At 41.9% G+C, this 72,089-nt stretch overlaps 3 protein-coding genes across 5 annotated transcripts in view; 2 read left to right on the top strand and 1 right to left on the bottom strand.

Annotated features, from left to right (window-relative positions):
* crfb16 (cytokine receptor family member B16) overlaps window positions 1-12,701 on the top strand; it is a 17,350-nt gene extending 4,649 nt beyond the window's left edge. The window contains exons 3-7 of one of the 2 annotated variants that reach the window (XM_078287985.1): window positions 59-249; window positions 1,065-1,189; window positions 6,025-6,172; window positions 7,161-7,318; window positions 12,445-12,701. In XM_078287985.1, the coding sequence (XP_078144111.1) occupies window positions 59-249; window positions 1,065-1,189; window positions 6,025-6,172; window positions 7,161-7,318; window positions 12,445-12,627 (805 nt within the window). In that variant the 3' untranslated portion in view covers window positions 12,628-12,701. Of the gene's footprint in view, window positions 1-58; window positions 250-1,064; window positions 1,190-6,024; window positions 6,173-7,160; window positions 7,319-8,485; window positions 8,744-12,444 lie in introns of those variants that run through there. The other variant, XM_078287984.1, reaches the window with a different exon arrangement.
* Window positions 12,702-17,462: 4,761 nt separating this feature from the next.
* Window positions 17,463-40,957, top strand: LOC139929932 (uncharacterized). 2 transcript variants are annotated; one of them, XM_078287939.1, is made up of 3 exons: window positions 17,463-17,485; window positions 37,103-37,195; window positions 38,155-40,957. In XM_078287939.1, the coding sequence occupies exon 3, from the start codon at window positions 38,347-38,349 to the stop codon at window positions 39,988-39,990; it is 1,644 nt and encodes a 547-aa protein (XP_078144065.1). In that variant the 5' UTR covers window positions 17,463-17,485; window positions 37,103-37,195; window positions 38,155-38,346; the 3' UTR covers window positions 39,991-40,957. The 2 variants fall into 2 exon arrangements, with proteins under 2 accessions (XP_078144065.1, XP_071779107.1); XM_071923006.2 differs by lacking the exon at window positions 17,463-17,485 and having other exon boundaries at window positions 37,085-37,195.
* A 13,207-nt stretch (window positions 40,958-54,164) lies between these two features.
* On the bottom strand, window positions 54,165-69,397 carry slc39a6 (solute carrier family 39 member 6). Its single transcript, XM_071908433.2, has 11 exons — window positions 69,192-69,397; window positions 67,680-68,316; window positions 65,212-65,368; window positions 63,461-63,568; window positions 62,968-63,137; window positions 61,626-61,817; window positions 60,597-60,681; window positions 59,805-60,206; window positions 57,668-57,748; window positions 56,433-56,623; window positions 54,165-54,447 (listed from the first exon to the last, which is right to left on the bottom strand). Exons 1-11 carry the CDS (start codon window positions 69,395-69,397, stop codon window positions 54,295-54,297), a joined length of 2,382 nt encoding a protein of 793 aa, XP_071764534.2. The 3' UTR covers window positions 54,165-54,294.
* Between the last annotated feature and the right edge of the window lie 2,692 nt (window positions 69,398-72,089).

Here is a 72,089-nt window from a genome sequence, read left to right as displayed (position 1 = left end):
ATGTTTCTATAACTAAAACTCCAGTCTCCATATGAAGATGACTGTTTGTCTGCTTCAGGGAGTTTGAGCTGAGGATCCTGAATGGAAGATGGGTGGACGCTCCTGAGTGCCAGCAGATTCCCCACACTCACTGTGACCTGACCTTTGACCTGGGCTCAGACTCCGACTACAACATCCACGTCAGAGCGCAGTGCGGGTCGCAGGTCTCGCCGTGGGCCCAGCTCAGCAGACCCTTCAACAGGAGAAACAGTAAGAGGCTGAGAAATAATGTCTGGAGGTCAGCGGTGTCCGGTCTGCAGGTTTTCATACCAGACAAACAGTAGAGCAGCTGATTTCACTGATTAACATGAGAGAGAAGGAACTGACCAGTGAAATGATGACTGCTGAAAAGTTTTACAATTAAACAAATAACTAGAGAAATGAAATTAGCCCTGATGCAGTGAGACCCCTGGTGTCACGATCGCATAAAAAGTCGTGAAATGAGCACAAACTCTGAAACGTAGATTTGATGCGCTGTGGACAGGAATTATGCAAAAATTTATTGGACACAGAATTTTCAGCTAAAGTTTTGGTCGGTTAAATAAGAAAAACCTTTGCTAAAAAATTTTCAATTTGACTAAAAGTAGTAATTGCCTTCATACAAGCTGGGAATTGAACTCTGGTCGTCGGTATTGAAGTCAAACTCATCGTCCATTCATTCATTCGTGTCTCCTTCATGGAACCGTTTCCTGCTGGGAAAACAGAATTTTAACACTTTACATGCCACCAACATGTAATTTGGTGTCAACAAGTCATGTTCATTTCATGTATTTGCATGAGATCCGGTTGCAGAGATGTGAGTTTTAATTATTTTCACAATTTGGAGACTCTAAATTGCTCATAGGTTTCAGAGTGTTTATCTATTTGTGTTTGCCCTGTGATGGACTGGAGACTTGTCCAGGTTCCTTCAACCCAGTGCATGCTGGGATATCCCCCAGTCCCCCCATGACCCTGAAAAGCAATAATCAGGTAGAGAAAATGAATGAATGAATGAATGAATAACCGTGTAAACCGTGTCTGCACAGCGCTCCTGACAGCGCCGGAGATGACGGTGACGGCGGAGGGCGACGCTCTTCGGGTGTCGTTCGACAACCTTCCCCTCACCGCCGGAGTCAGCGTGACCGTCTGGAAGAGAGGGGAGGAGCTACAGGTGAGATTTAACATTTCAGCGTAGCGTGCTGACCGCTCACCCGGCTGGGGGTTTTGTTTTTGCCCTATTCCGTCTGTCTGTCTGCTAGCAGGATTTCTCAAAAAGCAAACGAAACCTTGTGGAAAGACAGGTCATGGGGCCAAGAACTGATTCATTTTTTACACCAATTGTCCAAAGGCTTCTATATATAATGTACAAATTAATTCACGTAACACCATAAAACTTTGTAGCCAATCAGCAGACAGAAGAAGAGGCAAACCCTCCATTATTGGACTAATCAAATAACTTGGACGCTCTGGAGAGCTCATTTCCTGTTTAGACAGAACCAACCTGATAATTTTTCCAAACCTTGGTCCAGTGGCAGAAGAGCAGCTCTAATGGAAACTGAACAGACAGAGAGCTGATTGGTCAGGTGGTGTTGAGATAATCAGATAAAATGATTAAAAGTGTGCAGAATGTGAACAGGCAGATCTCGTGTCACGTTCAGGTCCAGTCAGGAAAATGTGAAACAACTTGGCAATGTGGCATGGAAGAGATTATTAACTTTTGGTGAAAATCTGACATGTGGAGCTGGAATATGAAGAAAGTTGGGCAAAAACGCTTTTAAGTATTCTGCACCCTTCTCTTGGAATGCTTTTCAGACGGACTTAAAATTGTTTTCTTTGGGTGAATTGGAGGAAAACTCAATCGGTCTCTGCCATCAACCTACCTGACCTGTTTTAATGAATATGTACTGTATGTGTGTGTGTGTGTGTGTGTGTTAACTGTTGTTGTTGTTATGCTGTTATGTTGTCCTTGTGCGTAACTTTGTTCAGTGCTGCCCTCTTGGCCACGTCGCTCCTGTAAAAGAGATTTCCTTTGAATTTCAATGAGATATTACCTGGTTAAATAAATGTTAAATAAAATAAAATAAAATATACTGAAAGTTGCATGGTGTTGGCGGAGGTATGCGCTCTACTGAGGGACATCTAGTTAAGGCCAAATCTCTGCTCCAACTTTGAAAATGAATGTTACTTCAGTTCAAATTTTTGCCAGTGAAACACGACGTTGGGTTGCATTTGGTAGGATTTTAAGCTAGAAGTCACCAACTCAAGAAAAGGAAATAAAACCTAATTAAAATAGTATTTTATTAAGAATGTAATCGTACAATATGTATAATAGAATACATTTAATGAATGAAAAATTTGAAAAACTTAGAAAGGAATAATCATAATATGCCTTAATGATTTTTTGGGTCGGTGTCAATCCATTTTCAATGTTGGATTAACATTATTTCAGGGTGCAAAGCTGATGTTGAATCAATGTTAGTTGTGTTGATGCATTAACATTTATTCTACGTTGGTAAAATGTTGGTCTGCTGTTTGGATTTATAGCTCATATCCATGGCTACGTTCACACTACAGGTGGAAGGGGCCCAAATACGATTTTTTCCCCTACATGTGACACAGATCAGATTTTTTCAGAGCAGTGTGAACACCAAAAAACACATAGAACCTGATCTTATGATTTGGTATATGGTCCGAGATCCGAAATATATCTGCTGCACAGCAATGTGACCTGAGTCTGACCAGTCAGATCAGAGTTCATGTAGTTTTTACCTCACACTCCACAGCAGACTGCTATAGGACGTCCAGGATAGAGAGAACAGACAACCACACTTAAAGCATGACATGCAGAGGCATTTCATCATTCAGGCCCTTCGGGGAGAGAGTCTGCAGAGTGAAAATCCAAAAGCATTCTCTTCTGCTTCTCCATTTTTTGGAGCCAGAGCAGTCAAAGAGAGGCGGAGCCCAGGTGGAGGGGGCGGGGCTTGGGTCGTCTGCAGAGCCACGGCGCCGCCTATTGGCTCGTAATTAGTGACCTGTTGAATCACTGGACAGGCTTTAATGACAAGCTGTCATTCACCAGGAAAACAACCCTGTATTTTATCTGTTATATCGCGTTAATGACAGTTATTTTGATGCTACTGAGACCATAAAAATGTATTGACTTTATATTTTTATCAGAAGTTGGGTTATGGTCCATTGACTTCCTGGAGTTGGGCGGTCTGGAGTCTTTTCGGACGTTAGAGGAACTGCTGCTGCAGCACTTCAGGATCGGCTTCAAAATTCACCGGAGGTTTTGGCCGCTTGGTGTGAATGCAGTCTGTGTGACGTCTGAGCAGTGTGTGTGACGTCTGAGCAGCCTGTGTGACGTCTGAGCAGTGTGTGACGTCTGAGCAGTGTGTGTGACGTCTGAGCAGCCTGTGTGACGTCTGAGCAGTGTGTGTGACGTCTGAGCAGTGTGTGACGTCTGAGCAGTGTGTGTGACGTCTGAGCAGTGTGTGACGTCTGAGCAGTGTGTGACGTCTGAGCAGTGTGTGTGACGTCTGAGCAGTGTGTGACGTCTGAGCAGTGTGTGTGACGTCTGAGCAGTGTGTGTGACGTCTGAGCAGTGTGTGACGTCTGAGCAGTGTGTGACGTCTGAGCAGTGTGTGTGACGTCTGAGCAGTGTGTGTGATGTCTGAGCAGTGTGTGTGACGTCTGAGCAGTGTGTGACGTCTGAGCAGTGTGTGTGACGTCTGAGCAGTGTGTGTGACGTCTGAGCAGTGTGTGACGTCTGAGCAGTGTGTGTGACATCTGAGCAGTGTGTGATGTCTGAGCAGTGTGTGATGTCTGAGCAGTGTGTGTGACGTCTGAGCAGCATGTGATGTCTGAGCAGTGTGTGATGTCTGAGCAGTGTGTGACGTCTGAGCAGTGTGTGTGACGTCTGAGCAGTGTGTGTGACGTCTGAGCAGTGTGTGTGACGTCTGAGCAGTGTGTGACGTCTGAGCAGTGTGTGTGACGTCTGAGCAGTGTGTGATGTCTGAGCAGTGTGTGACGTCTGAGCAGTGTGTGTGACGTCTGAGCAGTGTGTGATGTCTGAGCAGTGTGTGATGTCTGAGCAGTGTGTGACGTCTGAGCAGTGTGTGTGACGTCTGAGCAGTGTGTGACGTCTGAGCAGTGTGTGTGACGTCTGAGCAGTGTGTGACGTCTGAGCAGTGTGTGACGTCTGAGCAGTGTGTGTGACGTCTGAGCAGTGTGTGACGTCTGAGCAGTGTGTGTGACGTCTGAGCAGTGTGTGTGACGTCTGAGCAGTGTGTGACGTCTGAGCAGTGTGTGACGTCTGAGCAGTGTGTGTGACGTCTGAGCAGTGTGTGTGACGTCTGAGCAGTGTGTGACGTCTGAGCAGTGTGTGTGACGTCTGAGCAGTGTGTGATGTCTGAGCAGTGTGTGACGTCTGAGCAGTGTGTGTGACGTCTGAGCAGTGTGTGACGTCTGAGCAGTGTGTGACGTCTGAGCAGTGTGTGTGACGTCTGAGCAGTGTGTGTGACGTCTGAGCAGTGTGTGACGTCTGAGCAGTGTGTGACGTCTGAGCAGTGTGTGTGACGTCTGAGCAGTGTGTGTGACGTCTGAGCAGTGTGTGACGTCTGAGCAGTGTGTGTGACGTCTGAGCAGTGTGTGACGTCTGAGCAGTGTGTGACGTCTGAGCAGTGTGTGTGACATCTGAGCAGTGTGTGTGACGTCTGAGCAGTGTGTGACGTCTGAGCAGTGTGTGACGTCTGAGCAGTGTGTGTGACGTCTGAGCAGTGTGTGACGTCTGAGCAGGGTGTGTGACGTCTGAGCAGTGTGTGTGACGTCTGAGCAGTGTGTGACGTCTGAGCAGTGTGTGACGTCTGAGCAGTGTGTGTGACGTCTGAGCAGTGTGTGACGTCTGAGCAGTGTGTGTGACGTCTGAGCAGTGTGTGTGACGTCTGAGCAGTGTGTGACGTCTGAGCAGTGTGTGTGACGTCTGAGCAGTGTGTGACGTCTGAGCAGTGTGTGTGACGTCTGAGCAGTGTGTGTGACGTCTGAGCAGTGTGTGACGTCTGAGCAGTGTGTGTGACGTCTGAGCAGTGTGTGACGTCTGAGCAGTGTGTGTGACGTCTGAGCAGTGTGTGACGTCTGAGCAGTGTGTGTGACGTCTGAGCAGTGTGTGTGACGTCTGAGCAGTGTGTGACGTCTGAGCAGTGTGTGACGTCTGAGCAGTGTGTGTGACGTCTGAGCAGTGTGTGTGACATCTGAGCAGCATGTGATGTCTGAGCAGCGTGTGTGACGTCTGAGCAGTGTGTGTGACGTCTGAGCAGTGTGTGATGTCTGAGCAGTGTGTGACGTCTGAGCAGTGTGTGTGACGTCTGAGCAGTGTGTGATGTCTGAGCAGTGTGTGATGTCTGAGCAGTGTGTGTGACGTCTGAGCAGTGTGTGTGACGTCTGAGCAGTGTGTGTGACGTCTGAGCAGTGTGTGTGACGTCTGAGCAGTGTGTGATGTCTGAGCAGTGTGTGACGTCTGAGCAGAGTGTGTGACGTCTGAGCAGTGTGTGACGTCTGAGCAGTGTGTGACGTCTGAGCAGTGTGTGTGACGTCTGAGCAGTGTGTGACGTCTGAGCAGTGTGTGACGTCTGAGCAGTGTGTGACGTCTGAGCAGTGTGTGTGACGTCTGAGCAGTGTGTGTGACGTCTGAGCAGTGTGTGTGACGTCTGAGCAGTGTGTGTGACGTCTGAGCAGTGTGTGATGTCTGAGCAGTGTGTGTGACGTCTGAGCAGTGTGTGTGACGTCTGAGCAGTGTGTGACATCTGAGCAGTGTGTGACATCTGAGCAGTGTGTGACGTCTGAGCAGTGTGTGACGTCTGAGCAGTGTGTGTGACGTCTGAGCAGTGTGTGATGTCTGAGCAGTGTGTGTGACGTCTGAGCAGTGTGTGACGTCTGAGCAGTGTGTGTGACGTCTGAGCAGTGTGTGTGACGTCTGAGCAGTGTGTGACTCCTCCTCCTCTCTGGCAGGCTGCCTCCTATGTGCTGCCGGCGCAGCAGAGCGTGCTGCAGGTCGCCGCCCTGCAGGACGGGGCGCAGTACTGCGTCAGAGCTCACACCCAGATGGACACACAGCTGAGGAGCAGCAGCACCGACACACACTGCGTCACTATCACAGGTAGGTGTGTGTAGGTGGACGCACGCACGCACGCACACACACACACACACACACGCACAATGACATTATTTTAGCTACAAAAGAAGTTTGTTTCCAAAATGTGTATCCATATTGTAAAAAATCATTACCTGACAGTCCATCTCTAGAGTTTAGATGATCCAGTTTGTAAAAGTGTTGTAATTTAACCACTTAAAGGACTTAAGCTACCTTCTATCCTTTGAAAAGGAGCATAAGAGCAGGTGTCACTTTTTTCAAATGTTGGATTTCTCACTTTGGAACAAAACTCTTCAAATATACTTAGCAAGCATTTGACAAATGGTGACATGCAGGAGGAAGCCAGGAGGAAGTTCAACATCAACCCAAACAAGCACAATATTTTCACAATCTGATATTAGCTCCTGGTGAAAAATCATATTAAACACAGACAGACAAACAGATATCAGATAGATATTTGATTCCTGATTGAATAAAGGCTTTACAATAGAGATAGACAGGAAAGACTAGGAGAGAGACGGGATGACATGCAACAAAGGTCCCGGGCCGGACTCAAACCCAGGACACCGCAGCCACGCGCCACGCGCCCCAGACCACCGAGCCACCAGGACGCCCCGAGGCGACATGTTTCTGAGGATTATTTCCTGGAGGAGACTTCTTCTTCTGTTCTTCCTGTGGCGTCAGCTGACTGACAGGAAGCAGAGCGGAATGTAACGCAGCGCTGAGATGAAAACACTCGACTCAGCTCAATGAAATAAGAGAAAACAGAAAGTTTGGCTTCATGTTTCCTGTGATGGATTCTCTCGCTCTGTGGAAGTTGTTTTTCATACTGGACAAGAATGAATGAAGGAGGAAAACGAGCGCTGAGATCTGCAACTATGCTGACTGTGTGCAGAAACACAGAGGAAGCTGGACCGCTGGTGCTGACTTAAAAAAAACGACAGTATTATCGGTTAAACTTGAACTTGAAATTAAACTTTGCTTGCTTTTCCAGGTCCAGTTCCGGACCCCGTGTGGAACTGGCCCATCACTGTGACGGTCACTGTGTGCGCCATGGCCGGTTTCCTGTTCGTTGTGTTTTGGTCCGTCGCTCACTGCAACCCAGAGGCCTGCCAAGCATATTTCCATAAAGACCCGCTGCCCCGGTTGCTGGTGAGTTACCAGAGGTGGACAGAGCTGCAAACACCCTACTGGAGCAGAAGTACAGTTACATGGCTGAGATTATACTTAAAGGCGTACTGAGTAGGATTTTCCCCCTTGAAATAGCATGAATTCCATCCGAAAATGATCCGACTCAATCATTACTTATGGCCCATTGGTAGTGTGTGGCAGTGTGTGTGTGTGTGTGTGCAGAGAGCCTGCTGCCTTCTGCCTGGATTTTCTCATTTCTGAATGTTCGGGACGTTTCTGGGCGTCGACCTTTTGGCAGCAGGTGAGTCCTGCAACCAAAACCACTGCTGAGTCCTTTTATATCTAAAAGCCTCACTGGCTGAGGTAGCGGTCCCGAACTCAAATACAGAGTAACTGTAGTTCTGGTCAGAGCGAGTGTGTGTGTGAGCTGGCAGCTAGCTACTTGTTAGCGTAGCTTATTTGCAGTAGAAAAGCTGATAGCTAACCAGCAGCTAGCTGTCCAACAGAAAACAGGCCAACTCTGCATCGCTCTTCATCCTCATCCTCTCCTTTAATACTCGACAAAGGTTGAAAGCCAGCAGATTCACTCTCGTTTTGGAACGAGACTTGTCTGCTTGGCGTTTCGCCTCGCTGTACTTTTTTACTGTTTTATACCGTTCTGGCAACCGCAGGGGGGAGTGGTCAACTTTGAAAGGTCAAAGGCAAAATCCTACTCAGTATGCCTTTAAAGAGCAACTAAACCCCAAACCCAAATCTGTGGTGAAGCCTGACATCTAATGGTGAAAAGTAGGGTACTGCATTGGCAATCTGCTATTGGCTGGTCTTTGGTGCCAGGTGATGTCACCTTCTATAGAGTACAACAGGTGGTGACATCACCACCTGTTGTAAGATAACGAGATATTTTGACAAACAGTTTAGGCTAATTGTTAACAGCAAGAGGCAACGGAGCTCGCTGCTTCAACTGACAGCTGACTCTGGAGCCAGTATTGTCTGTGGGTCCAAGAACTACAGGGATGGAAGAGACAAATTATATATAGGTCCAAAATCAAATAACTTATTCTTTAAAGTGACTGTTTACGAGGTTCAGAGTTTCATTGCGATGCTTCAGTTTACGTTTGACTGAAGAAAGCCCTTTAACTGTTTAATCAGGTCTGGTATCCCTGATGTCTCCTTATCTGTCCTCTGCAGCAACCTGGCTTGCAGATTCAAATATTGAAGATCCCCGAGGAGGCGGAGCTATGTGAGCCAATCCACGCCGTCGAGCCGAGCGACCGCCAACCAGCGGCTGAACCGGCGGAGAAAACGATTGACAAGTCATCTGTGGCAGATGGTAGAATCAAGCTTCTGCTCACCTCAGATTTTACAGAGTAAATACAACTAGAAAATACTGTTCATCTGAGGTTTCAGATGGTAAATACTTTGGAGCTTCGGGATTGTGTTCCGTTCACATCCAATGGGAATAACAGTTAGAATGACTTCATGGGTAAAAGCAACTATGCTTGCAATTACGGCGTCCTGACAGCTTCAGACGAGTTTGAACGTGAACATTTCCACGTTGTTGCGTTTAACCATCGTGTCTTTCCAGCCTGAACGCAGCAAAAGACCCTTCAAAAGGAAACAGCAGCCGTTGGCATGAAGTGACAGAGACAGATCTGCTGCGGTTCAGCTCAGGCAAAAAGCAAAGTTGAAACGAATGTGAGAAACTGTCCTCTGGGAGGCGCTATCGAGTGCCCAGGATTACAAAGTACTGTATATATTCAAGAGGTCTTTTAATCCATGTGCCATTACCTTACTGAATCCTCAACCTGAGTCTCTCTTACTTCTCCACCGGCAGTTTTTATAAAAATGAAAACTGAAAACTGGAAGCTCAGTTCTGTCGTCTCGTGTCTTGTGCTGTTTGATCATGTTTTTATTTAAAAAAACTAGAGGTGCGGTTTTTATTCTGTTCTATTTTATTCTATTCTAACTTTGTACATGTATTTCTGTACATTAGAGTATTTTTTTGACCCTCGACCCTCTGTTCAATGATCATATTGACACTGTGTGACCTTTGACCTTTGACTATAAACTTTGATGGATACTGAATGCTGCTGTTGATTATGTGAAAAGTGAAGTGATATTTGGCCATATCCCATATGTTGCAGTGATGTTGTAGTGTTACGTGTTTTCATTGTGTTTATGTTGTTTAATTATGTTTTTATTGTGGTTTTTTTTTTTTTTTTTTACATAAACCCCGTCTCAAATTGAATTGAATTTATTTGAATTTAACTGACTTGGGGGTGGTGGGCTGTGTATACGTGTTTGTGTGTGTGTGGGGTTGGGTGGAAGTGTGTACGTGTGTGTAGGAGGGTGTGTAAGTGAGTGTATGTATGTGTGTGTGCATGTGTGTGTATTTGTGTGTGTTCAACAATGGGTTTTTGAAGGCCAATACCTAAACTTTTCATTTGAAGTTGCTGATATTTTGATTCAGATCTACTGTGCCTGTTTATGTACTGTCAGTTGTGTGTGTGTGTGTGTGTGTGTGTGTGCGTGTGTGTGTGTGCATGACAGGTTGTGTAGAACTCAGTTCAGACTTAATTGAAACTGGTGTGTTTAATGTGTGTATGTGTGCGCAGGTTCACCAGAGGGCATCTCAGTATAAATTAAAGGCATATGAAGAAGAGAAGATGACTCAAGGATTCACTGCAGAGAGAAAACCAAGACCTTTTCCTCAGATAACTTCAGTTTGACTCTACTTACTGTGATGAATTACTATAAATTTATCAAAGATTTTTGTCGGCCAGAAAACGTTATAAACTCTGTTCCACAAATAAAAAGATAGGTAAACTGAGTTCAGGTGGGTCGACACTCCACTACATCCCTGCATACATGTAGGGGAGGACGGGGTAAAATGACATATTGTGCCACTACAGTAAAATAAATGTGTATTGATTTCAAACAATAATTTAGTAGATAGAAACACTTGACATCGACATTACATGGAATAAAAGAAAATGAAACAGATAAAAGCAAATTCATGGCACAAGTATAGTTAAGGGCATGATGTTAAACTAAATGCAATCTTCTGATGTTTGTGTGTGTGTATTGCAAGAAAAGTTGATCTCTGCTTTAAATTGGCTTATAATCTGCTTGAAATGCATCACTATGCAGTGCAAGTAAAGTGATACCACAGATGCATAAATAAACAGATTCATAGATAACTTTATTAAAGTGCAAACCACACACAGCTGTTTATTTCTTTGACTTGTCAGTTCTATATATTTCTTTCTTTCTCTCCTCTTCCTCTTCCGCTCAGCCTTGCAGGTAATGTGAGTTTCATGATGGTGGGGAGCGACTTAATTGTGGTTGGAAGAATAACATTTTACAGCAAGTCAGGCCATTTCCCAGAAACAAGACAACCTGCAAACTGAAAGGGAAACTGTGAAGGAAATCTGTGTGTTCTTTGTTCTGCTGGTGCAGGCTCATAGTAAAGCTGTGTATCAAGGCTTGTACCAGACTCTTACTGATGGTCCTGATGGCGTGCAGTTTGTTGGTTTGCATCGTAACGATATGCAATAATTTCTTCAAAAAAATATCCTATTAGACATTTTGAAATGAATAATTTGATAAGTAATTAAAAGATGACACTGACTCCTCACAGTAAAGGCTCACTCTTGACTCTGGAACAGACAGGAGGCCCCTGCCTGAGGATCTCAGGCTGCACACAGGCTCATACACTGTTAAAAGCTCAAAAATGTAACCAGGAACCAGGCTATGAAGTGCCTTAAAAGTTATCAGTATTTTACTGATAACTTTTAAGGCACTTCATAGCTTAAAATCAATTCTAAAACGTTCAGGTAGTCAATGTAGGGATGCTAAGATGGCGGTAATGTGATCTCGTCTCTTAGGTCTAGTTAAAAGCCTGGCAGCTGATTCTGGACAATCTGGAGCCAGCCTTACGTTTTTTGATTAAGGCAGCGGCCACACTGAAAACAGACAGAATTATTGACGGATAGATTTCTGTCCATCGGTTTGTTTTGAACATGGTGGCGAGGCAGACGAACAGAAAGGCTTTGCTCATAACAGAGCTACTTCATAGAAAAAAGAAGAAACAGACTCTACAGTATAAATTCAGTAAGAAACTGAGCTGGAAAACCTCCAGTCATCCCGATTTCTGGAGACAGACTTATTGTTCAGTGTTAAGGAACAAAAATGTGCTGAGAGCCAATAACAAGGATTTCTGTTTTCTCAGAGTTAAGCTGAAGAAAAGTTTTTGACATCCAATTGTTCACATCGACTAGGGTCAGTAGGTTTTACTGGAAGGTACAGCTGGGTGTCATCGGCATAACAATGAAACGAGATGTTATGACAACAAATAATGTGGCTGAGAGGAAGTATATACAATGAGAATAAAATTGGTCCCAAAATTCACCCTTGTGGCACAACATACTTACAGTAATCAAGGACAGAGAGGAGACATGATTATCTATGGACGTAGGTAAGAAGGGAACCAATTTAGGGCAGTCCCAGAGATGCCAACCCAGTGCCTCAATCTGTCAGGATACTGTGATCAATGATATCAAAAGCTGCACATGAACCAAGCAGCACTAACAGAGCATGTGCCAGCATCTGCATTGATCAGGAGGTCATTAGTTACCTTAAAGCCCCTATGTGTAGGATTTGAAAATTGTAGATTTTGGTGTCTCCTAGTGGTAGTGCCAAAAAAAAGACATTGTTGCAAACCTTTGCCACCTCTTAGCGGCGTTTGCGATACCCTGCTCTACACAGCTGGGATATGTAAACAAAGTACAGTATAGTGCAGTAACGTACAGTGCAGATAACTGTAGCTCAAGCATTAGTTCCTCTATTATTCCTAATCACAGCATTGTACTATGAAGTAGTTTGCTGTTGTGACAGTTCGAGTTAACAGATGTTTGGGGGATCGCTGTCGTTGTGAACGCCAGTATTGTCTGTGGGTCCAAGTACTACAGGGATGGAAGAGACAAATTATATATAGGTCCAAAATCAAATAACTTATTCTTTAAAGTGACTGTTTATGAGGTTCAGAGTTTCATTGCAATGCTTCAGTTTACGTTTGACTGAAGAAAGCCCTTTAACTGTTTAATCAGGTCTGGTATCCCTGATGTCTCCTTATCTGTCCTCTGCAGCAACCTGACTTGCAGATTCAAATATTGAAGATCCCCGAGGAGGCGGAGCTATGCGAGCCAATCCACGCCGTCGAGCCGAGCGACCGCCAACCAGCGGCTGAACCGGCGGAGAAAACGATTGACAAGTCATCTGTGACAGATGGTAGAATCAAGCTTCTGCTCACCTCAGATTTTACAGAGTAAATACAACTAGAAAACACTGTTCATCTGAGGTTTCAGATGGTAAATACTTTGGAGCTTCGGGATTGTGTTCCGTTCACATCCAATGGGAATAACAGTTAGAATGACTTCATGGGTAAAAGCAACTGTGCTTGCAATTACGGCGTCCTGACAGCTTCAGACGAGTTTGAACGTGAACATTTCCACGTTGTTGCGTTTAACCATCGTGTCTTTCCAGCCTGAACGCAGCAAAAGACCCTTCAAAAGTGTAGCGATACCAGGGAGACATTTGCAAAAAGCCCACAACCTTTCTGTTGCTTTCTTGAATCAACACCAAATGGCCATAAAGGTGTCGAACTGACACAGTCCATGGCTCAAGGAGTTGAGTCTATGCCAGCCAGAGATGTCTCCACAGGACAGCTCAGGAAATTAACGACAGGATACCAACCCGGCGAAGAGCTTTGAAACTCACACATTCCACAATTAACGACCTTTATCTTTCAGCCATCAGGAGGAGAAGGACTCAAGAACTCAGGAATACTAATGAACTATACAATCACACATCCATACTTCTCACACATCTGAATATAGGGAATCACCCTCCTTTCTTCATTTGGAGTACCAGACTGTTCTGGTTAATCAGAAGGGACAGTCACCATTGGGTGAGAACGGGAATACACACCGTGTCAATACGAAGGAACCAATGACTGCTGTTGACACTTTCCAGAGTCTCATCACTACCCCCCCCCCCCCCCCCCCCCCCCCCTCTCTAAATCAGGACAGTCATAAATCTCTTCCCTTTTCACATTCCTTTAAAAACTACTTTCAACTATATTTTCCCAATGTCTTTAATGGATCTATTTTGTAGTTTGAAGTATACTAGATGTGTTAACTACAGGCCCATATATATGTTGAAGATGTTCAATAGCTTAAGTTATATGCATAGACCATGATGTGTTAAATGATTGAATTGTTTCAGATATTCATCCAGAGACACTCTCCTATTTCCATGGTCCTACACTGCCACCTTGTGGTCATTTATAGCAACGACATGTCAGTATAAAATGTCAGTGCGTCCGAATGTATTAAATGATTAAATTGTTTTTCTCATATTGATCACGCAGTTAGAAACACAAGTTACATATATGAGTTAACTTGGTGAAGACTTTATAGCCACGGTTTGTACCAGGAAGGTTTATTTGATGTCCTTATATTGATGTGCTAGCTATATAAGTTTGAATGTAAGTTGACAGGTTTTTATTATTTCGATCAATTGACAACAGTAATTGGTGGAGATGTAAAATACCGACGTATCATTTTAAAAGAAATCTTTATTAAGATCACTTAGTAATAGATCCCAAAATAAAATAGACTAGAGGAATGATTCCTCTTGCATTCCTTTCCCCCCTCCCTCTCGGTTCGGGGTGAAATCTTCTCAAACAAAGAAATTAATTAGTAAACAGAAAAAGAGCGCGAAGCGTGATTTGCATGGCAAACCACGCCTGAGAATTCAAAGAGCTATAAAATGTTCTTATCTGGGTTTTCAGAGAGTTCAACATTCCGCCCTCACCAAGAAACCTGCTGAAGCCAAGACCAACAATTTAGCTACAATTCGACTTTAGCTGAAACTTAGAGTTTGAACCTGGAGTTAGAGACGTCTTCTCCAGATGAACTTAAGAATCGCGTACAAGAAGTTTGAACCTCGCGTCTAATAGTCAAGAAGTTATCAACGCTCGGCCAAGCGAAGATCATTTTCGAAGCTATTTAGGAACAATATAATTTAGTTTTACAACAGTTAGAAGAGCTAGAAACGTCAACTCTTCCAAGACCAGCAGTCAAACACTGATGCAACATCGCAGCAGTGTTCCACATCCAGAGAGGCCTGTTGTCTACAGCTGTGAAAAGCCGGTAGCGCTGCTTGCCTCGTGACGATAACACATCAGAGACCAGCTGTTCCAGCGTCTGCTGTTGCCAGGTAACCGGCCACGCCGAGCCCGTCTCTCCGAGCTCAGCGGGACCAGACAACCCGACCGGCAGGACTTCTCAACTGAACAAAGTAGGCTCTGATTATCCACGTCTTTACTGCTGAGAGTTGATGCAAAAGTTTAGATTCAAATTACTTAAATAGATCAGGAGAAGTTAGGCTTTTATAGTCTAGTTGCCCCGTAGCTTTCCGCCTCGTTTCTCTGGTTGATTGATCCATACATACCTCCATTTACTGCTGCCAATTCTTATTCCTATATTTCATTATCATTTCCCTTTCATTCTTATTGTGTTTCATTGCATTTCATGTCTATTTTTAGTCTATAGTTTCCGTGCTTCATTCTGGTGATCAATATACGTGCCTTATATTGCTTATCTCATTGAATTTGTTATGCTTGAATAGTTAAATAAATATTCCCATTTATTACAGAGAAGTTGTTATGTGTTCCTTACTTGCAGAGTAAAGTAATCCCATTTCACGATCTTTAGACTGATGACTGATTAATATAAGTAAAGGTCCTTCATCTACGAAGGTGGTGCCCCTTACGAGTGTAACTTGATATCTTTATCAAAGTTTCATATTTTCATACCTTTACTAAATTCTAGATTTGATAATTTCGACTCTACACGCTACAAAAGGAAACAGCAGCCGTTGGCATGAAGTGACAGAGACAGATCTACTGCGGTTCAGCTCAGGCAAAAAGCAAAGTTGAAACGAATGTGAGAAACTGTCCTCTGAGAGGCGCTATGGAGTGCCCAGGAATACAGAGTACTGTATATATTCAAGAGGTCTTTTAATCCATGCATGGGCGGAAATTACGGGGGGGACAGGGGGGTCCGGACCCCCCCTTCCTGGGAAAAACAGAGAGTTGTCCCCCTCAATATATAATTGTAAACATAACTTTATAATTTTAAATAATATAATAATATGCACTGAAAGCACTTGTGACACAAAACAATGCGTTTTTAAGTTTCGAAAGATTGCGCCCTTCCCCTCCCCCTCCCCCTCCCCCCTTAAAATGCAGGTTTTCATACCAAAATTATCTTTTGTAGATGGTAACAGTAATATTTCTATAATATAATATTTAAGATTAACTTACCCTACGTAATTAGGTTCTTAGTATATTCTTTTTTTCTTACTGCATGTAAAATGGCTGCCACTATGTTATTTTGTTCATCATTTTGGAAAATTCCTGAAAAAGAGAGCATTGCTCTCAGTGAAACTCCCCTGAATAAATAAAGGTTAAAAAAAAATAAAAAAATAAAAAAAAAAATAAAAATAAATGAAGACTTAATTAATAAAAAAGACATAATTACAACAAACATGTTAAAATATTAAGTAAGTTTCTGGCAGGCTTCATAGCGTTCTGGACTTTTACACATTGACAGCAAAACATTAGAGATCTGCTTTTTCGGGAAAACTAAATCTAATTAGGCATATATTAGCTTTAGTTCAGTTAATGGGTGTTGCATCTCACCTACTACTGTAAATAACCTGCATGCTGTGTGTGTGTGTGTGTCTATTTGTCAGCCAGCCAGGTCAGTTAAAATGGCAGAGAAAAGAAAAACAGACATCCGATCATTTTTCAGTGCACCGAAACGCCAAGTAGAAAGACCCCAGTAATATCAAAGGCAATTTGATAAATCTTCATAAGAAAGGAATGAAGTGCTTATGGAAATGTTTCATAATGGACCTCTATATACATTTAATACAACAGTACTTTTGGCGGCACCTTTGGTGTCCCCTTCAGGAATTGCTCTTGAGAAATTTTTCTGTTTATTGTCCCCCCAACAGTGAAATGAAATATCCGCCCTTGAATCCATGTGCCATTACCTTACTGAATCCTCAACCTGAGTCTCTCTTACTTCTCCACCATTTCTGTACATTAGAGTATTTTTTTGACCCTCGACCTCGACTTGTAATGCATCACTATGCACTGCAAGTAAAGTAATACTATAGATTCACAAAATAGACACATGTATAACTATATTAAAGTGCAAACTACACACGGCTGTTTCTTTCTTCGACTTGTCATTTCTATAGATTTATTTTCTTTGCCCTCCTCTTCCTGTTCAGCCTTGCAGGCTTTCAGCCGCAGACGAGATAACAGTGAGTTTCATGATGGTGGGGAGCGACTTAATTGTGGTTGGAGGAATAACACTTTACAGCAAGTCAGGCCATTTCCCAGAAACAAGACCCTGCAAACTGAAAGTGAAATTGTGAAGGAAATCTGCAGCTTTGCTATGCATTGTTCTTTGTTCTGTCTGGCTCGTAGCTTTGCTGTAATAATATTTTGTTTTTTTGCTTTTGTGCTCCAGGCGCCTCACGTTTATTATCTTGAGCAGCCTACATCACTATCATTCTTTTCTCTCCTGTCCAGTTGGAAAAGTTGGTAGTAGCTGTTTCTGTCCACCTTGAATTATACGTTTTCACAAAGAGAGAATATCATGATAAAATAAACGGCATCAGGTTTGGATCAAAATGGATGATAAGTTGTTTTTTATTCTTTAGTTAGCTAAGCATATTAGCTAATGTCGTTAGCTATGCTATCTAAGTGACAGTAGCTGACTTTGACTAAAGGATCCTTTCAGCGTTTCTGCCGGCTTCTCAAAATCCAGGCAGAGCGGTGTGTCTTGCATTTTCAAGCCTACAAATCGCGTCCTGTCTGATCAAGGCCTGACATCCTGTCTAGTTTGTTGTGTTTTTCTTCAGGTCAGTGTGAAGGCATTATCAGCCGTGCACACTGTACAGGGGGAAGTCACACCGTTTCCAAGAAATCAGCCTCAGCTGGAGAGACTGGAGCCGCCTCCTCATGAAGGAAGTCTGTCAGTCCAGAGTTTCAGGTTATATAAAGACAGAAACCAGACTGCAGTTCACAGGATCACTGACTCTTCTCCTGTAAGTACTTCTCTCTCTAACATTTCATGCTGTTTTTTGAATATAATGTTGCATTCAGCAGTCTCGATGCTTTACTTGTGTTGTGTAATCTGCAAATCCTGCAGCTTCTCATAGTTTAACTAAATCAGTTTAACGGTTTTTAATCTGTGAGTGCAATGACTGTTACACAGTCAGTGCAACCTACAGATAGTTACTGAATGTCCTGTGTATCCGTTATCAAATTAAGCATTGAGGGATCAATAAAATCATCATCATCACCATCAATCAATCACCATCAAAATAAATAAAATCTGTTTTACAAAAAAAATAAAACCGACAATATCGGCTCCCGAGTTATATAATTTTTTATTGGACTCAAATAACCGTAACCCACAGAAGACAATCCACACGTGTGTTGCACAAATATTTCACCATCCACAAACCAAACACACAAATATTGAATAATTTGCAGAAATTCATAACTTATTCTGAATAAATGTATATTCATTTCAAATAAAAACTTTTTTTTTTTTTTTTAGAAATGTATCCAAATTGACACATTTTTTAAATTTTGCATGTAAAGTGGTCTTGACACATTTGTGGATTGTCACGTCAAACTAGCTCATGTTAGTTCAGGTAGAGAGCTGTCTGTGAGCCACAGATAGCAAAATACTGATGGTGGCATCTACATCTGTTTATTTTATTTCTGTTTTATTGTATCTGGTCTAGTTTATGACTGCTCATCTGTACATATGTCATGCTTTTATCTATTCTCGGCTCGATTATTGCAATGCACTCTACTCGGGTATCAGCCAGGGCTCCCTCCACCGTCTCCAGTTGGTACAAAACGCTGCTGCTCGACTCATTACGGCCGAAATACACGGGACACGGACGCGGCGCAACACGTCTGCCGCAGAATGCCCGCAGCAGAGCGTGTCCAGTATAATCAACTGAAGCTGCTACACGGACCACGGAAGCCGCGCGCACCCGCGTGGGCATCGCGCGGCTCACCTCTATTTTTGCGCGTCTGCTCTATTTTTTCCCCTCTACGCACGGCTACGCGGCCCTCAAACAGGTAAAAACTCCATAGAACTGTGTAAAAAACGAGTACAATCTGTTTAAAAATGATTAAAATAAATACCTCATTGTACCAGAGGCAATGTGACGCAGCAGAGCAACCTTGTGGGTGTTTTTACATTGCACATTAAAATAAATCAATCAAATCAATGTGTATCCATGATCCTGTAGTTAAAACGATCTAGTTAATTAATTCAGTACCAGTTAATATAGCCTACACTTCCAAACCCTGCATAACCAACTGCATTATCACTTGGCAAAACTCAACTTGATCTCCTCAGAAAACCACGGCTGGCACTCAACCACACGCTACAAAGACGGAGTCTGTGTAGCAGGTAAAAAACCCTCTCCGCCCCGCCTACGTGACGCGTCGCGTCCGTGTCCCATGTATTTCGGCCGTTACCGGGACAAGGGGGCATGAGCACATCACCCCTGTGCTCACCTCCCTACACTGGCTCCCTGTTAGTGTTCGAATTGATTTTAAAATTTTATTGCTTACTTTTAAGGCCTTAAATGGCCTTGCTCCGAAATACATTTCTGATTTATTGACTTGGTATATGCCCTCTCGACCATTAAGATCCGCGGAGGGAGCCCTGCTGGTTACTCCCAGGTCACAGTTTGTGACAAAGGGTGATCAGGCTTTTGCTATTAGAGCCCCCACTCTATGGAACTCTCTGCCTACTGAACTCAGACACACTAACTCTCTAGCTTCTTTTAAATCTCTTCTTAAAACTTTTCTTTTTGTGAAAGCCTTTGGAAATGTTTGATATATGTTTTTGTTTCTATTTTATACTGTTTCTACTGCTCCTATTTATTTGATCTTATTCATTTTATTGTCCTTACTTCCTCGGTGCTCAAGCCCTTTGGCCTTATTCTCATTTTATCTGCCTTGTCTGGTTCTATTTTCTTTTGTAAAGCACTTTGTAACATTGTTAAGAAAAGTGCTATATAAATAAAGTTTATTATTATATTATTATATATGTATATATATATATACGCCAGAGTTTTATATACACATATACACCTGTACATTTGGTACCATGTATCTTGCAACCTGGGGCATGGATAGATAGTATCTTATGTTGATACTATATGTATATTTATATTTATATTTATATTTTTATTCAGTGTTACTCAGTTTTTGTACATGCATAGTTGTCTACATATTGCATATCGCAAAGGCACTTTTCCAGTCTCTGCCAGGACTGGTCTTTATCCCTTGTTATTAGGGGTAAAGCCTATTGTTTTTGTGCTGGTTTGTTATTATTGTTCTTCTGCCGTGGCGCAAATTGCCGTGAGCTGGTACATCGCAGAGACATGAAATTTGGCCCAATGACAGTTATTGGTGGCTAGTTGTTGCTCAAGAAATAGTTTCCCAATCGGCCTGAAGGGGGCGCTATAATTAAAGGGTTAGGGTTACTGTAAGGGTTAAGGGTTTTACTTTAAAGACCATAACTTCCACACCGTTTGTCCGATTTTCATGAAACTTGGTACACATGTCCAGCTGACCTCAAGGTCCGCCTGGAAAGTTTTTGAGATATTTTGAAAGATTTGAAAAACACATTTTTAACATCTCCTCCTACACCGTTTGACCGATTACCACGAAAATCGGTCAGTAGCATCTACAGACTAATCACATTAAAAGTTGTTAAAAGGTTGTTGATATCTACTGTCGTTTTGAAGATATTAATTTTTAAATTTGTGAGAGGGCGTGGCCTGTCAGCTAAATTGTTATAACTTCATGACCGATTGTCCAATCATCATGAAATTTGGTGAACATGTTCAGATATCATCAATGACCCTGTGTGCAAAGCTGTTTTAAGATTGAACAGTAGGGGGCGCCACAAATGCCAAAAAACTGTATCTCCTAATCCAGAAGACGAAATTGCGTGAAATTTGTATACATGTTCAGCGAGGCTGTACAAGTCAAAACCAGAAGTGTTGTCATCATTGGTTAAAGTGGGCGGGGCCTATGGTGTAATAACCATGTAATAGCTGGTAAATCAAAACCCATTTGCAAAATCAGTCCCAAACTTCTCAGCTTTGTCTGGATTGGCATTTCTGACATGTATACCGAATTTTGTGCAATTTGACCAGAAGGGGGTGCCACAAATGCCAAAAATGGCCATAACTCCACACCCGTTTGTTCAATGATCACGAAACTTGGCAGATATATCAAGGGATATATTTGGACAATGTCCTCAGAACACTGATTTTTTTTGCGACATTAGTACCGTTCAGAAAAGGCTTGAACCCGTTTCATGGCCGCTTGCGGCTATATTTCCTATTTGTTTTAGTCTCTTACCTTGTCTTATCTATTTTTTATGACATTGTACCTTTCTACCCTGTAACGTACACGATATTTTTCACAACTCAAGGTGTACCGTGAAGATCTTGGCATTTATATATATTTATATGGCTCAAATATGAAACAGACCGCTGCATCGTCCGACAGAAATAGTTGCGATAGAAAGTTGCGGCTCCGATCTGGCTCCGTTTCACTGAAGTAAACGGCTGCGTATCTGATCCAACCCTTCAGACACAAACTCACAGAACAGAAACCCACCCGGTGGGGCTGAGCTGTAACCAGCAGTAGCAGCTGCTTGGAGACTGAGCGCAGTGTTGATAGTGGCTTGGACACAACAGGCAGAGTCCACTGATGGTAGCAGCTGGGACAGGAGAGATGAGGTCAAGCTGCTGCTGAGATGACAAACATCTGCCTGCCTGACCTGAATCTGCCTCTTGATGCCCTCGGCTGTGCCGTGGAAAACAAGATACACCTGATGGCCCGCCGTTAGTGGGAACAATAGGATACAGACGTTCTTGGGCGTCGTAGTTGGGCATCGTAATTAAAATTATGTAAATAAGTAGGCTAACCTTATTAACTCACCAACGCACAGGCTCCATGCAAACCGTCCCTGAGTGAGTGACCTGAAATAACAACTTTCTGGGAAGGGAAGAACGTGACAGCAATAGCTGAGAGATAATCCAGAATTCATATAATTCCCATAATTGTGTAAAACTCGGTTTATATTTGTGAAAATGAACAGCTCTCCCCTCAAGGCTCTCTTGATGATGAAATCAAGAAATAAATACTGTAGCTGCTTCATGATTATGAAAGTGAACATTTTATGAATACTTTGACCTATGGTGATTTTATCAAATGTGAACCACTTCATGCATCCAGGTTGTCACTTACTCACTGGCTCGCTCACTCACAATTTCATAATAAACAACTCACACACAGTATATGACACTGTGTCCTAATTATACCATGAACAGGGACATTTTCTGATTAACTGTTATCTCTCTACTGAAATAAAACTCAATGGACCAACCCTGAAAATTGTCTCTTGCTGAGTTACAGATCAGGTCTTGATCCTCTGACACCTTCCTTGAGAAGAAATGTTTCTGATTAAAAATACAGACTGAACAGTACAAGATCATTGGATTAACTGGTAGACTTTCCTCTCAACACAACATGTAACACTACAAGCAGCACTTACTCTTGCTGTTCATAATCAGGAAGTACACTAACAGAGTAGTGAGACAGGACAGCAGTAGGAGACTAGGTTACATCAGTAAGCTAGTCAGGAAAAATGACCAGCTAGTTGATATCAGAAGCAGTTTGTTGACTACTTGGTGAGACGTCCAGCTCTGTGTTGGCTGTCCCTAAAACACAGTTAGAGCCCAGTGTTGGCTGTCTGGAAACACTTCACTGTATGGCTCTTCAAACAGCGATGACTTTAGAATAACTATAATGTCCACAGTACACAAGTGTGAATCTAGCACAAACATACCAATGGCAACTTGGCTTACAAGGTATTTAACCAACTTAACTATTTCGTAACACTAGTTGTAGTTAGTGAAATCTATTGGTACGTGTCATATCCAAGCCTCATTTAATTTAGTTTAATTTATGAAATGTTAAAACCAGCAAAATCACGATTCATTTTGACTAGCCCCTAGCCGTGGGACAGTTGTCACCATCGATTATTTGCTATCCATGCCTCAAATACAGCTCTCTCTACCTGAACCTGTACCTATCTAACATGAGTTAGTTTGTACACAATGACCACAGCTAACGCTAGCTAATGTTAGCTCATGTCGATAGAAAGCATAGCACACTCACCAGAGGAGTCACGGTCTGAATCACGACCGTTAGGTTAAATAGAGATGCTCCACTTTGTCTCACCTCCTGTCTAAAGCCGGTCTCCAGTCCTGCTCCGTGTTGTGTCCTGTGCTGTATCGACAGGTAGCCGGACTATCTTTCCAGTCTCTGCTGATGTAAGAGGAGCTAGGAGCGCCATGCATCCTACCTCCTCTGTGTGTGCATATCGCCACCTGCTGGTGTAGCTAGTAATTGGATTTTTTTCTATAGATAGAGACGAATTGGACAAAAAGTCTGAGAACAAATCGAGAGAGTCACAAATGTCACATGGTGCACAAACCAACATGAAGCTATCCACAAATGTATAAAGAACATTTTAGGTTATTCACTATGGTGCTGCATCTGAAAAATCAATGAATCTGGATTTTAAAAAAAGAGGTTTCAAGCTTCCTGCTAGTGTAATGCAAGTCTATGTAAAAATGTATAACTTTAATGATACATATGGGGAAATTGGGTTTGACTATAGCACAAACACACTGGAACAGGTAAATTTTACTGTGCAGTTACTCTTTAAACCAAAGCTTTGACTCTGAAAGGGTCTGGTGCCTTTGACCTTTGACCTACAGGAACTGACTGTTCAACACCAGAATTAAATATCTTTATATTGAGTTTTTAAGAGAAAACTGTGTCTGGTCTGAGCGCATATCTAACACACTTTTTTAAGCTGGCTTTTTTTTTTCTAATATTTTATCTTTATTTTATTTTGATTATTGTATTACTATTTTACTTATTATTTTACCCTCACCATTTTTTTTTATCTCTTTTGTTGTTTCCTTGTTTTAAATGGTTATCTGTTGGTTTTTACTTCATACATAATATCCAACACTTTGAGCAGCAAAGTTTACCATTTATTATTATTACAATTACAATTTAGGCATTTAGCAGATGTTCTTATCCAGAGCGACTTACAGTTAGTGCAAGTTCTGCAGTTTATTGTTGTGTTCATTCTGAAAGCGAGTCGGAACCTACAAGCCTCCACCGCACCGGCAGCCTGCTGCACAGACTGCTTTTAATAACATATGTAGCGTACATTATTTGCACTAACTAAACATTTAACCATTTGAAAGAAAAATAAAAGTAGCGAAATGTAACTTTGATAAAGTAACTAATAACTGATTACATAAATTTAAAAACTAACGCGTTAAGTTACTCATTACCACAAAAAAGTAATCTGATTACTGTAACGCATTACCCCCAACACTGGTGCCTACATAGGGCTAAGCCTCAAATGAACAATGCAGGTATTCTAATGCCACGAACCATGCTGAGGAACTTATTTAGACCTGGAAAACCAGATGAATTTAAGTGCCTGATGGAATAGAAAACTAGCACTAGTATTGGTCCCCAGGACCAGAGTTGAGAATCAATTAATCACATATGAACTCTCTTTTTTCTTTTCAAAGTCTCTCTCCAACTTAACTTTTGGGCTGTTCCATAGACAATAAATGGGGCAATCGGCGACATTGATATGAATAATTTTCTCAAAGTCAGTGAAATAAAGTATACTTTTTAAATGTTTCTTAGTTGGACAAAATGTTTTTCACTACTGCACTGACTCACTTATAAAATGTCAGAGTACATCAAAGAGATTTGCAGACCTCGTGTTGCAGGGCTGGGGATTTGTGGGCCTGCTTGTGCTGCAGAACTGGTGAGGGGGTGTGGGTGGGAATTCATCTGCGCTGTAAACACCAGATTCTTCACTTGAAAAGTTTAATAGTTTGCTTGTTGGCCTGCAAATGCATTTCTTACAAAGACCTGATTGCTGTGCATCTCATTTGTTCTATACTTTTATATACCCATTTTTCCCATCTTTCCTCAAAAACATGGACTTTCCATTGTGTAAATTTCATTTACTAGATCTTTCCATTTACAATTAATTTGGTCATCAACCTTAGACCAATTCCTTGTTATGTGCTTTATTATGGATACTTAAAGTACTCTTACTAAAAATAAACTTTTGTTGTATCTCATCAGGGCCTGGTTTCCCAATAACAATCGCTCTTAGAGGTAAAGAGTGTTTTTAAGTGTGATCCTACAAAGGCTCGTTCATTACCTAGGTTCGTTTCTCAAAGCAGCACTTAGAGCAGGAGCGCGCCCACGTTAGTTAAGTGTATCTTAACGCCACTGTGACGCCAGTATGAAAGGTGTTGAGGTGTTTGTTGACTCGGTTTCATAATAATGGATTAATCAAACTGTAAGTTTGTGATATTGTGCAAATACATCAAGGGCTACTAAATAAAAATGAAATACACAACAGAAACAATTAAATGCCTAGAATCGCCACAGAGACATTATTTAAATCGCCTGTAGAAAGCTTACAGCCAACTGTTATCTCATTTAATGCAACAGACATACAGTATTTACTTCTTTTTTGTTTTTATGTTTTTGTTTTTTTAACTCGTTGCTCCAGATACTTGCCCTTGAGTGATGATTCATATCAAAGCTTTTGCTGTCTGATCAAGACAGCTGTCACTTTTAATGACACACTGTTCAGGTGTTCGCACAACATTGCGGTCTGGGCGACGGCATCACAACAGACGCACAATAGCCTGCATGACTGGTTTCACTGTATGTCAAGAAGTTATTGAACATTTCTTTTGAAAAGTTCTCCATTTTCTAGAACAACTTAAGATGGCGGCAGGTGTTTGTCACAGCCTGGCAGGTGCTGCTGTCTCACCTTTCCAAAAATATACTGGAAAACCGCCAATCATTTTAGCTGAAACTCTGAAAAAATGGTAATCATGGACATTTCACTTAAGAAATATCAAATCTAAAGAGCTATCACATTTTGTGATCGTAATCGTGCGCCCACTGATTGTTACAATCTTACCTCTGTGGGGAAGCTGGTCAGCCGCCTCTATGCGTTCGACTCAAATCGAGTTGCCGGATGAGATTGCCGCACCCCTGGTTTCGTGGAGTCAATACACCATATACTCCGCTGTCCTGGACGGTGGGCAAGCTTTGCCCCGATGTCGACAGCGCGGCCGCTACGATGGGAGAGCCTCCGCTCCTGACAACCGGAGATTATCTACCTTTTTCTGCACCATCCTGTTACTCTGTGGAGATGCCCACCTCAATCCTGGACTGGAAAATTTCCAGCAAAACCGGTGTGAGGGACTTCAATCTGCCGCCGCACCGCCTAACTCCTGGTTTCATCCCCTTCAACATGCACCTGTTTTCAATGGAGCTGCGATTCCACCTGAAGTTGTTGTCTCACACGGAGCTGCGACCCTACCCGAGACCGCTGCTTCCCACGGAGCCGCAACTCTACCTGAGGCCGCCGCACCGCCTGACTCCCAGCTCCACCGACTCTCTCCAGCGGGATTACAATTTGATATCTCGCCACAAGGTAGCCTAACACTCCGATCAAACATGTAAACAAACTGGACAATGCTACACATAGATTAACTGCAGGTCCTTATATCAGGCCAACTGGAAATGCTCCACGGATTATAACGAATGCTGCGATTAAAAAACAACACGCTACTAAAATACTAATACTGCAAACCATGCGAAAGTGCTATGGGACCCGAAAGTGAAACCTAAAGGAATCTTTGGCGGACATTTAAATATAAGGAGTGTTGTATCAAAATCTGAACAACTCGAACAATTATTAATGGACTCTAATCTTGATTATTTATGTCTCTCTGAAACCTGGTTAACTCCAACTACCCCACAAGGTGTTTTTAACGTCCCAGGTTATAATATCTATAGGAAAGACAGAACGCACAGCAAAGGGGGCGGGGTAATGATTTTTGTCAAAGAAGGCATCCAATGCAACCAAATTAACATTCCTGATAACATCTTGGAATGTATTGGAGTCACCATTACATTATCTCCTGAAATGGCTTTTGTTGTCATTGTACTTTACCGACCACCAACTGCAAAGGATGAGTTCTTTGGTCATCTATCTAATGTTCTTAAAGAATGTGATGGTAAAGAAGTCCTTCTCATGGGCGATTTTAACTTAAACTGGCTAGATAACACATGCAGAAAGAAACAGAAGGATATTGCCCTTAAATTTCAGATGAATCAAATGGTGAATGGTCCAACCAGATTAACAAAGTCTTCCAAAACTTTACTGGATTTGAAATTTGCAAATAAAGCTGTATTGCATTAAGCGTATTGCAAAAACATACAACTTAATCACTGGTCTATCAGATCATAATCTCACTTTAGTGGCTAGAAAGTTGTCGAAGACACGATATAGAAATCAAAACAAAATGGAAGGCAAAACACATATTTCACTTATCCCAAGGAAAGATTTAGAACCTTTTGAGAATGAAATTAAAAGAACCAAATGGAGTGATACAACTTCTGGTAAAAACTGTGAGCAGGCCTGTGATGATTTAATGTCAACATTTAAGCAAATCATCTCTAAATTTACTAAGACGATGCCCCGCAAATCCAATGCAAAGCGGAGCTTACCTTGGTTTAATGATGCACTGTGGCACCTTATGAAGAAAAGAGATGCCGCCTTGAAACAATCCTTAAAGTCAGGATTGGAGACTGATCGCTTGGTTTATAAAGGCCTCAGGAATAAAGTTACAACACAGCTTAGGAAGGCCAAAGCATATTTCTTCCTCATAATAATTAGAGATGCAAAAGGAAACAGCAAAAAACTATGGAAAGCCATTGACAAACTCTCAGGAAAAGAGCGTCCAAAATGTGGGGCTATACAGATTAAATCTAATGGAACACATGTTGCTGATAGCTTGACTATTGCTAACAGTTTTAGTGATTATTTTATCAATTCTGTCCTGGAACTGGGTGTGAATTCTCCACCAGTCCAACTTCCTCAAATCCTAAGCAACGATGGAGACTCCTTGAATCTGAAACCTACAAATGAGGCAAAGGTCAACAAAATTTTGTCATCACTGTCATGTTCCAGAGCCAAAGACATCTATAGGCTTGTCTTTTTAAAAAAGCATAGGAATGACCTACCAACCTCAATTACTCAAATAATAAACCAGTCATTTCAGGAGAGCCATTGTAACCCCGGTATACAAGTCCGGAGATAGGCAGGAAGTATGCAACTATAGACCTATCAGCATACTTCCTGCCATATCGAAGGCTGTTGAAAAAGTGGCTGCAGAACAGCTGGTAGCTCATCTTGACGCTGAAGCTCTGCTGCATCCTATGCAGTTTGGGTTCAGGTCAAAACATTCAACCGAAACAGCATGTTGCTACTTCATTGAGGTCATCAAGGCCAATCTGGACAAAGGTGGGGTGGCAGGAGCGGTCTTTCTTGACCTGCGTAAGGCCTTTGATACGGTAAACCACCATATACTCCTCTCCAAGCTGTCTAATTACAAACTCTCCTTACATACACAAAACTGGATAAAATCATATTTATCAGGTCGTACCCAATGTGTTCGGATTAATGACGACCTGTCACCTTCAAAAGCCTGCACAATGGGAGTACCTCAAGGCTCCATTTTAGGACCGTTGTTATTCAGCTTGTACATCAATGATCTCCCATCTGCATGTGATGGAGTGGAGATTTTGATGTACGCTGATGATACAGTCCTATATACACATGGCAAGGATGCAGCTCATGTTGCTGCCAAACTCTCACTTGCTATGGACAAAGTTGCAACGTGGCTAAATGACTCCTCTCTCTAGGTCGTCCTCAGACGAGCCCTCCAGCGGCGTTTCCAGTCATCTCGATCCTCCATGCATCTGGCTAGCTCACCAGTACTTTCCGCCCTTGCATCTTTCTTTAGTACGTCCACGTACGTTGGTGTGGGACGCCCTCGTGATCGATGCCCATGTGTTGGCTCCCACAGCACCAGTTTGCTGACTGCGAGCTCCCGGTGTCTCTGGCAGTGACCGGCTAGCCTCATTCTCCTGAATGCTATCTTCTCACTCAACCTTGGTAACCCCCCATACAGATGCTTGTTGGTAACGTGCTCGTTCTGGTCGATGTTTAGTACTGCACGCAGCCTTCTGGTGTAGCACCCATCCAGGGACGTCTGCAGGGTGGGCTTCAGGGTCCAGCATTCACAGCCATATAGGAGAACAGACTCTACAGTCGCAGAGAAGAAGCTGAGCTTGATATGTCGGGGGAGGTTGGAGTTCCACACACTGGCCATGCCGTTCAGAGCCTTCCATGCGAGCGCCTTCCTCACTTTAAGGTCTTGCTCTGACGAGTTGACCCATGAGCCCAAGTATTTGAAGTCATTGACTTCTTTTAGAGCAGTGCCTCCTGTTGTTTTTAGAGGTGGATGGTCCGGGAGGATGTTGTAGTTGATAACCTCGGTTTTCTTGGCATTTAGCCTGAGTCCAACCTTGGCACACTCTGTCTCCACTCTGGTCAAGAGCTCCTGTGTGTAAATGACTCCTGTCTAACCTTAAATGTTGGAAAGACAGTGACTATGTATTTCTCTAACAAACAAAGACATGGTGACTGTCCCGACATTTTTGTAAATGGACAAAAAATAAAAAATGTTGACGAGTTCAAATACTTAGGCGTTATTTTGGATCCCACACTGAGTTTTAAGAAGTATATAAAAACGATGAGCCAAACACCGAAATATAATCTAGCTAATTTTAGACATATCAGAAATTCGCTTACAACTGAGGCATCTAAGATCTTTTTAAATGCAATGATTTTTTCTCACTTTTCTTACTGTATGTCATGTTGGTCTCAGGCAAACAAGACAACCTTAAAGCCGCTTGAGTCTCTTCATAAACAAGCCCTGAAAATATTTGACAGGAAACCACGACAATATCACCACTGCCGCATAATCTCTCGATATAATATGTTAAACTTTGAAAATGCAATCATGTATTCAGATATCCGTATGGTGTTCAAAATAATCCACAGTGCCGCTCCCCCACCCTTGTAGATCTTTGTCCAAGTCTGCTCCGAGAACACCAGCAGGACTACGAGGTCGACCTCAAGGGGGAGTGTAGAGTTCCCAAAAGAGGCTCTGCCTATGCTCAATCCTCCTTTTCATTTAAAGCCATAAAGGAGTGGAACAAACTTCCCACTGACCTGAAAGTCTGTACAGATCTCCACACTTTCTCACGCAAAGCTAAGAAATGGATTGTAAATAACCAATCATGCCTACATTAGTCTACTACTTTGCTACCACTAATTTATTATTCAAAGTAGCATAATGTGATCTCACATATTGTGCAGTGTGTGTATGAAATGTGGTGATGTGACTAGATGTGATTTTTTGTACTTTAACATGTACTTTGTAATTTATTGTATTGTTTGTGCTGTATTTTATGTCGACCTGCCCTGGGACTGCAGATGGAAATTAGCAAATAGCTATAATATGGTGCAAAGCATCTTTTCTCTTTTCTGAGATCAATGTTCTCTTTTGCACATGGTCCCTGACAAATAAACTTAATAAACTAAACTAAACTAAATTGTTCCCCTCCCTGTCCCTTCTCCAAAAGCTCACCACTCCAGTTGCAGCAATCGCCGATGCCACCCATTTGGTGTTTTGTCTCCTCTTTCACGGTTCCCTCAGCACCCAAAGACTTTTTATTTTTATTTTTATATCATTATAACTTAGTGTTCCCCTCTTTCGGAGCACACCACACTATTTCACCACACCCATCCATTTTATAGCCTACAGAGATCATTAGTGGGAAAAATATAGGCCTAAGAAATAAAACATATAAGAAGAAAATAAATTAGTAAATAATATCAAAACAGCCGAATAAACTTTAAACTCTCAAGTTAAAAAGTTGCCACGAGCCCTGCAGGTGACATGGTGGAGCATTGTTTTCCTTCTCAAGACGCACTTAGCATTGTAAGACAGCTCAGAGGCAGTCGATCATTTTAAGAGCGTCAAGCGTTAAGTTAAGATGCTTTTCAGAAACACCTCACAAATGGAAAAGAGGCTTCGTAAGATGGACACTACGGTCATCTTAGCCTTAAGATGCTTTTGGGAAACAAGGCCCAACTGAGTCACATGAGAGGGGAAATCTGAATTTGTAAACTTTGAGCTGCAGTCTGAACGGAGCCTTATATCCTTATATCCCCCACAGTGAAGTATTGCTCTCCAGTGCAAACTAATAGATGGCATTGTACGTAAATGTCAAATGTAACTGGGTAATGGGTAACTTTTTTTTTCTACTTTTGATGATCCTTATGATGATCATAAAGATGATCTTAACCCACCTTAACACAGAAAAGCTGAACATTGCTGACTTGCAAATGTTTGTTAATGCTCTATGTGACTTTTTTGTGGTAAAACATTCACTTTTAATTAGTGTTGCAGTTTGTCTTTCCAAGCTCCAACGGAAACCATCAACATAACATGAGACACTGAACAGCTGATTCTGAGGCGGTGTGCTGATAGAACACTGGAGCACTGATAGAAACAGTAGAGTCACACAGGAAGTGATGCGTTTCACATAACATCCAGGTGCTACGCAAGGAAACTGTAAAAGAAGGAAGGGTCATTACGTCGTAGTGACAGCATTCGAATTTTGCATTGGTGCCAGACTTTAGTGCCACTTCTATTGAAGTTAATGGGGCGGGCATGGCAAGTCCCACTATAACCCATCATATCGGTGTTGTTTCACCTTTGACTGAAAAATGCTTCCACAAAATTAAAAAAACACATTACGTGATGTTGACTGATGTTTTTTATCTAAATGTGCGCGTTCGTTTTCCTTGTTATTGGTCTCCAAACAGATCATGGCTCTGTCCAGCAGCTGCATATAGCTCAACTCAAGCCCCTGTTTGGTCCAAGATAGCTACATCATGATACATGACCAAACGGGGCAGGCCGACCTATTATCACTGACCAGACTGCAATTATAACCAGATCAATTTATTAATGGCTCTGATTATAACTGGCTGGACTCAATGATATGGCCTATCAGAGTTAGGTAAATATCCTTAAGCCAAACTAGGACTTGACCGTATGCTATAATGCCTTGCAGTTTGCCTCAGTGATTTACATTCGTACTAGTCATCTAGCCCAGGGGTCTTCAACCATTTTCAGCCCAAGGACCCCTTGGTCAATAGAGAAACAGAGCAGGGACCCCCTAGATTAAAAACAAACAAACTGTGTTGCATTTTAAACCTGGCCTATAATAACATATTTATAATCCCTTATTAACCTATTTATATACTCAGTTATTATGCTTACGGTTGCTAAAACGTTTATACATAATTATTATTGATGATGATGATGATGATGATTATTATTATGATTATTATAGATTGAGGCTTATACTTTTTTTTTTTACACTGAAACATTTAGCTTAACTTTAGCTTCAGGATGACACAGGCCTACCTCAGTGAGATGACTGACCCTGGTGAGTGGCACACAGCTTTTCTTTCTGGGGGAGATGGAGGTTGTCTGGCAGAGCATCATATCATCCTCAGGCTGCAGTCTTGAACGGTATTTCCTCTTCAGGTAGGTGAGGGAGGAGAATCCACTTTCACAAAGATAAGTTGTTGCAAAAGGCAAAAGGCTCACCATTGCTTTTGCTGTCAGCTGGTGGAAGGCTTTCTGGCAATAGATCCAGAACTGGATGAGAGGCCTTGACTCACACACATTCTTGTGCGTACTGTCTGTGGATAGGTCGATCAGCTGATCTTCCTCAGAGGCTGTCAAGTTTGAGCCGTCCGATGCATTGTGTTTGAATGGAAATTGTATCCATGTCTTGTCCCTTCTCCAGGACTCAGCCTCAGAAAAGTATTTTTCAAATTGACTTTCGAGTGCCTCCAAGTGTCCAACAATTGCACGTTTCACGTCAGGCGAGAGCACCGCAGAATCAGCCAACTCCTCCATTGATGGAAACATGGAAATGTTACCTCCCCTGATTCGCTCTCTCCATCTTTTTGTTTTCTTCAGAAAGCCTTCCATCTTGTCATACAGCTGAATGGCATGTGTATTGCGGCCCTGCATAGAACCGTTCAGTCTGTTCAACTCTGAGAAAACGTCTGCCAGATATGCCAGTTTAGTGACCCAGACATTGTCATTGAAATCCGCAGCCAGCTCCGCGTGGTTTTGACCAACTAAAAACTTGTGGATAGCTGTGCGTAACTCGGACACGCGTGCCAATACTGATCCACGAGAAAGCCATCTGACCTCAGAATGGTAAAGGAGCGCGTTGTGTTCCTCTCCCGTAGCATCGCAGAGAGAAGCAAAGAGACACGTTTGCAAGGCACTCTTCTTAATAAAATTGACAGCCTTCACAACAGTGTCCATAACGTCAGCAAATCCAGCGCTCATTTCTTTGGCAGCGAGAGATTCTCTGTGTAACATGCAATGAGTCCACAGAACTTGTGGGGCGACTTTTTTGACAAGCGCAATCAGTCCACTTTTTTGACCAGTCATAGCTTCAGTCAGTACAAATCGCAACACATTTTACCCAGATTATGTCATTTTCTCTGAAAAAGTAATCAATCACTTTGAAAATTTCAGAACTTGTGCGTTCAGGAAGCTTCTTACAAAACAAAAATTCCTCACACATTTCGTTTTGGTCAACAAAACGCACAAATGCCAAGAGCTGTGTGTCTTTGGACATGTCCACAGATTCATCCAACTGTAATGCAAACGCCTCCGCCAATTTTAGTTTCTTGATTAATTGCACCCTCACATCAGATGCCATTTCGCCAATTCGCAGAGCAATCGTTGTGTCTGACAACGGGATAGTCTTCAGTTTATTTACATATTCATCATTCCCAAACATTGTCTTGCACATATCACTGGCCACGGGCAATATCAAATCTTCTGCAATTGTATATGGTTTTTTACATTGAGCAATGCGAAGAGCAACTTGATATGAGGCTTTCAAAGCAAGCTCTCCGCTGTTTTTCTCATCATTGTCTGTTGGCATTGGAGAGAGTTCAGACGAGCCTGAAAGTATTCTAGTGTTTTATCTTGCAAGTGGCCGTGATTCTTCTCCGAGTGTCGCTGCAGCTTTGATGGCTTCATGCTTTCGTTTGAGAGCGTCGCTGAACAAACAACACACACCGGCAATTCAATCCCTTCGGTTTCTTTGAAGGTAAATCCAAACTTTAGGTAGGTTTCTGAATATTTCGGGACTTCTCTCTTTTGCGTTTACCCTCTGCCACTGGGGCAGGTGCTGCTGGGGCAGCCCCATCACCTGTGGTCTCGAAGGTGGAAGGAGCAGGTAGGATCCCGAGCTCGAGGCCTAGTTACTGTTACAAAGCGATCCATTCTACTTCACATATTAACCTACTAGTAGGCTAGTTATTAATTATTTTAGCACCGAACTGCGTTTTAGCCAACACTTAGCTTGCTAGCAAGCCAGCTAATTTTTTTCAATGGCGGTTGGTCACGTGTAGGCTCTGCATCACGCACCGTGGTTGCATGGGAATCATTCCTTTTGTAAATCGTTTTTGTCAAAAGTATCTTATTGCCTATTAATACTTGGAGTTTACTCAATATTATTATTTTTGTCTAAAATACATTTTTAAATTTTTCGCAAATTATTTTGACGAAAATTGGCGGACCCCCTGCAGTACCTCCGTGGACCCCCTAGGGGTCGCGGACCCCGGTTGAAGACCACTGATCTAGCCTACCATAATTCCTCTAATATTGGCCCGGGCCTTTATTTACCTCAACTGCAGAGGGTACCAGGCCTTTATTGGAAGCAGGCTTATATTAGAGACAGGCCTTTATTTCTAATTCCCTCTGTTTGATAAGTATATTTGCTCATATTTTAGTACGAAGCCTCCTTGTTTTCTGATCTGCTTCTGTTGGGGTTCGTTAGGTAGACTTTTTTTGTTACTGCGATGCATTACGATAATTACGGTAATCGACGACGGCACGCTCCAGAGACTTCCGCAAACAAACAGGCACCAGGAGTTTACCGGTATCCACCGTTGTTTGCATCGATGCATATGCGCGAGCTCAGTGCGCCTGACAGCCCTCTGTTTTGTCGGCGGAGAGAGAGACACAGACAAGCATGGAGGTTTCGGCGCGCCGAGGGCTTGCCGACACTTCCTGGTGTTTCCCGGGGGCACGGTTCCGACCAGTGCCGATAGCTGGGCGCCGATGTGTTCCCGGTGATCCGGCCGAGATTTCGGCGGGGTTCCCGACACCGATGCGTCACCGGGCGTCCGGGGCTCGGATCGGGAGGATCAATTCGGGCCGTGGGCGCGGTGGAGAGGCAGCGGCGGAGAGAGGAGACGGACACGGTCCAGCCATATACTAGGTTTTGACCTAGTCTTGTTTCCTTTGTTTTTTTTCCCCGGCCTGTATTTGAGGCCGGCCTTTATTTGTTCGTGTCGGAGACCCAGCTTTTAATTGACTACCGGCCACTATTAGAGGAAATACGGTATATTATTAGCTAGCACACACATAAGTCATGATGACAACGCTAGAGAGGCTGTAACATTTGCTATCACTCACCAACACCGCAGCTCCCTGACTGAAAAAATAAAGCAAGTTCTTCAAACCCTGTCTGTTTCTTTTACACCTTCACGAGGATTATTTCTTACTAACGTTAACGGTTTTTAACGGTTTAAAAACTGGACGTGTCAACAGAGATATTGCTGGCTAATGTTAGCTAAACAAAGTAACAAGTACTGGAAAGTGATAAAGGTCCAGATTTAAATAGGCATATAAAATTTGGTGATTATCGCCACCTCCTGACAATAATAGGAAACATTATCAAGAAAGCTGGCTAACGTTAGCCCTCCTGAATATTATTACTGTAAATATCATTAACAGTTTGATGGTTGGTTAGTTATTGATAATCAAATACATGTACAATACTACCTGCTGTTAGGAGAAAAGGAGGCCAGCACCCCCTCCCCATCTCAGTCAATGATCTATTAATTTCCATGAACCTGTTTCCTACAGCTGTCTTATGTTCAATCAGAAAACACACTGACTAGTAATATCATGATTGGCAACATGACTAACATTTTGTCTTGGCCAATCAGAAAATGACTAACATGTAGTCCTATCATTAATGGAAACATAACACCATGTCTTCTAGTAAATCATAAAAGGACAGACATGACTAGTTATCATTAATGGAAACATTAACACCATTATATCTTCTGGTAGATCAAAAAAAGGACATGAATAGTATTATGAATGGAAACACAATTAACACTGATTTCTTCTGGTAAATCCGAAAAGGACAGACATGACTAGATCCACATCCACAAAATAAATGCAAAATATACAAGCTATCTGAGGAAATATACATCAACCAATATATCAAATGTTAGCTAGTTAACAATGCAACAAATGGCCGATGATTCTGCCATCCGGGGTAATAACCTGTTAAAATTACTGGTCATAAACGAGGAGATGGTGATCCCATTCACCTCAATGTCGGCCACACTGAAAGTTTTCACACTTGGCACCAATGTGCGTTCACGCGCTACACCGTGACGTAATGACCCTTCCTTCTTCTATAGTTTCCTTGGTGCTACGTTAGCAGACGCTGACGATATTGCTAACTACTGTGGCTGCGTTAGCATCATAGCTATATTATACCTCTTTCTACCATCTCAAAAACATTTCTAAACTCCGCCCCACTCTAACCCTGTCAGATGCAGAGAAGCTTGTCCATGCTTTTATCTCCTCAAGACTGGACTACTGCAATGCACTCTTCACCGGGATCCCTGGCAGGAGCATCCAGAAGCTCCAGTATATTCAGAACAGCGCTGCCAGGATCCTGATGAGAGCGTGAAAACACGAACACATAACACCAACTCTGCTTTCATTGCACTGGCTCCCTGTCTCCTTCAGGGTCGACTACAAAGTCCTGCTACTCACCTACAAATGCATTAACGGACATGCGCCTCCCTACCTACAAGAACTGATCACCCCACAAACCTCCACCCGCACTCTCAGATCTACCAACAGCTTGCTCCTCCGGGCCCCCAGCACCAAGCTCCGCACCATGGGGGATCGGGCCTTCTGCTCAGCTGCACCGCGCTTGTGGAACGGCCTTCCTAACCATCTAAGGGCAGCGCAGACCCTGGACTCTTTTAAGATAGGCCTAAAAACCTTTTTATTCAGGAAGGCTTTTTCGTGTTAACTTTTGTTAGCGATCTCTTTTTTCTTTGTTTTCATTTTTTTATGTTTTTAACTCTGTAGCACTTTGAGATTCACTATGAATGAAAAGTGCTATACAAATAAAATGCATTATTATTATTAGCCCGTGTAGCTTTTGACGCAGCGTTTTATCCCAAGCATCTTACAGTATTGTGAGTGTTTCTGTGGACAAACAGTTTGATCCCAAGCTCCCTACAGTGTCAGGGTTTACTGATCAATAAGCACATGCTGGTTTGTTGTCTGATGTCAAGTGCAACGGCAGTAAAATCAACAGTGCAGTTGTGAATTCTGACCAGAGGAGCTGCTGACGTGCCAAGTTATCACATAGAGCTTTAAAAGCATGTTGTTCTTTTTGTGTTTTAGGAGTTTTGGAGACGAATTTTGAAATGACAACAGCGCTTGGCACCCGAGACGGAAGTGACGTTAGGGAAACTGGAGTGAGAACGCACAACAGAGGTACGTTATAATTCATTTCCTGATGCTTTTTTTTTGCATGTATATAATATTTGAGAATTTCAAGTAGACTTTCAGAAACTTAGAATATATTCTTTGTATGATAATCATGGTATGAGGGAGATTTTGATATTGACAGATTTATAAATTTACAGTCCTATGCAAGAGCATTTACAGGGTGTGCAAAAGTGCTTCACTAAATATTCAGATTTACCGATGGACTGCTTGCAAGTCTATACAAGTAACAATTGTACAGACTGATGTACAGAAATATAAAGAGACTAGACTGGGTAAGCAGGGCAGATGTGGTCAGGATGTTAACAACAGATTGCTTATTTAGATGCGTTACAGCTAAAACAGAGGTTCCACTTTTTTACTGCGTGTTTGCTACACCAGTGCTGCGGTATTACCGCACCCACAGCAAGAGTTATTAGGAAAATTCAAATTACGCCTGCTTTTCAGCCATCATAAGACACAAGGAATTATCATTTGAGAGGCATGACAGGGCGTTCACACTGCGGGCGACTGTGTCGCTCTATTCTGACTGATTGTGGGCGGGGCCAAAGGCTCCGACTGCATCTATGCAGCAGTCTGCAGCTACAAAGTTTTGAACAGACAAATTATGTACTTTTCTCTGCTTTGGCATTGCCTTTCATAATGTTACGACAATGTTTCGCCAATGACGGTGAAAAGTTCAGCCGTGGAGACGAGCTTGTTGAACGTTGACACATCAGCCGAGTTTCCCTGGTCGCTCCAATCTGGAGGAGAGGAATGGACTGATGCTGACTTGGTGATCATGTTGCTTGCAGTGTGAACACATGATGTGTTTTGTGTAACCAAACATCCATTTATCTAACACCAACTATAGCAAGAAGTGTCTCTAGTGACAGTTGCAGTACTACTGTGAAGTAGATGCAGTATGAACACAGGGTTGAATTTTGTGTTCTTTTCTTTTGTTGCAGATTGGACCAGAGAGCAATCCACAAGACCAAAAGCAACACTCGACAGCAAGATTTGACTGGACTGACAACAAATCTAAGTTTCCTTATCCTCATTTGAAATAGCCGACCTCTCCAGAAGGCTTGACCCGGTATCATCTGATTTTGAAATTTTGCGCTATAGTTACAAATTGCAGGGAATAAACCAGTCTCACAATGATGAATTTCATTTCAGAAACGTTCAGTGGTCCCAAACGGCTGGCTGATGCTGTTAAAGCAAAAAGCAAACTGCTAAAACCTCAGGCAGGACCCCTCCCAATTTACAAAGTTCCCCTGAAAGAGAAAAGAATTTATGTAGAGGGGTGCAAGCATTTCGTTTTCGGGAAAGATTCCCCTAAATGTAATCGCACCATAATGGTTCTCGGAGCAACCGGGGCCGGCAAGTCAACTCTCATCAATGGGATGATCAATTACGTTCTCGGTGTCACATGGGAAGATTCGTATCGGTTCAAGTTAGTTGATGAGGGACAGGTGAGGTCCCAAGCTGAAAGCCAGACTTCTGAAGTCACTGCGTACAAAATCAACCACCAAGAGGGGTTTAAAATAGAGTATTCTCTGACCATTGTTGACACACCTGGTTTTGGGGACACAAGAGGAATAGCAAGAGACAAGACGATCACAGAGCAGCTGCGTAATCTTTTCTCGGCTAAACTCGGTGTCAGTGACATCGACGCTGTGTGTTTTGTAGCTCAGGCCTCTTTAGCACGACTCACACCAACACAGAAATATGTGTTTGACTCAGTGCTCTCAATCTTTGGCAAAGATGTGGCAGAGAACATCAGGATTCTGGTGACATTCGCAGACGGCCAGTGCCCACCAGTTCTCGAGGCAATCAATGCCTCTGAGGTCCCATGCCCTAAAACAAAGAAAGGTCTGCCAGTTCACTTCAAATTCAACAACTCAGCATTGTTTGCAGGCAACAAGTCATCTGCAGAAAGCGACACAGGTTGTGATGATGATGAAGATGATGGTAGCTTTGATCAAATGTTTTGGGACATGGGTACTAAAAGCATGAAGAACTTCTTTGCTGCTTTGAACGTCATAACCCCCAAAAGCTTGACAATGACAAAGCAGGTCCTCAAGGAACGAGAGCAGCTTGAAAATTCAGTTGAAAATTTGCAGAAGCAGGTTAAACTTGGGCTTGCTAAGCTTGAGGAGATAAAAGAGACAGCTCAAATTCTTCAGCAGCATGAGGCAGAGATCAGCAGAAATGAGAAGTTTGAGTTTGAAGTTACTGTCAAAAAGCCTGTTCAAACTGATATTTCCCAAACTGGAAACTATATCACCAACTGTCAGCAATGTCACATGACCTGTCACTATCCCTGTGGCATACCAAATGATGCAGATAAGAATGGCTGCGCTGCAATTGGACCAGATGGGAACTGCACTGAGTGCCAAGGCAAATGTCACTGGACAATACATTTTAATCAGAAGTACTGTTGGGAATATAAGAATGTTAAAGAAAAACGAACAGTGGAAGAGCTGAAAAACAAGTTTAAAACAGCCACAGAGGCCAAGATGTCCGTTCAGGACTTGATTGCAAAGCTGGAGGGTGAATATGATCGTGTGCAGCTTAAGGTGGTGAACCTGATGGAGATGTCAGCCAAGTGTTTAGACAGACTCAAAGAGATAGCACTGAAGCCAAATCCGCTCTCCACTCCAGAGTACATTGACTTGCTCATTGAGGGAGAGAAATCTGAGGCCAAGTCGGGCTGGAAGCAGCGTGTTCAGGCCCTGATAGCCATGAGAGAAAAAGCAGAGACCATGGCTAAAGTAGCCAGAGGAGAAAAACTCCTCTAAAGTCCACCCACTGGTGTCTGAGTCTGTCCAGTTTGAGTCAAAACTCAGCTTGTACCAGCTGCTATCACTGTTATGGAAACAGCACAGAAATAGTAGTTTGGAGCCAGATTTCCTCAGATATAGGCTACCTTTTCATATATACTTATCATACCGGTATATAAAAAAAATCATGTATGCATACTAAACATTTTGGTAGCACTATACAGTACATTACAGTACGAGCCTGACTTAATTTGGCACTGCACTGCACTGGTGTTATCTAATACTTTCATAATATGTATCAGTAACTATCTCATCACCTTGTTGCACCAAAGAATATAGTAACAGTAATAGTAAAATCAGTGTAATATTGAGTAGAGTAATTATTCAGTAATGACTGCACAACTTACTACATTAATGTGGTATTGTTAACATGCTAATAATTACTTATCACCAGAAATTATCAGCATTTAACCGAGAAGTTACACACAATTAGAAATAGTTAATCGTTATTACCAGAAATTACCAGTTATGCAGTAATTACCCTGTAATTTGTGTACCATAATGTAAAGTGCTACCAACATTTTTGTTATTTACCTCTTGTGTTTCTTTTATTACACAAGTGTCTTCTTATTTGTGTTGCATCCAGTTTACAATATTCGCTATAACGCTTTTTTTGTCATCACATTCCGATCTGAGGCACCGTAGGCCTCATGCTCAGTTTGAAGGATTCTTTCCTTCTGTACCTCATTTGTTTTCCTTCCTTCATATGAGGTTAATTAATATAATTTTAATGACAACTGACATGAAAGGTGTTGACTGCCACTGATTTAATGTTACAATAGATAAAACTTTAATAATTACGTGACACAGTATCGTTTTATTACTGTATTGATTATTGTTATATTGTGAAATTATATTCTTTGTTACTGAATCTGAAAATCTGAAATATATGAGAAATTATTAAATGATGAATAATGAATAAAAATGGATATGTAATTACTGCCTAAAGTGTTATCTGATGTCTTCTGGTTGGCTGTCTATTTAAAACCATGCTACACACACACACACACACACACACAAAATAAAATGATTTATTTTCTAAATAAAATTTACAAAACGGATCCTGGCAAACTGTTTTTCACCTGTTGCTAAGGCAATATATTGTGATAAACACGGGAGAGAAAAAAATAGACAAAACTTGGATATTTGGATCCGCCAAGAGAATCCTGATTTTTTTTTCTCTTGCCTCTCAGGGCTTCACTATAGTGGAGGCTGTGCAGGAATTATTTAAAACTTTGCATACACACATACATATAAAATACTTGAAAATAATGTACATAGATATGTCTAAATACATACAGTAGGAGAGAAAAGTATAAGTTTGGCCACCCCTTGTTTCTAGGCAACCATACGCAAAATAAATCTTGATCACAGATTGAGGAAGAAAAATTAATTTCCCTGAATCTGTGATAGAGGAGAGCTCATAGATAAAGTGGTAAGAGTGCCAGGTCAAAAAAATAGATTTTTGCTGTCAGGTGATTTCATCATGATGAAGATGTCATGATTATTGTATCTGAATGGACTCAGATACGTTTGAGGCTTTATTATATATTAGTTTACGGCTTTATGACAGTTTAAACTGAGCATGTGAGCCTGAGTTGTTGTGTGAAGCAGTTTTGTACACTTTTTGTACACACGTTTTATTAAATTTACCCTATTTCTGCACCATAAACCTCAGTGTGGACATTCTCTGCTTTGTTGTCAGTGTGCTGGACTTTTCAATAAGACTGCAGACGTTTTCTAATGTTTGGAAGCAGTTTTGTCAAAACAGTGGTTGTGGGGTAAAATGTGCCACTAACCTTGGGGCAAGTTGAACCAAAAGACCAATTTTTTTAAACCTGCAATAAGCGATATCAGACCTAACAACCAATCCTGAAGGTAATGTGTGCTATGTGGAGATTTCATTGAGACGTAATAATACAAACCAACATCCACACAGCAGCAGCTGTGTTGCTGTTTTCTCCTCTTTTCTAAAGCTTGTTGTCAGATTCTGCTGCTGAACAAAGCTCCTCCCGCTCCATTCAGCAGCTTTTCATTTTTTAAAAACTATCTTGTTTCCTCCCTCGCTGTTTAAAAGCAGCGCTCCCCCCCTCCCACTCCTGAAAAACATTCTCGTAATGGCGAAATCGATGAAGCGAGCGAGTAAACTTAAACTAGTGAACTTGTTCAACTAGTGAACTTGTTAAACCCAATGTGTCTGTCTTGTGTTCTGCTGCTGCTGCTTCTCCCCTTCCTCTCTCCCCCTTTCAGACTCCGGTGCAGTCCAGTGGTCGTCAGCGCCGGCCTCGGTCCCTTCCACATCCCTGATGCTGCTGCCCCCCGTGTGTCTCTGACCCTGTGTGTTCTGTTTGCAGCTGTTTCCCCCCTTCTTCTTTACGTGTGTGTGTGTGTCTGGGTGTGTTGTGTGTGTGTCTGGGTGTGTTGTGTGTGTGTACGCGGCTTCCTCTCTCTCCTCCTCTCTGACTCCAGGTCAGTGTTCTACCTGGCAGTGACGGGTGCTGCCCTGGCTCTTCGTCGTCAGTGCTGCCTTGCTCTTCCTTTCCGCTGCTCCCTCCTGGACGCTGATTTACGACTGCTGCCCTCGCTCCTTTACTGCTGCCCTCAGCCCCCCTCCACCGCCGCATGCTGCTTCTCCTTCTTTTGTCTCTCTCTGTTTTCTCTTGTCATCATTGTTGCCCATGACTCTGTCAATGTTTTGCCCGGCACCTATTGCACGCTAAGCCGTCCCGGGGGGGATCCCTATCTGCCTCAGCCCGCCCAAGGTTTCTTCCAAGTTTTTTCCTGGGAGTTTTTCCTTGTGTGCATTTAGGGTCTAAGGCTGGGGTGCCGGGTAGGGTAGGTTAGGCTGTATAGAATAGGTAGATTGTTTGTCTCGCTAAATCTGCTAAATCTGCTCCCACCTACAAAATTTTGTTTACCACTGATTGTGTTTAGTTAGACCTAGCTAGACACATTCTCTGTAAAGTCCTCTGAGACATGCTTGTGATAAAGGGCTATATAAATAAATAAACTTGACTAACTTGACTTGACTTAAACTAGTGAACTTGTTAAACTAGTGAACTTGCTACCTGCCTCTTCACTTGTCATGTGACCTTCAGCAGGAGAAAGATCTGTCAAAGTGAGTCTGATAACTTTATTTACAAATGTGTTGCCGTCTCTGTCACCCTCTAGTGGTCGGAAAATCGCTTATTGCAGCTTTTAAGTTGACCAACGGAGTTTTCAATGTAAACAACGTGGATTTGTTTACATTCGTAATTTCACGCAAACAGACAGAGTATGTTGTTACACCCCAATGAATATGTTGAATACATTATCTTCTAAGACGTTCGGAGTCTTAGAAGATAGAATTTTTCAGTGTTTACATCCTCTCAGTGCTGCAGCTTGGAAAGGAAGCTCCTGCCACTTTGTATGATTGACAGTCTAAGTTGCAGGTGTTTGTGTGTGCGTGTGTGTGTTTGCGTGTTTTTGTTTTTGTTTGGGGACCCACTTTGCTCACTAGCACCCAGGGGCGTTAAGATTTCAGAACATCCGGGGCTCAGCCCAGAGGAAGTCACAGAACCATAGTAGGGGGGTCCGGGGCCAAAAAAAAAAGATCCAATTGTAATCCAGTGAGTTATATTTAATCAAAAGTTATATTTCTATATATTTCACTACCTATATCACTATTTTACTACAACCTAACAGTGAGCTACTTTGGTTTGTTTGTTACGTATGGAAACTTAACTTTAAGCATAACTAATTTTAAGAAGTAAATTATTTAACCTGTGATGTCCTTCTGTTAGGAAGCTGATATTTTCAATGCCACATCAAAGATCACCATGAAAAGCCTAATCCATTCTGAATGGCTGGAGGAGTCTACCAGCATATAAAATATACAGAGGCACAAATATAAAATATAATATATGTATATATATATATATATATATATATATATATATATAAATATATATATATAAAAGAGAATTTGTTTTTGCATTTAATGTTCAGCAGCCCACATAAGTAGACCTGAATGGGAGGATTCAGTAACTAACTGACTAACCAGCTGACTGGAGAGAAATAGTAACGTTTTGTTTACAGTGATCCAATATTATATTGAAGATGTTGAGCTAAAAAAACAAAATTGCTATAGCTTGTAGGCATCTAACCATGAAGCTATCAACCAAGTGTCAGTCAACTCGCCACCACACAGCTGCCTGATTTTTGCTGTCTTTCCAGATATGAATAATCAATCACTTGATTAAACTAACCTATAACATATCGTACCTTTCTTCCTCTTTTGAAAACGTGAAGAAGATCCATAACCTGTCTTGTCTTTTCCTGACATTGTGTTTCCTGGCTGTAGGCCACCTTGCCTTCTCTGACCTAGACTAGGACCGACCGATTAAAATCATCCATAACGTAACGTTTTTTTATTTTTTATTTAACCTTTATTTAACCAGGAGTGGAGTCTCATTGAGATTAAAAATCTCTTTTTCAAGAGTGTCCTGGCCAAGACAGGCAGCAGCACAGTTACATGGTTGCAGACATAAAACAAACATATAACAATTTAGAATGAAAACAAAGAACACATTTCATCAACATTCAAAACATCTACAGCCAGATGTGTTTGCTTCCAAGTCATTTAGAGACACTTTAAATGCATCCAGTGAGACCAGCTCCCGAAGATTCAGGTAATTTTGCAACTGATTCCAAGCAGAGGAGCAGCATACCTAAACGCCCTTTTTCCCAGTTCAGTACGGACCTTAGTGACAGTTAGTAGGAATAAGTCCTGGGAGCGAAGACAATAACTTCCCATACTTTTTTGAAGGATGTAGATCTGTAGGTAAGATGGAAGCAGACCAAGAATAGCCCTATAAATAAGGATGTGCCAATGGTTAAGTCTGCGGGTGGACAAGGCAGACCATCCAACCCGAGCATACAAAGAGCAATGGTGAGTAAGGGCTTTAAAATTTGTAATAAATCTCAGTGCTCCATGGTAGACAGTACCATAAGTAACATAAACTGTTCCTTTAGTTGGACTCAAACTACAGGATGACAGATTGGCAGAGCCCGCTACCAAACAGACACACTAGCAAGCAGCGACAGGTGAGTTCGATTTGTGTCCCGGCATGTACCTCGATGCACCCAAAGCCGGGCTTCAAAGCTGGCTCACGTAAAATAACCGGCCCGCTCTGACTACTAACTCGAATTTTTTTTTTTTTTTTGAGATCCAGGGCTATTCATAAAACATTCGGGGCTGTAGCCTCGGACGCCCAGGCCTAACGACGCCGCTGCTAGCACCACTAGTGGCCGAAAACTCCATTGGTCATCTTTAATTGGTCATATTTCTAAAACTGTATTAGCTACGAAAAATATTTTATATAGTAATTATTGTTTGAAATCAATATAGATTTAGTTTGCCGTAGTAGCACAAAATGTTAAAAGTGGCTCATTTTACCCCATTCTCCCCATGTATGTATGCAGGGATGTAGTGGAGTGTCGACCCACCTGAACTCAGTTTACCTATCTTTTTGGCTGGACCGCAATAGCGGGGCCATTTGGTATTGTTTGGCTTAGTCTGTGCTATGGTTTGGCTTACTGTTGTGTCCCCGCTGGTAAGTTATTCCTGTTTCATTGGTTGCCTGGTATCATTTATATTTGCCAGTAGTTTGTGGTGTTGGGTGAGGGGGAAGCCATCTCTGGCATCCGCCGGTGCTGGAGATGTTTGTTGGTGGGGACCTCGGAAAGTGTTCTTTGGCCTTGGTGTACTAGCAGTACTAGTTTGGGTAGCCTAGCCTGGTAAGTTTTGGAGCAGTACTGTGTATTTCCCCTGTTAGGCATAGCAGTGTTTCCCCTTTGGGTTTCACTGGTTTCCTTTTGGTAGTGTTGTGACGAACGTGGAAAGAGCAGTTGTCTCGGGAGCACATCCCTGGTCTCGAGAGGGTTGTCGGCTTGCCGATCGCTTTTCTTGCACCAGTGGGTTTTAGTGCATAAATACCCACCACAAGTAGTCGCATGAAGACTAGGGTTGTATTTAGCTAGTTACTGGTTAGGTAGCTAGTGGGGAAGCTCCGTTTGGGTAGGCTGCCCGACCGTGTCTGCTGGGTGCACTGTAGCCATGTTGTTTTTTTTTGTAATTAGGCTTCTTCTTGTGGCTCTGTTTTGTGGTTGATTGTGGCTAGTGTTGAGGATTGGGCAGTTTTGGCTTGGGTAAGCATGAGCTATGATGGCTTTAGATATTGCTAGTGTTAATGGCTTACAGTTGGTAAGTGCTTTCCTGAAGGCTTGTAAGTTACCTGCTCTTGACAGTTTGGTCTTTGTGTGCCAGTGTCATCTTTGTAATGTGCTGGTGTGGCCAGTACTACGCTTTGTATGGGTAACACTGTGTGTTTGTGTGTGTTTGGCTTGCACTAGGGATGTGCAGCTTTTTGGGTGCTGCTATGGCACTGTGGTTTTGGTGTTTGTGTTGCCACAGTGTCAGTAGGACTACTGTTTGTAGTTGGGTGTCCTACTTCGGAGCAGTCTTGTTGGATGAGCTATGCACCCTTTTGGGCAATTCACGGTCATAAGACTGAGGTTGCAGCCTATCTGTTTGAGCAGGGTACACTGGCTTGGAAGCAGCCTCTTGGTAAGCCTGAAAACCTAGCAGCGAGTTTGGGAACATTGTTGCCGACACCACCTCCCGCAAGGTGATGACAGTGTGAGTGTCATCTTTTTGGGTGGGAGTTGTTTGTCTGGTCACCTGTGCTGGAAAGTCTGTTGTGCAGTCTTTCCTGTTGCTTTGCCTTGCCCTCTACACTGTACAACCTCAATCTTCACCACGTGAAGGGACTGACAACACGGTGATGGTCCTGTTGTCCCAGCCTTGAAGCCCAATTGTGTTGTCTCTGTTCTCCTGTGCTGCTCTTACCTTCCTCTTAAATGCCGCCTAGGTACCGAGGTCTGCTGAGGACGGGGTAAGAAGCTGGCCAGGGGCAGGCGAGCCGGAGAAAATGAAGTGTATAATTTTGTAAACTTGTCTTTTGTTTGTTACAGGGGTTCCTGGTGGGACCCTGTTTTTATGGAGGGGGGTGTGACGACCCTCCCACTCTCCTGCTCTGCTTGCTGTGCATGTTCGTCTGTCCTGCAGGAGCCTGGTGGGCGGGGTCGTCATCGGTGCCAATGGAGTGCACCTGGGCCCGGTGAACTCCTTGGGCTTAAAATGACACTTAAAAATAACACCCATGCTGTCCAGAGATAGGGAATGTGACTACTCATAAACATTTTTCCTAAACCACATAAAAGTGAGTTTTATTTTTAGTTTCTACCGTTAGTTTACTGACTAAGGATCACCAGAAGCCTTTTTATTGACATGTTGCAGTTTTCTTTTGGCCAAATTTCAAGTGAATCTTCGGTGAGTGTTTTGATTTCTAGCATGCTAGCCAGATTTTAACTTTGTAGATTTAGAAACTTTAATGTGCAAAAGTATTTCTGTACCATTTTGTAATAGTTTCTAACAAGTCTTTTGTAACCTAAAACCAATTGGAGATAAAGGTAGAAGATATTCTGTTTTATGAGCTAAATCTTATACGTTACTGCATAGGTTTGGTTATGCTAATGTTTTAAAATGATAATGTTTTAAAATGAGTTGTGCTTTCCTAGAATTTGCTAGAACATATTTTTGCTAGAACATATTTTCCCAGCCAAGAGTCAACTCTGAAGGCTCATGTTTTAAGACTTAGTGCCTGTTGCAGATATTTCATGAAACATGTTTTGAATTGGTTATTGTATTTTCATTGGTTATGTTTGCCAATTACTTAAAGTGGTAAAATGCCATTCAAATACCAGAGTGTAAATATGTGGTTCTTGGTGTTACTAATGCATACTGACTGTGTGTTGTAAGTCATCGTTGGTCTCTGCACTTATTTTATGCTGTTAAATGGTATAAATGAGTCAGTATTATATTTACGTAAAGCGATTATAAAATGAATGTTACTAGTGGTAACAGGTTGCTGCAGAGGCGGCCTTAAGCATCTGGGGGCCCATTTCAAGAGCTAATGTACAAAAAAAAAAAAAGCGAGGATTCAAGTTGGTTTGCATTAATAATGGTATATTTTTGGACTTCAACTTAAATGCATTATGGGCACTTTCAGCATCATGGACAGCTCAACATAGAAATAATCCAAACAATTTAAAACTGAAACAATGACATTTTTGCTTTGGCATGAGGAGAAGCCTCGCCCATCTCGGCAACTACTAGTCTGCATTGAATAGCACTAGGCCTGTGTGTTATGTATCAGCTGACATAAAAACAGCTTAAACAATTCCCTCAAATTAAATTAACAACAAAAGCAATGCCATATTTTGCTTGGGAATGAAAAGTGTCTGAAACTAGATTGTTATTCATGCTCTGTTGGCCTGGTAGGATTATTTAACCCTAAATAACTGCTTATAGAGATTCTTTTAATTATGTGTATTTGCTTTAGTTTGAGAATTTACTAGTTCGTATTAGTTGACACCGTTAGTAATGTTCGTAGTGAAAGAAATGACCCGCCTACCGTTTTGCTGTGAATATTGAACTGCTAACTGCTTCTAACTGCAATTAAAGCTGTTAGCTTTGAAACGTGTCCGGTGTTATCTTTGATTGAAGTAACCACAGCTCGCCACAATATATATATATATGTATATATATATATATATTTTTTTTTTTTTCCCCAATTCCTTGGCTTTAGCAGGACCTTTGATTCCACTATTGAATTATATTAAATATTATATGCTTTGGTTGACTTATTTCTGACAGTAGGACTTCAGTCTCAGAGCTGGTAGACTTCTCCTTAGTCTTCCGTGTCATTTTTTATGAATGAAGCTTCCCAACATATGGGCCGGACGCCTAACCTTATATGGCATTATTGGGGCGTCAATTATGCAAATTCACAATTCTCATGAACGCGCGTTCATTTAGAACAGGTGCCATTCATCATGTTTACGCAGGTCATTTACGATGTTTTCTTAAGGAGCGTTTGGTGAATCTGACGTGGCACACTCGTACGAGTCCACCTCACGAAAAAAGTACGAGAAATTTACGATAACAATACGAAAATGTTCTTGCATGAGGCCCACTGTCTACTTTTTCTGACTTAAAATATCCAAGGGAGAGAGAAATTTAGACCTCTCAGATAAGAGGTATACCAATTAATAATGTATGCTAAAATGAACAGCTGAAACTTAATCATACGTGTAATGTTATAAATGGCACTGCCCCTCGATATCTCAAAACTCATGTTACTATAGTTCATATTCCACATTTTGTATAATCCCCCATGTGAAAAACTCAGCAGCTCGAACATTATTTTGCTCCTCTGGTATCTCTGAAAATCAAACTCTCTCCTACCAAAGCAGTTTTAAAAAAAAAGGAAGTGGGAAGATTACTTTGGAAGAAACAGAAGCGACCAGTATGAAGACAATTTAGCTATAGATCTATCATCTTTTGATTGTTTTTACTGTGTTTTGTGTGTATGTCAGGTTGTTTTTTGTCTTTCATGGAAGACCACAATGGAAATAAATGTTTGTGATGGAAAAACTCCAAACATCTGAGTCTCTTTGTGTTTTACAGCATGTAACGCACCTTGTAAACATTGGTTTTAGAAAAGTTACTATAAGTTGTTATTATTTATTCATGCAATATGAAAAGACAAACAACCAACCAGAGTACTGGGTAGGCGACTGAGTTTTATTTTCTTCTGGAATGTCAGAGAACACAGTTAACATCCAAGCTGCCTGCAGGACGCAGCAGTCAGTGATTGCATACCGAAGTATTTCCCTTCATGAACGGATCCATCTCAAACAGTTTACAGTTTGCATTCAACGAAAAAAAATAAATAAAAAGAAATACAAAAAAAAATAGCCCTCCCTTCAGGGTTCCTACAGCTTTTCCACTTCAGATATTTTCTTGACTGGATTTGAATATTTTGGTATTTTGTGTTAAATGTGATGTATGCTGATAGCAGCTGTATAATGTCAACTTGACTAAATCACTCAATAGCTCAATATCATTCTTCACAACAAATATCACACTGTGTGAAATTGCACTGGGTCTACAACTGCATGAAACACGTAGTCTTATAACAGCATTTTATGAATAATATACACAGTCATGTATGTATCTGGACTGACCTTACCTTTCCAGATTTTTTTTTTTGGAATGTTTTTACTGCCTGGAAGTGATCAAATTAATTTTCCGTACTTTTCCAGAGCTGTGTAGCAACCCCGTCACTGGCCTAAACATCAGAGCAGCTTCTTTAAAAAACACAATGGCACAATAACTTAATACATAAAACCACTTTAACTGACCTCATTCTGCACATTGACACAGTCTGTCGTGACAATCACTGGTACCACTTCATGAATTAGGCTTTATTAGAGTTCAAACTGAGCAAGAATAATTCTGTAACCAAGATTTCTGATGTGTATTTTTCTGTGAAAACAAAAATAACAAAAATAAAGCTGACCTTACATGAGGTTTCTACAGGATTCTACTGAAGTGGAAGAATGGGTGGATTTAAATTGTTAGAACAAATAAAACCAGAAGTCTCTCAGAGCGGAAACCTTCGCCAACACTGAACAATATTCCAACTTCAAAGCTGCAGCCTCCGTAACAGTTTGTTTATCGTTTGTCTTGGTTTGATTTTCCAACAATATAACATGTGAATGCAACACTATGTAGCATGATGTCAGACTTTCCCACCAGCACATGAACGCAGCACAACAGTTCTGGCTAAAAAAGAAAAATAGTCTATCCCAGATGCAGATCATCACCAAAATCAAATCCACTGGTTATTGGGCCGAGAGCGATCTGTCCACTAGATTTCAGCTCATTTCTGTTCAGAACTTTTTGAAATATATTAATAAAAAAACAGTCAGGGGACAACGTAACCTCCCTCCAACTTCATTGGTGGAGGTAAAAATCAGAAGAAAGTGCCAAAATTTGTATATTTGTAATCTCTTTTCAAATAAAAAAAAAAAAAACACAGTAAACCTATTTTTTTCCAAGACTCAATAGGAATGTTGATTCTGTGAAGCTCAATAGGTACAGAGTAGTACCAACACTGTCGGGGTTAGGGGTTCAATTCCCTGTTTCACTCATAAAACAAGACATTAACACTGCCAAGGTTGAGGGTTTGATTCCCCGCTGAGACCACTCATGCTCAAAATCTGCCCAGGTGGAGAACTGTAAGGCGGTTTTGACAAGAGCATCCACCAAACGGCAAACCGATACCCATCTTTCATTTACTAGGTCAAAACTACATTTTGAGAACATGAATAGAAACTATAAAGGTCTCTGCCTCTTCTTCTCTCATGTCCAGCAAGTCACGTTTGGAGAATATTAAGGACATACTAGACTACAGAAATACATCTTGACCTAAACACATCTTGTAAACATACAGTAAGGCAGCGTTTCATGATGATGAAACAAACCACACGCAACGCAACAAACATGTTTGACAGGCAAAAACTCAAGTGATTCTTAACCAGACCGACAAGCTCTGACATTTTGTAACAGGCGAAGCTTGACACCAAAAACAACACTCACAATGAATCGGTTACACTTTTTTGACACAAAATGTACTACTGTATGGCCAAGTCGCTTTATGGAACTGACTGGCGATGGCAGAGCGCTTCTAACACACTAGATGGGGAGCGCTCGGTCCGCTGGATTATCAAGTTTTACAGCCGTCCCCACAGACGGATTTTAATCCAAGGACGCCTAAATTAAGAGATAAATTTGGCGATTTTGGACCTTTATATAAATTTGTCTCTTCCATCCCTGTAGTACTTGGACCCACAGAGAATACTGGCTCCAGAGTCAGCTGTCGGTTGAAACGGCGAGCTCTGTTGCCTCTTGCTGTTAACAATTAGCCTAAACTGTTTGTCAAAATATCTCCAAAAAAGGCCAGTCTGTGAAAACAATATGGAGACCCAACCAACGTATTTCTATCCACGGCCCGGAAAGCAGCAGCACCGCACCGTTTCTACTCAGTGGATCGTCTTCTACCAAACTCTATCGTTTAGAAAAATAGTTCTGTGATTTCCTGATTAGTGAAAGTTGCGGAATGGAGGAACCGAGTCGTGTTTTCTCTCGACTTCCTGTGGAGCCACAAACAGCTTTTTTGGAGATATTTTGACAAACCCCATTTGGACTCATTGTTAGCAGCAAGAGGCAACGGAGCTCGCCGCTTCAACTGACAGCTGACTCTGGAGCCAGTATTGTCTGCGGGTCCAAGAACTACAGGGATGAAGAGACAAATTATATATAGGAACAAAATCGTCAAACTTATCCTTTAAGTAGCTCTTGATCAGGTAATTCATCACGCCTATCTCCAGGAACAGGGTGAAGGGTCAGCTCTCTTTCAATGCATTCAAAGTCTAACAGCAATGGTATTTTTTACCTAGAGATGCTAATTTTCAATCGTTTCATCAGATGAGATATGATCACTCTTTCTTGTAACAAAAAATTGACAAATTTTCAGGATAAGCAGTTTTGCGAGGTTAGACTGCAGGTTTGTTATACCAATTTTCACAAAAATGGAAGGAATGCATGTTGCAGTTACTAAATTTAAAAGATGAAATTTCTTTCCTCACAAAACCTCCTCCAAGTCCGTTTTTAAGATTATGTAACAGTTTTCTGGTTAAGATAACAGATCCCCAACAGATTGATGCTTCTTCAGTGGTTTATTCAGCAAAGATTCGCCAAAATGTCTGACGAAGACCAGCTGAGGTTGGATCGCTGCTGAATAAACCTACATTTTCCATTTCATCGTCTCCTTTTGTATCGGCCACTTGGTCAGTCCTCTGGAGGTGCCTACGCTACAGGGTCGGTCCATTCATGACCTGAGTTGAGAATGCATGGTAAATTCCAGTTAAATTCCTGGAGTGTGAGTGTGAATGTCACCCAGCTCTAGGGAAACAGAATGTGAATTGAATTGGAATGACAGGAAACAAAATTGAATTACTTTAAATTGCATGAAATTCCACTTCTAAGAGAGTTTGTCTTGACTCGCTAAACATTATAAATCAAACATTATGAATCCAATAAAAGACAGTTCAACAAATCAAATGCAATCATAATGTATGGATTACAATTATGTTATCCATCAAACGCCACCTGAAAGGTACCTATACCATTTTATGATATTCTGTATTGATAATATATAACACTATCTCATATATGTGGGAAGAAAAAACAAAAAACATGGATTTCCACAGAATTTCATTGAATTAAATTCAACTTCCTGAAATTTCAATTCAATTCTGTTTCCTGTAGATATTTTCCAATTCTGATTCCTCAGGTCAACTGTAATTGACCCCAACCCTTCTATCAATTTCTGCCAAGTGAAAAAGAGCATGTAGCATTTACATCCTGCCTGAGTCACCTGCCGAGCAACTGAACCTCATTTGAACTGGAGAGAATCAACACTTTCTGAAATGGACTGTTTTCAGAGAAGCTCAGACATTTGAATTTGCCGATGAGGTCACTGGAAGAGGTCGTATGTAAGGTTTTAACGTTGCACCAGTACCACTCTCTGCCTATACCGGTCTTACTATGGGTACGGCGTAGTATCAGCACCGTGTCGTGCCTATACTGGGGCTGCTGTGGCACTTTGTCTTTCCACTGGAATACTGACCAGGTTTGATTCAGCAGCAGAAACCAACATCACCCTGCCAGCACCCAGTGCTAAATATGGTTTAACAGCATGGTGCACTAATGCTGCGTTCACGTCATATCGGATCTACGGTAAATACAAGCTGCCAATTGGGAAAAACACATTCACGTACGCCTTCTAGCGGTGATTAGAAGGAGGACGTGGGAATTTGTTGTGTGTCAACACAGGCAGCAAACATAGCAGCAAATCCATTGATGTCAGCAGTCCAAGGTAATAAAAATCAAAAGTATCAGTTATATTCACAGTAATACAATCAAAAAGCGTGCAATGTCCGCTGCAGCTTGTTTATGGTTGATTTTAAAGTAACTTGTTCACGGCAATAATTGACCTTATGAACGCCATCTTGGATGTGGGCGCTCATCCCATTCCTCCGCTTCTTCTGATATGACGTGAACGTGGCAAAATCTAGTGGAGAACTATATATATATATGAATAAATATATACTGTAAAAATAAACAGTGAATGAAAAGGGAGCTGACCCGACCCCATCTGTTTAAGACAACAAATAAAACACACAATACTTCTGACGGAGACCTGCACACACTGGAATGCATGTGGGGCGCATGATTAAAAAACGCTTTGTTCAATATCCCAGGTCCAGCTGGATTTTGTGTTCAAAAATGGCTATTAGCAGCATAATGCAAAAGCCCAACAGTATGCCGGCGTTCTGGAGCAGGAAGAAGCCCCAGTGGCTGAAGCCGTGGTCCCCGGCGTCGTTGTGCAACATCTCTGGTACCTGAGGAAAATATGCAACACAAATTTACATTGATCTATGAGTGTTTTTATAATATGAAATAAAGGCTTTTTAATGTTTTCACGACATCAGAGTGGTTTCTTTCTGGAGTTCGCTTGGTGCAGAGTGCTACAGTACCGGCAACAAATTAACCAACTTAACAATGTCTCAGTAAAATAGATGGCAGGACACTTAAAGAGGCAATAAGTAAGGTGCTTACTGCCCCAGAGCACCAAATGACCATAATATATCTGGGGGGTTGATAGGGTCGTTGATCAATACTAATTACTCAATGATTAGTCGGCCAGCTGCTGAGATTTCTGGCTTTCAAAACTCCCTTCCAGCCTGAACTGTGTTTTGGAACAAAAGCCCATTTGAGTTTCGAGACACTGCCAATTTGATGTTGTTGGAATTCCTTGGTCGCCGATACATTGATAAAGTTCATAGATTACTGAATGTCCCTTTAACATGGATTTCACTGCAGAAATGAGCTGAAGATGGAGACCGACTAGCTCCTACTCTGAATACATGGTGACAAAAAGCAACCTTTTTTTTTTTTTAAACAAAGAAACTGTTGCTGAGCTCCAGGCTCTTTTTCAGCAAATTCTATTTCATATTCAAACACTTCAGCACATTCAAACTTCAAATGCCTTGCTCAAGGGCACCATAACATAAGACTGTTTTTTGTGCGACAAAGGTCCTGACCTTTAAAGACCACTGACCCATAACCTTGTATTTCCAAAATGGAGATCCAACTTTTCAGGGAACTAGGAGAAACAACCTTATTTGACCACCTTGCATTTTTGAGTTTATTCTGTTGGTTTTGAGAAGGTTTCATAAAGCCAAAGGTTGTAGGGTTTCCTCATCATATAGAGGATCTTGTGATTATTCAACTGAAGTTAAAACCTGAATATAACCAAAATTGGAATTAGGAGGTTTTTACCTGACAGTGATGATAAGCTGCCCTGGGAGGAGAGAGCGTTACTCTTTCCCATTTCTCTGCCCAGATTTTCCTAGCCGGTTCTCTGAGCTCACTCTCATGATGTTGATAAATGAATATTGGTACAGGATGGAACAAATTTCTGTTGAAGAGGCCGTTCTGCATGCCAGTGGCCACTAGAGGCCAGTCTTCGACAACACAAACTTCACTGTTTTTCCAGATACCAGTTGTTTGTGACAGCTCTCCTGTAGAGTCTGCAGCTTCACAGAAAGTGTGTGAGAGAAGTGGCCATCTGGCTCTGAAGGCCACCGCTTCCCGACAAGCTGAGCCAAAGTGCCATGTTTTAAGGCTGAGGGTTAGACATTAGGTCAAGACCTGCTGCGTCAACAAAACAGGTGCTGCTGACTTGCTGTGAACAATCTCACAACACCGTGGGCACGAACAGCTTCTCAGTGTGTACGCTGGGAAGGGAGGAGCCGCTTCACTCCACACCACATGATGTGAAAAATTATTAACTTTTTGAGTCGTTACGTGAGGTTTCTAAACAGAAGGTTCTCCAAAGAGATAGAGGCAAAGAAAACAACACTCAAATGATGCCTTATGCTGAGAAATGATGAACTCACTTCAGGAACAAAATGATTTTACTGGCCTTTTTGCAACAGCGGGCATTATAAATTAAATAAAACATTTCAATATTGCAGATATGCTCAACATGATCCTGTTGTTGTGCACAAGAGGTTGAAGAGACTTTCTGGTTTCAGAGATCTCTGGATTCTGGAAACTGCCTTTGATCTTTTTATTTATGAACTGTGTAGTAGTTTGATACATCTTTCACTTCTGATTATTCATAATGTGTATTTTACATTGTTTTTATGTTGTTCGTCTGTAACTTTTATGTATGTTTTTGATGCTGCTGTCTTGGCCAGGCCTCTCTAAGAAACAAGATTCCAAGATCTCAGTGAGATTTACCTTGTAAAGTACAAAAAAATAAATCAGTAAAAAAAAAACTAAATGAATATGAAAGAAGAGAGCTGTATCGCTGACTCACCATGTCCACCAGGGCCACGTACATGAAGAGGCCTGCTGTGAGCGCGAATATCCACATGGAGATGTTTTCTGCATAATGCCCGATGACGATGCCAGCAACCATGCCGAAGTACGCCATCATGGCCGACAGCACGTTGTAGAGAATGGCCTGACGCACCGTCATGCCCGCCTTCAGCAGCACCGCAAAGTCACCTGGGAAACAGAGGAACACTTAATTCCAGACGGGCCGTAGGAAGTGGATGATATCAAACACACTAAGCCCAGAGGTGTGACCGCGTCAGCTTTGCTCGAGTCCCAAGTCAGTCTCAAGTCTCAAGTCAAGTCCAAGTCGTTAATGTCAAGTCTCAAGTCTAAATGTAGAACAGCAAGTCAAGTCAGAACAGTCGTCAGTCGTCCGCTGGAACAAATCTCATCACTTTCAATCTAAGTCATTTACACAAACACAAGATCTCAAGTCAAGACTTTAGAAACCTTTTCAAGTCATCAAAGTACAAGTCAAGTCAAGTCTCAAGTCTTCTCTTCATGCAGCAAGTCAAGACTAAAGCAATTAAAACTGTGACTTGAGTCTGACTCGAGTCCAAGTCATGTGACTCGAGTCCCCACCTCTGGTATGCACATAGTCATACATTTTCAAATGGTGGATCTCTCATTTATATTACTTTTCAAGTATGTGAGAAAGTCATTCTTGCAACTGCAACCTGCACAAGAACCACAACTAGAACCAAAACACAGAAAGATGTGGAATAAAAACGTAAAGCTGCACTATGCAACACTGGCGGTCCCAAATGGCAGCAAGAGGTAACTAGTTGAATTCTGAGAAGTTCAGTATTTGTGAACAATACCCAGAAGTCCTGTAAGGCGACGACCCGGCTGCTCTGTGCAAGGAAAACAAAAACGGGCAAGAGAGGAAAATATCTAACGCTGGTGAGTCCTGCTTTCTCTGCTGCTGTTGAGGAGACAGTTTGGATTTCGCTCTTAAATTTCCATTCATCCCTTCCTGTGGGTGGGAAAGTGCACATAGCAAAACACCAGGTTTTCATTTGTTCAAACAGGGAGAATCTACGGCATCTTTGTGGGGATGTGGGCACTCTTCCCTGCTGCAGCCCCACTTTGTGCTTTAGGCTGATAAGACGGTTGGATCCTTACACAAAAAGCCTTGCCTGGTGCAGCTTTAACCGCAAACACCACTGGTACCTTAAACCACAGATGAAACGGTGAGAAAGATAAGGGACTCACCCAACTCATGAGGCAGTTCGTGGCAGAAAACAGCCACAGAGGTGCTGAGGCCGCTGGACAGGCCCTCAGTGAAAGCAGCTCCTGGAGGAAGACAAATGTTAATGATGCAAAACCATTTACTGTTGCTGCTGTGTTTATTTTCTAGGGATGCCGCGATCCATCGGCCAGCAATCGGAATCGGCCGATATTCAGTATAAATACGAGATCGGAGAATTACGATAATGCTTTATAGTCGCCGATTGCAAAAACCGATCGATTGACGCAGAACACGCGAGCCATTTCTCTTCTTGAACTTCTTGAATTCATATTTCTTTAGGCTACATGTTAATTAAAAACACAAATCTTCATGGACAACCGGTAACGTCACAGTCCGTCACGCCCGCTGCTTTCCCCTCATTTACATAACGGTCTCTCTCTGCACCGCTGTCCGCTCGTACCGGACGGCGGTCGAGACCCTAACAGCGGAGAGGCAACTGAAAAGTCTAATTTCTCTCTCTCTTAAAGTCGAGATGAAATGAAAAATGCATTTTTAACCCTTTTAGATCACATCCCCGGTCATATTGTGCACCTATTTAACAATATATGCCAAAAAAAATTCAAAAAAAACAATTTCTTTGTATTCTTATATCAAAATGCAATCATGTTTTCTTCATGTAAAACAAAATATGCCGTATAACCAATTTCAACCAATAATATCATGACACAACAGGTGAGGGAAGTGTGTGTGGAGCCAACAGTCCTCTGTAGCTCCATTTCTCTCTGTAGCTCCGTATCCCGCTAAACTCTAAGCCCCGCCCACTGTTTAGCGGTCCAATCAAATGCGAAGGATTTGATTTAAATCCCTCTTGTAACTGTACACCGCTCAAATATTCTGTTTCACTGGGAAATACGTCACAGTACAGAAGCTAAAGACGCTCTAACTTCCGTTTCAGTGGGACTTTAAGAACATTCACTTACACAAAAACAAAGACTGAAACGGATATATATCTTCGGAGGGTGTCTCCATTTATTTAACTCGACTCAACAACACAGGCGAGCGGCAACAGTCTGAGTCTTGTGCTTCGTTATCTCACTAAATCATGCTGCGCTACCTGGAACGCACATGGTTTTGTTTACATAATGATCAAGTAAATATTGAGGTAGAAAAAAAGAAAATGTGGATACTTTTTAACCTCAATTTGATGGATGAAATGTATCTAAAATGGAAACTGACCTATAATACTGCTATACCAGCTGCTATAACAAAACAAAAAAACTATCTATGGCCGATCGGTATCGGCAGATATGGCTCAGAGACGATCGGCGATTGGCGTCAAAAAACGTTATCGGGGCATCCCTATTATTTTCCCATCGAAGGCCTGCTGAGCATGCATTCTCTTCTTCAGTCTCGTCCTGCTTCACATTAACACATTTTCTCACATTCACACTTGAGTGCAGCGCAGTACAGTAGCTTTGGCTTTGTGACAACAGACGCTTCGATTGCCTTTTCTTCAAAATGTGTAGCTGAGTAACATGAAACTACTTTTTAAAACCAGGAAGCGTTGGCAGGGCATCGTCTGCTCTTTTTCACCTAGTTTTACACTCATGAAACTGTTGCTGAGCTCCAGGCTCCTTATCAGCAAATTCTGTTTCACATTCAAACAGTTCAACCCAATGTGATGTACTCTGTCTCTAGTGTCCGTTATTTAATTCCCACATCCTGATCTCAGGCAGATAAGTAAGGCACGCATCATGTACAGCGAGCCGGTCATTATCGCAAAATAAAACCTGACAGGGAGAATCAAGAGTCCAACGGAAAGCGGAGGCTCACTGAACATTATCCTGATTATTACAAAGAATCATTTGATCCGAATTATGTTTGAAAATAATTTTATTACAAGCTGAAGTAATTTATAAGCTTCTGCAAACAAAAGAGTCCAGCAGGTCTGTCTGCAGTGACCGGGCAGTAAGGTCTTTTTGGTACAAAGTGTTGCCAGTTAATTTGATTACAAATCAACAAAACTGGCCAGACTTCTTGACTGCGGAGAGATTTGATTAGATGGAGCACAGAATGCCTTCACTGACCAATCAGATTTGAGCATTCAACAAAGCCACGTAAGAATTATTATCAGAACAACCTGCAGAGGCGTCCACTCACCGATAGCCAGGCCGTCGCTGAAGTTGTGCAGGCCGTCTCCCATGATGACCATCCAGGCCAGAGCGGCGACCCCGGCCTGCTGGAAGTGCTGCTCCGAGTAGGAGTGGGAGTGGCTGTGCGGGTGGTGGTTCTGAGAGTGGTGGTGGTGCAGGATGTGGTGGTAGTCGTGGTGGTGGTGGTGCATGTGGTCGGCCTGGCCCACCGTGTCGTGGAAGTGGGAGTGGCATTTGTTCTCGCAGTCCTCGGCGGTGTAGCCCGCGGCGCCGGCCGCCCGGGCGTAGCCCTGCGGCGTGACGACCGCCAGCTGGGGCGCCAGCATCACCTGCTCCTCCTCCGCCACGGCGCCGGCGTGCAGGCCGCCCGCGTGGTCGCCGAACGCTCCGGCGCCGTTGGTCTCAACGTCTGGAGGCGGAGAGACGTTGATTACACAAGCTGTTAGGCTTCTTCAGAATAAAAGCATAAAAGATTCTGACGTACAATTTCCCTCTTCAGTACGGCTGCGCATTTCATCTAAAAAGTGTTGAAATCACAAGACTGACGACTGCAATTTCTGAACTGCTCGAGACTTTTCCCTCAGATTCCTCAGATTTCAACAACATGTGGTGCTGTGCATGAAGAGAAAAGATTTTCTTGCATTCAAAAATCCTATGCATTAGCATTTCATTATTGCCCCACAATTTCAGTGCATACAAAAAGCTGTCTTTTTGCAATAAATATCCTAATTGCTAAAGATATTAAAATATATACACATTTTTTTCCAGTATTGTGAATTCTCCTCACTGAGTCTTTTACCTTCGGTTGGCTTGAGGTCGTTTTCTTCCAGTGCGGGCTGCTTCTCCGGATCCCCTTTATCATTCTGATCCCACTTCTTCTGGATCTGTTTGGGCGGCATTTACACCTCGTTATCCTCAGATACCGCAGCAGGAACACTACCACCACTGCTACCATAACATGTGAAAATCAATTTCCCTATTTAGCCCATATTCACTCTTAAATAGCCTAAATATTTTGATGCGTTTCCATTTTCAAGTATCCAAAGACAAATAAATGCTACGGCGGAGTACCGCAGCTGCATGAGATATACAGAGGACACACGGTAAAAGAAGAATTAAAATCTCATGAACGCTGAGCAGGTGAAGACAAACACCTGACAGATGCAAAATTAACTAATGAATGTCACCTGTTGTTTTAAAGCAAGATGTTCTTAGAAGGCTCCTGGGTTTTTTTTATCTCACCTGCACATATTTGGATTGTTTTCTCTTCTTTCTGTGTTTCATCTAAGTAACAAGAAACTGTGTTTTATGGTGATTTTAACACAGCTAAGAGACGTTGTTAGGCAGAAGCCAAGCGGAGTAAAACCTTTAGCTAAAAATCACTGCCATTCATAAAAATCACTTCAGTTTTAACCTAAACTGATTTTTTGTCCCTGCAAACATACTCTTAGGTTTTGGAATTAAGTCTATCTGCATTAATTTCATAGTTATAGCTAAAAAATTTTAATTGTCTTATAGCAGAAATCCCAGATCACCACCAAAATCGAATCAGTTAAGACTAGCTGTTAAACGACACATTTTCAGTTACTGCATTGATATTTACATTAAGAGTTATGTAGTCACAGGCGTGTTTATATATTATAATATTATATCAATATTTAAGTTAAGTGTTATGCAGTCACGGGTGAAGATATTGCAGCTTCAACCGTATCTCAGCCAATCAAACCTTAAGACATTAACAGGCATTATAAAATGTGTTTTAACTGAATTCACTTGTTTTCATCACCATGTAAATAAACTACAAAAGGAAACAGATCGGACTGTGTACCTTTTGCTTCTTGTCCTTGTACATCTTGCCCAGCGTGAGGAAGTGTTCGATCAGAAACATGAAGTAGACGCCACTCAGAGCCGTCAGGCCTTTCCACACGCCGTCCAGGTTTTCCTCTCCCTCCTCGTGGAAGTGATGCCCCGCCGGCTCAATCCCAGAATCCTCGTGGTGGTGGTGGTGGCCTCCCTGAGACTGGAGCGTACAGAGAGGTAAATACATTAGATAAAAAGGTGGATGAGGTAAGGCAGAAGACAAGATAATAATAATAATAACTCGAAGGCACTCGAAGAAACAATTCTCCAACTTGCTGTGACACCCAAACACATTCCTATCACTTCAACTATTAACTTCAATTGATTTTTTTGACCCTGCAAACATACCTTTAGGATTTGGAATTCAGTCTATCTACATTCATTTCATAGTTATGGCTAAAAAAAAATGGTAAATGTCTAATAGCAGAAATGCCAGATCACCACCAAAAAATTCTGTTTTTAAAAGTTTTTTTTTTTTTCCTCCCTGTGGCCTTGATCCAAAATTCCTTGACTTTTCCATGAGTTTCCCTAACTAACTTGGAGAACACTTCCATGTAGGGCTGAACAATTAATTGAAGAAAAAAAAAAATTTAAATAAATAAATAAAAAAATCGCAGAATAAGAACCTCTGAAATTTCCAAATCACAGAGGCTGCAATTAATTGCTTAAGAAAGGCGTGTTCAAATTGAATTTCTAAACAAGGTTTTTTTTTATAGCTCCAGGTAATCTTTAGTCCATGAATCAAGTACAATATTGATGAAAACCTTTCATCATACTCAAACCAAGTAAATCCTGCACACTGACATTTATTGTGTTTTTTGTTTTTTTTAACAAAATCACTTTTCTTTAAACAATTTTTTAAAGTTCTAAAAAGTTTATGACAAGAAAAATCACAATTATCTATCGCAATTAATTATTAAATATCATTCAGCCCTACTTCCATGACCCAAATATTTTATTCCTTCCTGGTTTGTTAATGCTGTTTTTCAGTCTGGTTTCCACTCCAGTTGGGAGTGCAATGAAATTAATGCGTGAAACAGAAATTAATGCGTGAAACAGTGCAAAAAAGATTCTATATTATACGATATTATGATTACTATATAAGCTATATTCCTGTAAAGTGACGCATTTGTAAAATTCCCAGATATTCCCTGACTTCCCCTGAGAATTGATCAAATTCCCTGACTTTCCCTGTCCGGAATACACCTCTCAAAACTCCATGATATTCCAGGAATTCCAGGACCAGTTGGGAGTCCTGACTTCTGGTGTTTTTGTCACGGGTGACAACGACCTCCGCCTGGTGGACTCACGTGGGGGATGAGGTGCAGGAAGGCGTCGCCGCTCAGCGTGCCGACGGCCAGCGCCACCAGGAAGCTGAGCAGGAACTTGAAGAAAACTCTGTTCATCAGCGGGATGAGGACGACGCCCAGCAGGGACAGCAGGCTGATCACCGTGATGGAGACGAACCCCCCCACCCACGCTGGAACACACACACACACACACACACACACACACACACACACACGTTTGTGGCGTTTACAAGAGCAAGACTTGAGAAGCACTTTTTTAGGGGGGGGGATTAGATTCAGGTGTACAAGCTAGGCTAATTTGGTTAACGTTAACCCAGCTTGCAGACACCGTTCAGCGTTCAGGGACGTGATTGGGCAACGACCCTATAAATGGAAAATCATCTGTCACCTTGAGACGACAGGCGAAAAAGTTACAAAGTTACATCAACAAAAAAATACACAAAATAAATGGTATAGTAAAGTCTAGCGAAAGATTAAGATTTAAAGATCTTACCTATTGTGATGTTTTTACTGCTTTCTCCACTGAAGTGTTCGCCGTGGTCGTGGTCCGAGTGGTCGTGGTTACCATGGTGACCGTGACCATGCTTATGATGTTTATGATCTGGGAACCAAAAAACGATTTAAAGTTTAACGAATAAATTCTCTTTATATCCTGTTCATCTCAAATTACTAAAATATCACTGAATGAATTTAAAGCTACATGTTTTAAAAAAAAACAAAAAAAAAAACCTTTTCAACCTTTATTTATCCATGGAGTTACAGGGAGATTTTTCAGCAATGAGTAACCTGAGTCTGTTTGTCTTGAGTAACAAGACAGACACTTCCACAATGTTTCACCTGGGAGCCGCCCAGTAAAACCACACTGGGTCTTAAATGGCTAAATCTGGATTATGCAAACACACCAAAACACACCATCAGTCTGTGGGTCAGTAAAGGGACATGTGATGTTTGACAGTGTCTTGCTTGTTTTTTGTAGTCATCTTGGATATAGCTAACAAAAAGGTTGAAGTGTTGAAAGAGTTTTGTAATCAGGCGATGAGGTAAAGCTGACCCTGCATTCACACCGTTAGCAACCACATCAACACGCTACTGTCCAATGGTTTGAGCAGCTGACTGCTAGCTTTAAACGCCAATTGTGTTTGAGTATAAAATTAACTTTTTGGCTTTTCCTCCAATTTTTGGCTCTCCTGCCAAGGGTTGGTAAACTATAAAGAAATCTACCTGCCAAGAATAATTTTTACCAACAAAAATATCTTTCAGGGTTCCCACACCTTCTTAAACATCAAATTCAAGGACTTTTCAAGGACTTTTACAGGCCCAATTCCCTCAAATTCAAGGACCCAACACGGCATAGTTTGAGACACGGATCAAGGTTAATTACTGTTACAACACTGAGAATTTTTATAATGAGAACTAGCAGCTTTACAGAAGCTCACAGACAGTTAAAAAGAGAGAGAGGCTTGAATGAAGACTTCTCAACTGTGCTGTTACAGTGATGGCAGACTATGTGGTCTCTTGCCTTCTCTAACACAAATATATACATTTAAGCACTTTCAATGACCCATGTCTATTTATGTCTATTTTCAAAAACTTTCAAGGCCTTGATTTTTTTTTCTCAAATTCACAAACTTTCAAGGATTTCAAGGACCCGTGGGGACCTTGATCTTTTTCATAGAAATATGTCACCCTTACTTTTTCTGTGCTTTTTCATGTATACAATCAAGTACTCATGTTAGGCTAGAAACAAGTTCAGACGCTACCGTTTTTGTGTAGAGTAGCACAACAGACAGCCAATCAGGAGCTTGTTTGATACAGTCCCATTTCTTGCTTTGATTTGATTGGCTCACAGTCAGAGAATGTACGGTGTCCAGCAGGGACAAAGAGACAGGCGAAGAAGACCTGCCATCTTCTCAAAAAGTTGCCAGCCACTGAGGCGGGTGGCCCTTTTTGATTTAAGGACAAATTTTACCGGCATCTGACTCTTGGCGGATGGGAATTTTGGACCCTGGAGCCAATCACATAATAGCAAGGCTAATATGTGATTGGCTGCCGATGGGCGATGGCCAGAAGCTCCACTGCAGCCGACTTTTCTGCTCCAACAAAACAAGGACGCAAGGCAGCTGTGGTGACGATCAGCCATCGGTTCTCTGGCCACAGACAATAAATGAACTTCTGGTGACTTTGTCCTCAAGTTGCGAGAGAACGCAGAGTCGGCTGAGCGAAGGCCGACCCGTCAGCTCCTACCTCTCCCTCCGTGTTCGGGGGCGTCTCCGTGCAGCAGGCAGGCTCCGGCGTCGATCTGGTTGAGGAGGGCAGGGCAGAGGTAGCTGAAGTCACCGAGGGTCAGCGCCCCCTCCTGGGACATCCCATGGGAGGACAGGATGGTGGAGGCGTTCAGACACTGGGGGTCAAAACAAAAAAACAAGGTTACAACTCCATTGATTCAGGATTTTAGGATCTGTCACCATTGGCTGTAACTGGAAAACAACGCAACACATTTTTTTAAACCTGTTAATGTGTGAATAGTCAGTGATACACATTTGCACATTCTGCAGGATCCTGAATTATTGGTGATATCTGTAAATCTGAACAGCCATCCAGGTGTGAATTTTGTTGAAGCCATCATGTGGGGACACATTAGCGACAGAGAAATGCTCTGTAACTGTATGTTATTTATATCTATGTCCTTTATTAGTTTTTTTCTCTTTATTTTCCAACCTACAACAGCCCAATTTCTGCTTGGGCATCAATAAAATTCATCTCGTGATCCAATGTCTGTCTGTCCATACAAATTGCAAGTTACAAGTTCACCTCCCACTTCCTCTTTTGACATGCGCTTTTTAAAAGATAACCATCAGTTTACCTCGTGGCTGCTAGAATAATCTCACCAATCTTTCCAGCCACAGACAGTGTTTACCAGATTTGGCAGCTGCTGAAACCTTAGACTTACAAGGCTGCTCTGTTCTACAGTCACTGTTTTTTTTCTAATCTTTATTTATCCAGGGAGGGTTTGTTGTTCTGCACCGCCCTGCTTCTCATTCACACAGGGAGCTGCCAAGTACAACCGCAGTCTTCTAGGCCCAGTTTTTCCAAAACTTTTGATAGAATTTCAGTAATCAGATTGGATTAAATCTGATAATTGGGTATTTAAAAACTATTATACCATGGTCTGGGTGAATACTCGATTCTGATTGGCTGCAGGGTGTCCATTAATTCCTGATAAAGGACACCTACTAAGTAGTTCCAGTGAAACTGTCTGTTCACCGTTCTAAATTAATGCGCTGGCTACGTAGCATCAGCCTGTATCTAAAATGAGTAACCATAGCAACAGGGACGCAGTCAAAGCCTCCGTTTACTCCGTTCATTTGTTCGTGAAAATCTTGATATTGATTTGGGGACAGTGACATGGCTGGACAGCTAGCTAGTCTTGCTGTTAAACATACTGTCAAATTATATTTACTGCTTGTCGACCGGACGCAGTGTTATTGACTTCGAATCTTGCTAGCATAACGTTAGCTTCCTGCTCACAGCTGAGCGGACAGGAAATATCTCCCGTTGCCAAGTCGTATCTAAGGTTCGTCCTATTTACTGGAGTAGTGAACAACGTTTCCATTGCATAAGAACCTTATGGGACGGTAATGATTGTTCCAGGTATTAGTCAAACCCTCAGGTGTTACCAGGGAAACCGAGTTATGGCTTGTGAAAAACTTTAGATTTTGATTACAAAACGCATGAAAATATAAATGAATGGTCTTAATTTTTTTTTCTTTGGCAAGTGACCATGGTATAAGCGGGATAATGCCCTTCGAGCTGTCCATAATCAGGAATCAATGGACTCGGGCATTATCCCTTACATAAATGAGATTCTGCTCAGATTGGGTTTTGAATTGGGTAATCCAATGCTACCTTTGATCAAGCTCCAATGTTGTTTCTGTGTTATTCAAGTCACAAGGCAAAGATTAGGGACTTCCAGTGGCTGTGTAACCTTTGAACTCCCTGAAGTCGCCTGCGAACCGAAATCCATATAACTGAACGACGAATAACAGTTTTGATAGCATGAATGAAGGTAATAAGCATACAAGTCGAAAAAATCGTTATCAACCCAACCAGGAAAGCAAGTAAAGGCGAAATGGAAGAGACACGGCAAAGATTAGGATAGTTTAGGATCATTTTAATTCATAATACTTGCTAACATTAATGCCTGGTTCATGCATATATATTTTTACAATTATTTTTTATATAGGCCAAATTTTTTTGTTTTGTTTTGTATTGTTCTTTATATAATTATGATAATTTTTGAGATTCAATACAAATATATTTAAAAAATACTTGACCGCCATGATAACCAGAATATAATCTCCTCACCAAGATCAGATGCAGCTGGACCAGTTTGTAGCATTCTGATTTTCATTTCCCGTTAATTTGAATGAAGCCACAAAAATAGACTGAAAACTGACATTTAACACATTTGTGAAAAGATTCAACTACAGATCCTGCTTTTAAGACGATAAAGCAGTAACTGGTCCGTCAACATTTTGCATTTCTACTCTTGGTTTACACTAAAATATAAAAAATGAAAGTAGATCCGGTCTCCCAAACAGGAACTATCTCTCCTAAATGGTATCCCTCCGCTGTGTTCTCTTCTATCAATAAAAATGCTGTTTGGTGAAATTCTGTTCTGAAGAAAAACAAAAACAAAAACAAAGTCCTACCTCTGCGTTTTCCAGGAGATGGTCTTGGCTTCGGTTGTGGTGAAGATCCTGATCAATGTGTTCGTGATCGTGGTCATGGTCGTGGTCGTGGTCGTGGTCGTGGTCGTGGTCGTGATGACCCTCCTGGCTGAGAGCAGGCGGTTGGGTTTGGCCCTCTGTGTCCAGCTCTTTGCCGGCCAGCCTAGTAGCAGACGCCCCCGTGACTTCCGGGCGCGTCGGACCGGCATCGGCACCGCTGTCGTGTCTCTTCACCATCAGACGGGTGGAGTAGGTCGGGGTGGTGCCGAGCTCCTGCGCCGCCGCGGTGGTCTTCTTGTTTTTGAGATTGTGATGGCCGTCCGAGTTCTCCCCCTTCTTCCCTAAAGTGCCGTCCTGCTCCTTGGGGACCTTGGGGGTCTTTGGGAATTTTCTGGCCTCCGAGGGCTCGGCGTGGGTGTGTTTTTGGTGACGTGTGTTGTTGTTGTCGTCATGGTGGTGGTGGTGGTGGTGGTGATGGTGGTGGTGATGGTGGTCGTCGGTGCTTTCTTCGCCGGGTTGCTCGTGGTGTTGCACCATGACGCTCCTGATGCGATCTAACCCAACACTTTGCAGGAGACGCTTTAAGCCCGCAAGAGAGATGGTGCCATTTTCCCCATATCTGTTTGATTTAATAATATATCTCAATTAAAACTTCCTCAGTGGTTATGTCAAGTCAAGAGTTTTGACAATCTGACAACAGAAATGACGAGTTTGAAGAATGTGACTCCTACTTAACTACTGGCATGAAAGTACAACTCACTACTGATTGTTTATTGAAATGATTCTTTCAGTCTTTAGTAGCCGATGCCTCTCTGAAGGCTAGTGGTCCACAGGAAAGTTACTAGTCATCTCAACCCATTTACATGCAAAATAGTAGCATTGCAGAGGATGTAATCATTTGAATTTTGTAAATATTGGCGTAATAAACATGTTCGCATCATCATAACCCTTTTTTTTGTTTCAAAAATGGACATGTATAATTTTGGAATGAATCACTTCAAATTTAATTTGAACTAAAAAAGGCAAATTTTTCACTTCAAGTATGATATATATATATATATATATATATTTTTTACTATTCTACTTCTAGTAGATTATAGATTTATAAGTTTAGAAGCTTGTACAATTGTGATCGAAGCACAATTAGGGTGGGGAACAATATTGCGGGAAATATAGCGAAATTCACAAAATATTGTGATATTCAATAATATTGAATATCGGCCCAAGCCTAATATATATATATATATATATATATATATATACACACACACACAACAAAAACACATATTCCAACCAAACTCTACAGCAGCTGATTAGTTCCTGCTCTCTGGTTGAAGATGTGCTAATAAGCGAAATTAGCTGGTGTGGTGTTTGGAAGACCAATACTTTGCACTGCATATTAGATACATAGGCATCTACGTATGCACTATTTTTTGTGCAGTGCTGGCTCTGTTGATATGTTAGTATACGCTCTGTGTTGTATCCGGAGCTTACCGGTTGAAGAGAGCCTCTAGGTGCTGCCGCTGGCTCTTCTCTGCTCTCTGGGTGTCGACCACAGCTGACAGAAGCTCCACTCCGGTGTTTGCTGCCTCCGCTGCGGCCGGGCTGCACTCCGCCCCGCCGGCCCCGTCACAGCATGGGAAACAGAGGGCAAAGAGGAGCAACAGGGACGGGACGGCTCCGCGCTTCCCCTTATCCATCCTCCCTGCTTGTAAAATAAGGCGTTTTACAATCAATAACGGAACGGGACAATATACTGTATGTATTGTGGAATACGTATCATGGGGCTGAAAAATGTATGGTGATATCAGCTCCATGTTATTCTGCTGTAGTAATCACAAGTGAGACGGCTTGACCATCCCAATTTCACAAGCTCTCCATCAAAATTATATTATTTGCACTTTGTAATGGCATTTTTAAATTGTTGTTTACATTCTAGCAGCCAATGACATCGCTAGAAAGATTTGTGACTCAGAAATAAACATAATTCTGCACAGTGAGACTTTGTTGTCATTGAACTTTGATTTATTACATCATATCGTGGTTGTATTGAATCCTGAACCCCACATCACGCATCGAATCATATCATGAGGTAAGCATATCGTCCCGTCCCTAATCAGTAACGGCGCCCAGTGTATGGAGCGAGCTATACTCAGTACCAGTAGTACCTTGTATACTCTGAGGGTCTAAGGCTGGTGGAGCCGGTAGGTTAGGCTATGTAGAATAGGTAGGCTCTCCGTTTTGCTACAGTCTGCTTTTGTGTGTCTTGTGCTTTTCCTGGTATTTGTTCTATATCACTCTGTTCTATTATCGTTGATCAGTTAGATCTAGTTAGGCTCATTCTCTGTAAAGTCCTTCGAGACATGCATGTGGTAAAGGGCTGTAGAAATAAACAAACTTGAACTTGAACTCTTTGCCCTCCATGGCACATGGTTGGAGACCAACACGTCCTCTACATCACACCAACCGCAATGACAGCAATGCAATCAAAGAAACAGACGACAGAAACATCTGGGGCCTATACTACGAAGCAGGATTTGGGGTTAGCGAGGTAACTTCAGGTTTAACCCTGGCTTTTCGGTCTCACGAAGGTGGTTCACTTTTAACCGGGGTATATCACCATGGTAACTTATGCTGCACGGCTAACCTGCTCCGGAGCAGGTTAAGTTCAGGGTAACCGATCAAAACGTATGAAAGGCCCACCTTCTGACCAATCAGCTCTCTGGAAACAGGGAGTCACCATTCCTACAGGATCCCGATATGGACAAATATACAAATGAAAATCCCAATAAAAAACTGAAACCTGTTATTTTTGAATGAACAGACAGTAAGAAGTGTTGTTCGCAGGGCGACGTGTTTACAGACCAGTAGAATCACGTCGTTTTCCATGATAACTTATTATATCGGAGATATAGCAGGTAGGCTACTTAACTGACGATATTATTAATGGATTAAAGTTACTGTTGCATATATTAATTGCGCTGACTATATTTAATTGGATTCCCGACAATGTTTGGTTCAATGTCGGCTATTCATATTCCATTACCGCAGCCTTGAAGAACAAGAGACCGACTTTATGAATAGAAAATCTTTTTACAGCCTCAATGTGTCTATGTGTCTATTTTATTAATGAGAAATATGCCCACTGTGTCCTAATGACGGGGCAGTTCCTCCAGTAATCCTCTCTAGCCTTGGAAGAAGAAAAACTTTTACTTTTCGCGGTTATGTTTTGTAATGCTGACAGTTATTCATTATAAGAATTTGTTCTTCTTGAGAGAAGAACCCAATGTTAGTAGCTATCCATTTCTTTCCGATACCCATGCGTTGAAAATGTCAGCAGGAAATATTAGGGCTTATATCATCCTATAATTAGGTCTATTGTTTATGGCTTTTATTGTTTGATTAGCCTATTTTATTATTTTCGCCTATTTTTAGGCTATTACTTATTTTTATAGTTTTGCGCTTATATCCTATGTCCTTTTCCCCACTGAATCATATTACTTTTGCTGCACAACTATCTTATTTCCCCACGGGGATCAGTAGTTTCATCTTATCTTATCCGAATTGTCTGATCTGGATCTGTCCATGTTGCATGTGATTGGCTATTTGTTACAAACCCCGCCTCTTTCATGTGAACGCGCTCATAGCTGGATAGGTAAATCCTGGGTTGACAGAGCCAGTTGATAACCAGCTACGTGAGACCGGTTATCTGGATCGCCAATGTTAGGTTTAGTGAAGCCGGCTAACTCAAACATACCCTGACTTTGTTGAACTTGCTTCGTAGTATAGGCCCCTGGAGTGTCTAACTTGGACACTTAAAGTTGATAAATACTTGAAATTCATTCAAATTCATTTTGCTTTGTAAAAAAAACATATATGTATATAATAAATATAAACGTAAATTGACCCTGTTCTACATTAAAAGTTTACATTTGCTAACTGCTAGCAAAAATGTATGGTTTAATAGGCTAATTGAAGCCTGGTTGTTCAATAAATGAAATTAAAATTGCACTTGTTTTCCGTTGTTGGCCAATTTACATAAATGTGAAAGCATTAGATAGTAATAGATATTCTTACAGGCCTATAGCCTACGAAATTAACTGTTTAGCGTTAGCCAAACTTTGGTTCCGCTTGTGTGTTTCCAGTCGGACACGGGCCCCTACCCGCATTTTCGCTTGGGCGTTAATTTCGGACCATATTCTCACGTTAATTTTTTTTTTGCGAGTACTCGAGTACGCTATAATAATTTAATGCGAGTACTCGAATATTGAAATTACTTAAAATGCCCATCCCTAAAATTCATTAGCAGCTCTTGTTATTTACCAACAAGCTGGAATTTGAGAACAGGGGCCTATACTACGAAGCAAGTTCAACAAAGTCAGGGTATGTTTG

The sequence above is a fragment of the Centroberyx gerrardi genome, chromosome 13 (assembly GCF_048128805.1).
Source record: "Centroberyx gerrardi isolate f3 chromosome 13, fCenGer3.hap1.cur.20231027, whole genome shotgun sequence".
NCBI lineage: Eukaryota > Metazoa > Chordata > Actinopteri > Beryciformes > Berycidae > Centroberyx > Centroberyx gerrardi.
Note: the sequence above shows the minus strand (reverse complement) of the source record. Positions and strands in the feature narration are given on the sequence as shown.

Bases quoted from the DNA above. Each gene is read 5' to 3' on its own strand.
- LOC139929932 (XM_078287939.1), top strand. From the start codon at position 38,347: ATGATGAATTTCATTTCAGAAACGTTCAGTGGTCCCAAACGGCTGGCT.
- slc39a6 (XM_071908433.2), bottom strand. From the start codon at position 69,397: ATGGATAAGGGGAAGCGCGGAGCCGTCCCGTCCCTGTTGCTCCTCTTT. The intron at 61,818-62,967 runs GTGAGTCCACCA...TGTACGCTCCAG, and splicing joins TCCTGCACCTCATCCCCCAC to TCTCAGGGAGGCCACCACCA. The intron at 60,207-60,596 runs GTAAAAGACTCA...CTCCGCCTCCAG, and splicing joins CGACCTCAAGCCAACCGAAG to ACGTTGAGACCAACGGCGCC.